Consider the following 72089-nt stretch of genomic DNA (forward strand, 5'->3'; position numbering starts at 1 on the left):
CAGTAGTGGGATTGCTGGGTCGTATGGTAGTTCTATTTTTAGTTTTTTAAGGAACCTCCATACTGTTCTCCATAGTGGCTGTATCAATTTACATTCCCACCAACAGTGTATTGAAAGAATGCTCAACATCATTAATCATTAGAGAAATGCAAATCAAAACTACAATGCGATATCATCTCACCTAGTCAGAATGGCCATCATCAAAAAATCTACAAACAATAAATGCTGGAGAGGGTGTGGAGAAAAGGGAACCCTCTTAGGTTATTTTTATAGTTGCTTCTGAGATGTGTCCTGTCAGCTATTCATTCATAAATTATCTATTCTTGTCATCTGCTTTTAAAACCTTCTCTACGTCCTTGGTGATTTAGCATCTTACTCTGATGTACATAGGTTTAGATTAATTTTTTATTTAGCCTGGTTAGTTATATTGAACTTACTGTAACAGGAGGTCACTCCTTTATCAATGCTGAAATCCCTACTCATTATCTTGGCTTGTATTGTTTCTCCACCATATTCTCTAATTCATATTCCTGGAACCTAGATTGGAGGTATGTTAGAATTTTTATTTTAGCTATCATATGTTTTACCTTTTATTCAAATGTCTGACTTCTTTTTTTTTTTTTTTTGACTTTTTGCATCTCTCTTTTCCATGTTGATTATCGTCTTCAGACCAGTTTCCAGTCTACAGATTCTCTCATGATTCTTTAATGTGCTGTTGAAAAAAAACTCCATTACAAAATTTAAAAAATTAAAAACTACATTTTTCTATTAAAAATTAGTTGTTATCCTTTTGAAAATCAATTTTATGATACTTGCTCTTTTGGGGAATATCATTTTTCATAGTTCAGACCAGTTATTCCTTATTATGTATCAGATAATTCTAATGTATGACATCCATTGTGATGTAACTATGATTTAGCTGTTTGTACTGACTTCCATTCAAGTAGCTTGTTTCCTTGTGTCTTAATTATCCTGATCGTAAGCTAATATTTCTTTGATCTTAATCTATGGAAATTCTGAAGGGCAGAATTGTGGATGCTTTTTTTCAGAGTGAAATTGCCTTTGGGGTTACAGGTGTTATTACAAACTTGGGTTGAGAGACCCGTGGGACCGCTTTTGGTTCTTCCAAGATTGATGCTTCATTATGGAATTGAAAACTAAGCTTTTCAAACCTGCCATGAGTTCATGAAGTAATCTCAGATCTTTGTGAGAATTGGGGCCTTTGCATTCAAAGTTTCTGTTTTAGGTATATTGTTGGGGGTGATAGAGGAGATTTTACTTAGTGTGAGACCAACAATGTACTGCAAAGTATGTTTTCTGCAGGATTTAGGTAATGACCCTTTAATGCATGTGTTCCCCAGGCCTGCTAGAATTGGAAATCTCTATACACTGTAAAAACCTATGTTTTCTCAAATATCAAAGACAAATAATAGTATCTCCTCTTTTACATAAGAAGAAATATTCTTATAGTACCTTACTAGCAATTGTGGTGTGTGAATTGTAAGGCCTCTTACCAACTCTGATGCAGTGGAGCAGTGTCAAGCCAAGGACGGACGGACGGCGATTTGCTCTTATTTTGAGTAGTTCCCTGTAATTCCGAGAAAGATAAATGAAGAGGGTCGCAACGATCAGAGCCTGACATGCAGGGCCTGAGCAGTAGAGATCAACTTCAGAGTTTGTTTTGCTTTAAGTTTTTCTTTCATCTTAAAAAATTGATTATTGACCGTGGTTTTTTGACCCAGTAGGCGGAGACTTGAAGAAAGTGGTTAGGGCTGCTGTGTCAGCTAAGATGAATTCCTGTTGTATCAGAGAATCTTTTTCTGAATCTATCTTACTTATTTTGGTTAGTTGATTTTTAACATGTATTTAACCAACCCCTTATAACAATTTCTCCATCAGTGCTTCTGCTGACATAAGTGTTGTTTTCTGGGACATCGTGTTTATTTTAGTTAAAAGCAATTAAAGTGTCCACTAATATCACATGTACTTTTACCCTATGTATTATCTAAATTAATTTTACCTCTGTTGCACATATAAGATCCCTTTGACCATTAGACTTGTAATACTAATCAAAGACATTAACTACAGAATTGTAGGGTGTATAAATTGATAAATCCTAAGTGCTAATTGGAGAATAGTCATCACATGGATGATCTATAAGCCTCTGATTCCTTTGAGACCTTTTTAAAATAGAATCTACAGAAGTGACTCACTTGATTGATCTTATAATGTCACCTCATATAATCTTTTTTTCATTTCTCTGATGGAACGGTTAATAAGCAGTGAAGAGGTGAAAAAGAATGTCTAGAGCAATTAGAGGCCTTATTTCTGGTTGATTGATATTTCACTTTATATCACTAGACAAGGACCCATTTTAGAATACTGTACTTCAAAATAAATGGTTGAAATAAAAAATGATCTTAGTCATTTTATCTAGATGAGTCAAAATAGCTGCTCTTCTAATTTTATTGATTAATTTGATTATTGAATTTACTACTTGCTTATTTTGCTAAAGAGGAAAACATATCATTATTTTAAATAGTAAATAGTAATAGCCCACTGTTTACTAAAATTGAAGTGAATTACTTGTGTTCAGAAAATTAAGCCCTACAAGTGGTTATTTTCTTTTCAGTGTCGATTGGTCAAGATGAATGCAATACCACCCAGAGGTACACGACTACTTATTTCCTTTTTTGCTGCAAGTAATTTTAAAGTTTGGGAAAACATTCAATCTGACTGAAGGAGTATTTGGAAGAGGCAGGTGTGGGATCAAACTCGAGCCGGCTCTTGAAAGATAACTCAATGGTTTCCCGTTTAAAAGAGTCAGTTTTGGATTAATTGAGGTTTTCAGGTAAGTGCTAATTTATTTAAAAGTTTCTACTTTTTGTCAAGGGTCTCTTCTTTCTTTCTTCCTCCCCGTGACGTTTTCTTCAGAAGCAAGCGGTCCTCATGGTGGGATTTTTTTGGGGTCTGGTCTCATCCGTGTGAGCCCTAAGCTGTTATCTGCATGGCTTATCTGATCTGCCTCTCAAGCATCCTTTGATGGTGTACAGTGACGTGTCTCTGGTTCAGAGTGTTGTGGATCTAATAACTGTGATTCTTGGCATTCTCTGGAGCGGTGGAACTCACCTGGACTTTGGCCTCCAGCATCTCTGCTGTGCCCCTGGCCTTTCCTTCCCACCTGTTGCTAGGCATTTCTGGGAAGCTGAGGGCATCTGGCCTGCTTTCTAGCTGCTGTACTGCAGGATGCAGAATTTGGTGGGAGCTCTTCTGGAGATCCACCAGTCCTGGCTACCCTGTCATAGGGGTGTGCCTGCCGTGTTGGATATGGTACCGTGTGAGATGTGTGGGGTCCTTGAGTATAACACCTTCCCACAGGCAATGACCGGGACGTTGGCACACCAGCCCTAGTTTTCTTAGGAGTCCTGCAAATTATCATGCATTTTTTTACTAGAGACTCCGTTGCCTCTCCCTTCCACAGGCTGGGCTGTGATACAAGGAGTGGCCGTCCTGAGTTCATTAGACGGGAACAAGGCAGTGACTCTATACACTTCCATCCTCACCTACCCCACCTCTGGCTTGCCGGGAGGGGTTTTCCTGGTATAAGGACTTTGTTACTGATGTTGTCACTCTGACACTTCCCCTCATTTTTGAGGTGGTAAACTGCACAGATTATGCTTAAAAAGAGAACAGGAAAAGTTCAGTGAGCCAGCAGTCAAAACAGAAAACTGACAGATCATGGATTATTTTTGAAATGTTATTTCCCTTTTTCTAGTTGTACTGTTGTGTCTATGGAGTCTACCTGTTCCTTTGTTTCATTTTGGCCCTAGAGAAACTCTTATGCCAGGTGAAGACAGCTTGACAAAGCAATTAAGATCTTGGACTCTGGAATCAGGTAGAATTGGATGTCAGCACCAACCCTATATGTTTTAGCTCTAGGAACTTGGAAAAAGCCGTTTGAATGATTTCAGACGGTTACTTCAATGAAAAAATTAATAACTGAATTAATTAATAATTCTGACCTCATAAAGTATATTATGAGATAAAATAAGGTAATGTAATGGCGCTAGTTTCGGCAGTCCCTGGTTTAGGGTAAATGCTGAGTAAATCATGGCAGGATGGCCGTCATTATTATCTGATGGTTAGGAATTGTGCTAGTAATAGTAGCAGAAGAAGAAGGAAAAAGAGGAGGAGGAGGGGGAAGGGAAGGAAAAAAGAACTAGAAGAGGCAAAGAGAAGAAGGACAAATAGAAAAAAATTTTTACGATGACAGAAAACGCATATTTCAACTGCTTCTATCAAATCAAATATTAATTTATAAGAGAAAGTTATAGAGATCTTTCTGTTTTACCTACAAAGTTTTGCTTATTCTAGATGTATGTATTTCATTCATTGGCCATTATTTTCTTTCATTTTTCACTTAATGTCTGATGGGTTTACTTCATAACTTTTTCAACATGAATAGATGAAAAAAATTGATCATAGTTTTGGATTTCATTTATTATTCTTTTAAAAGTCATCATCAAATTTACTTTCCTAAGTCTACAACCATATAATCTACTCAAAAAGATAATATTAACTTTTAATTTTCAGTATTTTCACATTATTTTTTTCTTGTCATAATAACTGAACCTCCAAAACGGATCAAAATAATACTACTAGGCTCTGTTGTCTGTTTCTCTCTTGAATCTTCAATCACTTTCTAGAAATTTCTTTCTACTTTTAATGAATACAAGAAAAAAAAGTCATCATCAAATCAACATATGTATATATCTTTTATCTATGGCTAATTAAAATCATCATCTTCAAAGAGGACCTGCTAGTCATATAATATCAGTGTCACGTTTTTGTGTCACTCAGCCATCAGTAAGTTTACATGCATTGGGGGTGAACAGAGTGTGTTAACCAAAACCATTGCAATAAAGTTTTAGTAATGATATAGAAAGAATTATCATGGGCCCTGTCTTGCCTAAAAACTTATATACTGTGTAGAGACTTGGGCTCTAAATAGTCATTATGCACATTTAACCTGATTATTATCCGTCTGAATCAGACCCCTGCTGATTTTGACCAAAAGTGGTTTTCATTTGACAGCTGTTCAATGTCCTTGTGAAATAATTTAGTTTGTTTAGTTCATTTTTGGGAAAAAAATTTCCCACATTGTAATGAAATGCTTATGCTAATTATCTCCCCCATCTGAAACTAAGGATTTATTAATGTGACAACTGAAGTGTAACAATTACAGACATATTTTATGTAAATCATTGCTGTGTGTCCATGCATTGGCAATAGTTTAATGGCTGAAGATTAGTATGAATAATCTGTTACTGCAAAATATGTAGAAGAGGTTAGTGTGTATTACTGTATCTTTTGCCCTCTAAAATGTAATTTATGTAGATGAGGCCAAGGTACTTGTATATAATATTTAGTCAAGTCTCTCTTCTCCTTCACTCTCATCTCCCTCTTGCTCTTTCTTTTTTCTTTTTGACCTAGGTATAGAATAAATATTTTTATTAAAATTTAGTCTAGATTTTCTGGTTGTTGCTGCTGGAGATTTCATCAGAGCTTCTATTGATTTCTGTGAATGTGGTCTTCATGGTTGGCAATATCCACAGTAATATTAGCACAAGACAGAGTTGAAGACTAAGCAGAGGGTAAGCTCTGTAACTGGCCTTTCATCTCCAACTCAGTCTCCACATTGCAGTCAGACTGATCTTACTAAAATACCAATATAGTTTTGTCACTCATCTGCTTAAAACTCTTTACAGGCTCCTATTGCCTTTAGAATAAAAGCCAAATCACTGATCTCATCTTAACAGTATTCTTTTCCTGTTCATCCCTCACTATTTCTTTAGCTTCTTGTTTTGCCAACTCTATCCCCACTTCCCATTTGTATTAGACTTTTCAGTTCCTCAGATTCATCAGCCCCTTCTCACCTTCAAGCCTTGGTGTGTGTTCTTCTCTTTGCTATGAACACTTTCTCTGTATTTGCAAGTGGCTCATTCTGACCCATCCATCAGGTTTCAGCTGAAACTGGATTAAGTTTCCCTGCTGTTTCTATTCACAGTATGTTTCATTAACTCCATCTTATTATGTATTTTTGTAATTACTTGGATTATTGTCTTCTCTGATAAATTTTAAGCTCCATGAGAGCTAAGGCCTTGTCTATCAATTTTACTGTTGTATTTACTTTTTAATTATTATGGTACTTAGAAGACATTAGGTGCTCAAAAGTTTGTTCTCAGTTGGTGAATTAACGGATGGATAGATGGATGGGTTTAGTAAGACTACTGGGTCCATATTTCACCATCAGCTGAATTTATTTGCAACTGAATGGACCTTACTAAGATTAGTAACTGTTTAGCATCCTGAATCTGTTTAATATTAATTCACTCTTTCATTCACATTATTCACTGAGCTCCAAATGTTGTGTAAGGTACTATAATAGGCAGAGCCCTTTAAGAAATTAATAAACGTAAAATCTCATGTACTTCACACTCTACTTAACAAACAATAGAATATTCAAGTGAAATTTTAAATTAGTTTAAAACATAATAACAAGTGTATGTTTGAGCTGGATGCTTTTTAATCATGTGGGTACAATGAGGTATTTTTCTCTGCCTTTTTTTTTCTACCTTTTCATCTTTTAACTGTCATAATTTTCTCTATAAATTTTCCCATGTGGTTTAGAGTCCAGGGAAATTCTGTCAAAAAAAAAAATAAAAAGAACAAATTCATTTCTGGTGCTTAGTGGCAAATTCTTGATGTAAGACTAGTAGCTGGTTCATGGGAAGGCATTAGGAGAAAATGTCAGTTGGCCGGTTCTCCTGGTGTCCCGTGAAAGCAGCTGTTGGGTGTTGCCCTTGTTAAATCATGGCTTGATTTCTCTCTTCCGAAAGACAGCTTGCAAACATTGAGCTGAATGTGAAAAACAAACTTTTCCTTTCAATTGCTTCCAATGTCTCTGTTTCCTTTGCCTCCTTTGGGAGATGCACATTAAACTCTTCAGGTTGCCTTATGGCTGGGACTTGCTGCATTGTTCTCTGCAATTTTAGCTTTATTTGGTCTGTATTTTAAACATTAACATCTGTGAACCATTTATTACTTTAAATTTATATTATTTTATATTTTAATAAGAAAAACAGAAAGCATTGTTGCAAAGAAACAGTTGCTTATGCAGCACTTGAACAAAAAAGAAAGGCTAAGGGTCCCTTTTCCATTGTTTACTCCTTGGGAATTTTCTTTGCCGCCTCAAGCAGATCATCCAAACAAGGGTCTCTTGGTTACCACATTAAAAGCAGAACAACCAAAAAGGAACAAGACAGTATCCACATATACTCCTCAGCAACCTCCAGTGATGCTTAGTGAGGAAATAGAGTAGATGTGTACAGCTTCCTGAACACATAATTTTAATCAAGTTAACTGTATATAATTCTGATTTTGTATTATAATTTGTGATATTTTCCATGAATCATTTCTGCTGGCCTTAGAAAATCATTAGTTAAAATAACTCTAGATATTGTTACCGATATATAAAGCTCATAGCACTAATTAACCTCTGCACTTAAGAAATTAGCATCAACAAATGAACTTATTTACAAAACAGAAATAGACTCACAGATATAGAAAACAAACTTACGGTTACTAAAGGGGGAAAGGAGGTAGGAGGGATAAATTAGGAGTTTGGTATTAACCAAAACACATTACTATATATAAAATAAACAACAAGGACCTACTATACGGCACAGGGAACTATATTCAGTATCTCTTCCTATAATGGAAGAGAATCTGAAAGAGAATATATATACATATATATGTGTAGCTGAATCGCTATGCTGTATACCCGAAACTAACACAACATTGTAAATCAGCTATACTTCAATTAAAAAATAAATAAATCAGCATCAAAGGTAGACAGATCAAGTGGATAGTTTATCTTCCAGGCAGAGTGTCAGAATGAGTACTAATCATGCAGCAGGCTGTGTTTAAGGGTTTAGGAGTTCTTTTTCCATTTCCCTTGTCATCACTGCATTATACTGAGCTATATAACATTCCTTTTTGGAAGGATCTATGTCCTTTACATTATTGAATTCTTGGTTTCTTTTAGGGAAAATGTCTGAAAGTAGGATATATCTCCTGAATTAATTCAGGGAAAGAATCTTGCAGAGAACAAATACAGCATGATCTGGGCACTTGACTTTTTCATTATCTACATAAATTTTGGGAGGAAGATTTAGGTAATTTTATGAATTTCAGGTCTCATTTCTCTCTTTCTCTCGCTCTCTCTCTCTCGCTCTCTCTCTCTCACACACACACACACACTCAGAGACACACATGCACACACTTACATTGTATGCTGGACTCTAATACTGGTTAAATGACAGATCTACACTGTGGACAGTCTATTTCTGGTTTGTTAATATTAGAACTTTGTGTTTAGGCAAAAGAGGAAAATAAGACATACCTATGATTATGCCACAAGTAATTCGAAACTAAACTGTGTTAATACCCATACACAGAGACAAGCTATTTTAAAATTGTTGAGTTGTATCAGGACAAGGTAGAACTATATCATTCTTCTTAAGGACTGGGTATACTGTAAAATATTTCACACATGTTTTGCTGACATTCTAAACTGTGGTGACATTTAGATGGAAAAAGATGCTATTGTGCTGAAAAAATATTTAGGCTTGGTATCATTGCTTGTCAAAAATTATCTCAAAATATCCCATGTGGAGCATTTAACTTCACAGAGAAATGCATCACTTGGATGAGTTTGTAAAAAGCACAACCTATGTTACTTACTTGATTTGACAGTATAATAATAAAGAGGTTTATTTCAACATTAAAGAAGGCTCATCATTTACAAAGACTTTCTGTGCTTATTTTGAAGTTGAGTTTAGATAAAAGTATCTGTCTTGGTTTCAGACATACTGAGTTGGAAGAAAGCCAGTTCACCCAAAACAAATTTGCTTAGTGCTGGTTAATTAATGACTAATTTGCCTAATTATTTGTTCACCCAAAAGATCTATTGGTCATATTTGTGCTTCAAATGGACAGTCTAGCCCATTTGTGTGCAGTTGTGAACACAGTTGTCTCTCAATGTCAACTTTTGATACTTTCACATACTTTAAGTCATTTTGTGTAAGTTTGTTTATGAGTTGGCCTCTAATTACAACATTAGATTTATTTTCCACCCTTTCAGACTCATACCTTTATATTATTTAAACACAGTATCATTTCAGAAAAAGAAAATATTTTTTCTTGTCTTTTATGCTTCCTCTGAAACTCAGAGTTTAGCTTATTAACTTCTTAGCATCTGTGACTCTTCTAGTTCTGGGTCCCAGCTAGTACAGAATCTGGGACAGAGTAGCAATGAATTCATAAACAGAGAAAAGTGAAATAATATATATTTGTTCTGTTAATAATAAATGAGTGATTGTTTCTTCTTTTTTTGCATATGCCCAATTTTTTAATAGCCTCAGTTTCTTAGTATAGTAGCTTGAAATTCAAAGAGAAGTGTCCTTAGGTTAATTATTTGGGGAAAAAAAATTGCCCAAAGGAAATTTTTATCTTCATATTATTTTATATGTTTGTATATCAAAATTTGAAATTTGAATTTCCTAAAGCAAACAATGTTAATTTCTACTTAGTTCATTGAAAATACTATATGATAGCTACTCAACTTATTTATTTTTGGTGGTCTCTATCCTGTATTTTTCTTTATGAAAAATTTTAGTATTACAGTTAAAATGAAGATGTCTCAAATACTATTTTTTTATTTGAAATATATTTGTTGTACAGTATTATGTTAGTTTCAGGTGTACTGCATAATGATTTGACATTTGCATACATTATGAAATGATCACCGTGATAAGTCTAGTAACCATCTGTCCCCATACAAAGTTGTTACAATATTACTGACCACACTCCTATGCTGTATATTACATCCCTGTGACCTATCTATTATATAACTGGAAGTTTGTACTTCTAAATCCCCTTAACCTATTTCACCCCACCCTCCCGCCGCTTCCCTCTCTTTCGGCAACCACCTATTTGTTCTCTGTATCTATGAATCTGTTTTCATCTTTTTGTTGTTGTTAATTTCTTTGCTTATTTTGTGTTTTAGGTTCCACATATAAGTGAGATCATGCGGTATTTGTCTTTCTCTGTCTGACTTACTTCACTTAGAATAATTTCCCCTACATACATTCATGTTGTCACAAATGGCATTATTTCAGTCTTTTTTATGGCTGAGTAATATTTCATTGTATACGCAAACCACATCTTCTTCATCCATGCACTTATTGATGGACACTTAGGTTGCTTTCATATCTTGCCTATTATACATAGTGCTGCTATGTACATTGGTTTGCATGTATCTTTTCAAATTAGTGTTTTTGATTTCTCTGGTTAAGTACCCAGAGGTGAAATGACTGAGTGGACCCTTCTGTTGTGATGGTGCAGACAACCGTTGGTGAGCTGGTAGGCAGGGCTGGACCCCGCTAGTGGGTGGGACCTAGTCCCAGGGCAGTTGGCTCTGCAGCCTGGGGGTCCTGGGCTGTTGCTGGCCCCCTGGCAGGGGGTCAAAGCCCCCAGCACTAACAGTCTAGAGGGAGGTCTTTAAGATGGTTCTTGCCAACAGCAGTGGCCTCATGGTAGAATGAGCTCCCAAAAATTGCTGTTGCCATTTTTTATGTTCCAAGAGGAGTGCCAGTTCCGGGAGACTCTTCAAGATCAGCAAGTGGTTCTCACCCAGGCTTGTTTCAAATCACTGCCTGTGGGCTGTGACTCGTACTGTGTGAGATTTTGTGTGTCCCGTTTAAGAGTGGAGTGTCTGTCTCTAATTCTCCCCTAAGCAAGCCCTGCTGGTCCTCAAATCCAGACATTCTGGGTGCTCATCTTCCTGACGCACGACCCCCGGGCTTGGGAGCCCACTGTGGGGCTAGAACCCCTTGGTCCTTGAGGAGAACCTCTGCAATTGTGATTATCTCCCCCTTTGTGGGTTGCCTACCCACAGGTGTGGACTTGACTATACCGCATCGCTGCCCCTACTGCCCATCTCATCCTGGTTCCTTCTTTATGCTTTAGTTGTGGAAAATATTTTCTCTAGTCTTCAGGTTGTTCTCATAGTTAGTTTCTCCATAATAGTTGTAATCCTGGTGTGCCCCTGGGAGGAGGTGAGCTCAGAGTCCTCCTGCTCTGCCACCTTGGCCCAAACTCTTGTCAAATACTTTTCAAAGCATGTTGAATATACTTTCTAAAACACTGTAACTTAGAGACAGAATAAATCATTAAATGTAAGGATAACTTTTGGAAGTGTTCATTCTTCAAGTAATGAAAATAAAATTAAAAATTTCATCAAGTAATCATGAGCTATAGACTATTAAGTCTAAATCACTTTGATTAGATAATGAGTTGAAAAGTTGAATTGGTTAGGCCTATCATTAATCATATTTCTATTTTTATTTTAATAATATAATTTTTTGTTAAAATGATATATATATATTTTATGAAGCATTTAATAGTTGAGTAAACTACAGAATAATGTAAAGTATTACCCCATATCCCATCCTCCAGAATGAATCAAAATCCACATTAGAGAAATATCTGTATGTAGAAAGAAATGCCTGGATAAAATTAGGATTTTACTATAGAGCTCTGTAAATCCTTTGAAAGTGCCAAGTTATCTTGATTTAAATTTTAAAAAGTATTTGAGGTAAGAATGAAGAAATTGTTGAACCTCAGTAAAGATGTCAAAGTATAACTTAAACTTTCATTTTAAGAAAAAGATGAGCAAACTAAACCTAAAGGAAGCAGAATGAAGGAATCATTGAAATAGGTGAAATAGAAAACTGAAATAGAAAAACAAAAATAATCAACGACACCAAAATTTGGTTCTTTGCAAAGATGATAAAATTGATGTCCCTCTTCCCACTTACTTCTTCATTAAGTTCACTCTAAACCTCCATGGTTTCTTCAAGTTATTGTTGACTATTTTGGTTGAAAACATATACAAGAAGAGAGGAGGAGGGGCGAGTTACTGCCTGGGCTTCTGCAGTTTGTCATAAGATTATAATTGATATTTATTATCTTCCTGCTCTGCGAAGCATTTCAGATTATCCTCGTCCTCCAGTAGTGCTCCTATTAGCCTAGGTGAATTGCCTGGGGAGGGGGGAAATGGAAAAACAGTCATTTATCCTAGTTATTGTATCTCATCCGGTCGCTGTTGTAATGCATTTCTCTTTATAGTTAAAACTGGGCATAGAAACACCACAGGGCACCCGGCCATATCCCTTGCATTTCAGGTGTGCTCTTCCCTGCGCACATCATGTAGCAGTGATCCTACATTCTCATGGGCATCAGCCCCAGACAGCACAGTGACTCCTTTCTTTGCTTTCTAGTCTGTAGAAACAAGGAGCCCAGATGACTAAGTGGTAGCCACAGCTTTATGTTAACAAAACTGGTACTCTGTTCGGGGTGGAAGTGTCCCCCATCTAGAAAACAGGACTTTGGGACCCAAACAATTTAAAGCTGTGGTATTGGAAAGCAGTAGGTGGGTGCCTGAATGGGATGGTAAGTAGGGCCACTCCTACTCCCGCCATGGTTCCTGGACCCATGGATTCTACTACATTATGGCCAGGACTTAAAGGGATATACCACATCCTGAGTGACAGCACCTGTTTAAGACGGTGCCTCCCCTGTGCCTTCAACAGGCTTGGCCAGTGCTCTGTCAGGCTTGAGGCTTTGGATGGTGTTGTGTATGGTACGACTAGTGTGTACCATGTCAGATGCCCATTAATCTGGATGACCTTTTGGGGCACAAGCATCTTGCCAGGGCATCCAGAATATCCGTCTTTATCTACTCATTAGGTCAAATTATCAAATTATCTCATCAATAACGTAGATCAATGTTGTATTCTCCAGAATGTCAAGAACATCAATTTGTATTCAGAATATATCGTGATGTCTTGACAAATTTGCCACCTAAATGCTCTGTGACCTTGAGAAAGTCTTTTAATCTTTCTGATTCTTAGTTTGGTTATCTATTAAATAGGAATATTAATACTTACTTTATTCAATTATTTGCTAAAATTACGTGACATAATCCTTCTTAAATGATGTTTGCATTTCCAGAACCAAAATAAAAGATCAATAGATATTTTCTCTTTCATTGTCTTTCTTCCCATCTATTCATCAAATGAGTAATGATAGTCAAGAAGGGAATTGCCTCCCTTGAAAGCCCTGGAGAATTATTGTGACATGTAAATTATATATAATGAGGAGTTATGACAAATCATTTCACTATCATTGGTTGCAATGCACAGCCCTTACGAGAGAGTCTAGTAAACACCCGATAAACACTTTTTCATTAACACATCGGTAAACTCTCTTGGGGTTCATGAGTGGGCGAACTCGAACTTCTCCTAAGGAAGAAACTATGTTTCATGCTTTCTCCTAATTTTCCCTGATATGCAGCTCCAGAGAGATGTTAGTGCATTAGGGAATAGTTGTAAAGTGACCAAAATGAGCAGGGGAGAATATTTGTGGATTAGCTGAATGCATCGCAGGTACTTTTTGGTTGCTGAGTCACTGTAATGAACAAAGGGTGATTAACGAGTACATCCTCATGACAACCGCGTGGTTTTGTTCTCTGCTTTGCTTTGTTCAACAGCTAGATCAGTAACTTGAGTGAAGCTGTAATAGACATCTTCATCAAATTGACCAAAGGCCCACAGCATGTGATGACACGATAAATACTCAAACTAGGTAGGTAGTGGGCCCTCAGAATTACTTAAAATGAATTGCTCAAGTTCTTTCCATCTCTCTAAGCTACATTATTCAGTTTAACTACCTATCATTCTCAATAGCTTCATCTTATTCTAGGGCCTTCTCCTCACAACTAACCATTTATAAGTACGCCTTGCTCTCTTTTGTTCTTTTCTAAGACTTTTTGTTTTTCTTCTCTTCTACCTGTACTCTCTCTTCTATAGGGATTTTGAGGAAGTTTGTTAAGGCCATATTTTTATTTTACCTCAATTCAGTGCTATGATCTGCTTATCTACTATTTTCAGCGACATGTTTAGGCAGTTGAAAGTTCTCAGATTAGTCGTTTTAATCCAATGAACCTTATTGAGAGTTGAGCAGTAATTAAATACATTTTGATATGAATTCATAGATAATTCACTCTCTGTATAAATTTCGTGTGAATTCCCCAAGGAAAGGGAAGGTGTATTTTATGTCTAGGTCAACATCGTCTAGAATAGTATTAATAATAACAACTAACACATTAAGCTCTTACTATCTATTAAGCACTAAACTCATTTATCCTCACAACTCTATAAAGTATGTGCTATTATTGTCCACATTGCACAAATTAGGAGGTTGAGTGAGCATTCAATAAATGTTTGTTTCAATCATTCTCTAATCTTATGCCACTAAGGAAGGTGGATCTATATGCATCAGTGCAATGAAAAATGTTTTTATGATTGAATTTGGAAGCAACTGGGAGTACTTTCTCACTAATCTATAACTGCTATCATGCAGCAGTATGTTTGTTATTATACTTGCTCTGCCAGATTCATCTTTAAAAAGAAAATACTCATTGGTTTGGATAATTGTTGGTCATCATTGTCTAATGGGACTTGGTGACGGCAGGTGAAATTATGATGTTATAATAGTGGCATCAAAAATAAGGAAAAGTAGATTTGATAGAAGGTAAAAAGGCATGATTTTCAGGAACATGTCTGTTTATGATGTAGAAAGATAACTAAATTTTGCTCCTTATAGAAGAGTCTTCCTTTTTAATAAAAGAGAAACATGGAGACTTCTATCGGTTTCCTAGAACTTTCTTTTTAGAAAGGTGTTGACTCAGACTCTCTGGGAATTTCCAGTTGGATGACCGATGTTTACAGAAACAGGTCTGTCTCTTGCGCAAAGTGCTGTGGGAATTACACATTCCACTGTGATCCATCTGGAAAGGGAATTGACAGCTTCCACAGAGGCTTAGCCAGATGTCTCAGACATTTAGCTGTTTATTTCAAACACCTGAATTTCTAAGGCATCCACCTGCACCCTCATCATTAACACAGGAGTTCATTCCTTCTTGATTATTAGTAAGTAGAGTTCATAGACCATCTAGAAAAAGCCAAAGTACGTACATTTACCTGAGTACCTAAGCAAAACAAATGCATCTAAACATTTTTTTTAAAGTATGTGTGATTTTGCTACGTCTTTGATCTTCTGTATTCATACTACTCCAATCTGAGAGTAGTTTTTCATGATAAATATGAAGGTTAATAGACTGATGGTGTATTGTTCAAATACTTTTATTATTGGGAATTCAAAAATTACACTTCTAAATTGTGAATGGAATACTTGTATTTTATATGTTCAGTATTTACAATGTATTGGGTGGGCCAAAAGGTTTCTTTGTTTTTTTCTGTAAGATGGCTCTAGTAGCACTTCGTTGTCTTGTTTATTTATTTATTATTTATTTATTTATTTATACAGCAGATTCTTATTAGTTATCTATTTTATACATATTAGTGTATATATGTCAATCCCAATCTCCCAATTCATCCCACCACCACCACCCTCCCCCTGCTTTCCCCCCTTGGTGTCCATACGTTTGTTCTCTACATCTGTGTCTCAACTTCTGCCCTGCAAACCAGCTCATCTGTACCATTTTTCTAGGTTCCACATACATGCGTTAATATATGATATTTGTTTTTCTCTTTCTGACTTACTTCACTCTGTATGACAGTCTCTAGATCCATCCATGTCTCAACAAATGACCCTTTGTTGAGGGTCATTCCTTTTTATGGCTGAGTAATATTCCATTGTATTTATGTACCACATTTTCTTTATCCATGCGTCTGTCGATGGGCATTTAGGTTGCTTCCATGACCCGGCTATTGTAAATAGTGCTGCTATGAACATTGGGGTGCATGTGTCTTTTTGAATTATGGTTTTCTCTGGGTATGTACCCAGTAGTGGGATTGCTGGGTCAAATGGTAATTCTATTTTTAGTTTTTTAAGGAACCTCCATACTGTACTCCATAGTGGCTATATCAATTTACATTCCCACCAACAGTGCAAGAGGGTTCCCTTTTCTCCACACCCTCTCTAGCATTTGTTGTTTGTAGATTTTCTTATGATGTCCATTCTAACCAGTGTGAGGTGATACCTCATTGTAGTTTTGATTTGCATTTCTCTAATAATTAGTGATGTTGAGCAGCTTTTCATGTGCCTCTTTGCCATCTGTATGTCTTCTTTGGAGAAATGTCTATTTAGGTCTTCTGCCCATTTTTTGATTGGGTTGTTTGTTTTTTTAATATTGAGCTGCATAAGCTGTTTATATATTTTGGAGATTAATCCTTTGTCCGTTGATTCGTTGGCAAACATTTTCTCCTATTCTGAGGGTTGTCTTTTCATGTTGCACTTAGTTGTCTTTAACTTCATTCGAAACAATTTTGTTTGTATGTGACAGCTGTCATATCAGCGTGCATTTAAAAAAAGACATCAAAATTGGTGAATTTTTGTGTAGCCATTTTAATATTGAAGATGGAAGAAAAAAGCAACAGTTTCGGCATATTATGCTTTATTATTTCAAGAAAGGTAATAATGCAACTGAAACGCACCAAAAGATTTGTGCAGTGCTTGGAGAAGGTGCTGTGATGGATCGAACGTGTCAAAAGTGGTTTGCGAAGTTTCGTGCTGGAGATTCCTCGCTGGACGATGCTCCATGGTTGGGTAAACCAGTTGAAGCTGATAGTGATCAAATCAAAACAGTAATTGGGAACAATCAACGTTATACCATGCAGGAGATCGCCGACATACTCAAAATATCCACATCAAGTGCTGAAAATCATTTGCACCAGCTTGGTTATGTGAATCATTTTGATGTTTGGGTTCCACATAAGTTAAGGGAAAAAAAGCCTTCTTGACCGTATTTCTGCATGCAGTTCTCTACTGAAATGTAATGAAAACGTTCTGTTTTTAAACAAATTGTGATGGGTGATGAAAAGTGGATACTGTACAATAATGTGGAACGGAAGAGATCGTGGGGCAAGCGAAATCAACCACCACCAACCACACCAAAGGCCGGTCTTCATCCAAAGAAGGTGATGTTGTGTATATGGTGGGATTGGAAGGGAGTCCTCTATTATGAGCTCCTTCTAGAAAACCAAATGATTAATTCCAACAAGTACTGCTCCCAATTAGACCAACTGAAAGCAGCACTCGATGAAAAGCATCCAGAATTAGTCAACAGAAAATGCATAATCTTCCATCAGGATACCACAAAACTGCATGTTTCTTTGATGACCAGGCAAAAACTGTTGCAGCTTGGCTGGGAAGTTCTGATTCATCCGCTGTATTTACCAGACATTGCACCTTCGGGGTTCCATTGATTTAGGTCTTTACAAAATTCTCTAATGGAAAAAATTTCAATTCCCTGAAAGACTATAAAAGACACCTGGAACAGTTCTTTGCTCAATAAGATAAAAAGTTTTGGGAAGATGGAATTATGCAGTTGCCTGAAAAATGGCAGAAGGTAGTGGAACAAAAGGGTGAATACGTTGTTCAATAAAGTTCTTGGTGAAAATGAGAAATGTGTCTTTTACTTTTACTTAGAAAACCAAAGGCACTTTTTGGCCCACACAATAATGGTCAGGTAAAATTAATCAGGGTGTTTTGCTCTTTTTTGCTATTCTTTTTTTTTTTTTTTTTTTTTGCTCTTCTAATTAAATTGAAGTATAGCTGATTTACAATGTTCTGTTAGTTTCAGGTGTACAGCAAAGTGATTAAGTTATACACGTATGTATATCCTTTTTTCAGATTCTTTTACATTATAGGTTATTACAAGATTTTGAATATAGTTTCCTGTTCTATATAGTTGGTCCTTGTTGGTTATCTATTTTATATATAATAATTTGTATCTGCTAATCCCAAACTCCTAATTTATCACTCCCTCTCCCCCCTCCCCTTTGGTAATCGTAAGTTTGTTTTCCATATCTGTAAGTCTGTTTCTGTTTTGTAATTAAGTTCCTTTGTATCAATTTTTTAGATTTCACATATAACTGAAATCATATGATATTTGTCTTTCTCTGTCTGACTTACTTCACTTAGTAGGATAATCTCTAGGTCCTTCTATGTTGTTGGCTCTTTTCTTGAAGTTAACATATTTTTAAATTTTAAAATAATTCTTAATAATTTATTTTACTGCTGCCAAGGTTCTACTGCATCTCCTCCTTCAGATATACCCTTTTAGAAAACATTCATGAGAAAACTGTAAACTTGATGTCGCGTTATCCCTGGTCACTCCATTGTGAATCTGCCACGGACAAGAATGTTGGCCTAAATACTCATCATAGTTGGAAATCAGCACTGAGGCCAAACTGCTCTCCAGTCAACAAACTGCATGCAAATCTCACCAATCCTTCCGACAATGTCTCTTTCCTTTTCTGGTCCAGTGCCCCTCCTAGAGCATGTGCAGTGTTCACTTGCTGTTGTCTCCTCAGGTTCCTTCACTCTGCAGCTTTTCACTTCTTCCACATCCCTCCTATTTGTACGGTTTCAAAAGCTTTGGCCCTCAACTTGTGTCCACCCAGTGTTTCCTTATGACCAGACTCCTGTCCTGCATCCTCTTTACGTCAGTGTCTGCTGAACATCCCCACCACCGCGAGTCATCACTGTTTCCCATTATGACTGACCCAGCACCGTGTGAGGAGGTATTCAGCGACTGTGCTCCGACCCCCATCCAGCTGGAGCATTCATTGATGACTCCTACCTGAATCAACCACCATGCTGATGTCTGCCGTTGAGGATTTTCTAAGTCTGTCATTCCTTCTAAATGTATTAGTTGGTACTTTTCTTCAAGGAAGAGCTTTCCTTTATTTGCCACTTATACTCGTTCATCTATTTATTTATTTTCATATGGACTCATGAATTTCTATTTCATGTAATGTATTTCTTGATGCTTAAAGTGTCCAAATTTTGTCATTAAGAGCCACTTCTAGCTGGTTTCTGTATCTTTTTGACACATCCTCATGACTTTTTGAGCATCCTTTGCTTTGGGAACAAGAAGATGTTCCAGATTCAACTTGACCTTTTCTTGCCACAGGTCTGGAATCACCCATTGATGCTGAGATTATGTTGACAGGGAGATCTGGTTCATTGTGGCGTGTGTGTATGTTATAATATCTATTACTATTACATATGTATAGATATAATATCTATTACTATAATTACCTGTGTGTATTTATGTGCTCCTGTGTTTGTCTCTGTAATACGTGTGTATTTATATATGTATCAGTATTTCCGTGTTTATCCCTTCTCCACAGTGAGAAACCTGTCACCTCAACGTTTACTTGTTTACACAATCAGTTTGTTCAATATAACCAACATCTCAACCATGCCAGAATGACAGATCTCCACCAACTCTAGCTGCATCGCAGCTATCCCTCAGGCTGGCTTCCTGTGAAGCACTGGCTTCACAGCCTCCTCTGCACCCCTTAACCCTGCCAAATTTCCAAATTTCATTGGTCACCAGATAGGATGCTGATATCTCTGTACCAGAAAAGGAAAGGCCAAGCATATTTTTAAAACACAGAGAAGCAGAAAAGATCACATAAGTGGTGGGATGTACTCATATTCTGTATGTATTTTTAAGAGAGTCGACAGAATTTGCAGATAAATTAAATGCATGTTGAAAGAGAATAGTCAAGGATGACTCAGAGTTGTTGGCCGAAGTGGATGATTAAATTGCCATTGATTGATACAAGGAATAATGTAGGAGACAAATATTGGTGTAGATTGGAAATCTAAAACTCTTCTCTGGACATACTGAGATTAGGATGTCTATTAAGTATTCAAATGAAATAACAAAGCAGGCAGCTGGGTTAGTGAACCTGGACTTTATGTAGGAGGCCAGGGAAAAAGAGGTCAATTGAGATGCAACAGAATACTGATGATATTTAACACCATGGACTAGACAGTTTCTCCAAGGGAATAATTGAATGAACACATAGAAAAAGAGTAAGCACTGCCAGATACTACTGAGAGGTGAAGTGAGGACTGAGAATTACATTTTGGATAAGACCTGTAATCTGCTTTTGTTGTGGTTGGGATGAGAGCTTGGTTAACTGGTAACAAGAGAAAAGAACGTGGGGAATTTAAGACAGAAAGCATAAACAAGTCTTACGAGATATTTTACTGGAATGAAGAGCAGAGAAGGAGTGTAAGCTGAAATAATATGATTATCCTTTTTTTAAGAATGAATGCTACCATAGCATATTTGTATACTGTTGAGACAATATATCCATCAAAGGAAAATTGATGAAACTGGAGAAAGATAATGTGGAATTAAGTTCTTTTCTAAGAAGGAGAGAATGACACATGGAGTTTATATTGGAACATAGGAAGTGCATCTATTATAAAAAGGTACATGTATTTAAATGTGGGTAAGTTGTTAGATTTAGAAATACAATGATGAAATCTGCTTGTTATTTTTCAGTTTTCTAAGAGGCAAAGATCAGCTGAGAGTGAGGAAGGAGAAATGTGTTGAATATTAATAGGGAGATGAGAAATTTTAAATAACTCTCTGAGAGTGGGTGAGTGAATGACCTATAAAAAATAACCGTATTTTAGAATAGAACTAAGGACACATTTGAAGTTGTAGTGATGAATTTGAAGTTTGAAAAGCATTATGTATTTGTTCAGGTTCAGAAGCGGAGAAGGCAGGAAGTTGAACAAACTAGGGTTGGAGTTTTAGGCACATAAATTCTCTAGAAAGAAATGTGTGGGAACTGAGAATATGTTCAAGGCTATGATTTTAATTATAAATGATGAGCCAGGTAAAAAGGGATATTAATTATGGTATATGTTATGCCACAACAGCTGGAAGATTCAGTAAGTTCGAGTGCCCAATTGGGGTGAAAATTGTGGGAATGTGAATTCTAGAAAATTGTACTAAAAAGACAAGTAGGACATGGTGAGAGTAATTATTTGAAATTTAGATTTTTTTAAAAAAATTTTATTAGAGTATATTTGATTTACACTGTTGTGTTAGTTTCAGTGATTCAGTTGTACATATAAACATATTCATTCTTTTTCAGATTCTTTTCCCATATAAGTTATTACAGAATATTGAGCAGAGCTCCCTGTGCTATACAGTAGGTCCTTGTTGGTTATCTGTTTTATAGATAGTAGTTAGTGTGTGTTTGTTCATCCCAAGCTCCTAATTTATCCCTCCCCACCACGTTTCCCCTTTGGTAACCATAACTTTGTTTTCGAAATCTGTGAGTCTGTTTCTATTTTGTAAATAAGTTCATTTATATCATTTTTAAAAAAAATTAGATTCCACATATGAGTGATATCATATGATATTTGTCTTTCTCTGTCTGACTTACTTCACTCAGTATGATCATCTCTAGGACCATCCATGTTGCTGCAAATGGCATTACTTTCTTCTTTTTTATGGCTGAGTAATATCCCATACCACCCTGAATGTGCCTGATGTCGTCTGAAATTTAGATTTTTGACATGGTGCAGATATTGGTGGTATCCACATGGTCATGCCTGCAGGGTGTGATGGAGGAGGCATGGAGAGCAAGCTCATTGGACAGGAGAAAGCCAAGTCAGAGATGCTAAACTATATCAGGTTCTGAGATGGGCAAGAACAATGACTTGGATCCAGCCGACATTGATTTGTATTCATTTAAATATGGATGCTACAAACAATCAATGCAAGGGATGTACGAAAGTGAGCGAGTAAATACAGTTCTCTGACGACTCCCTAATTCCTCAAAGTGGTGACTTGAAATGTAGTAGACATGCTGCCTGATGATGCCAAGGATATAAACAGAAGGAGGACCAGTCTTGTCAACACTCAAGAGCATTTCTCCACCAAAGAAAGAGATCCCTTTACATACTCTAGGTACACATATACACATTTTATGATTTTTTTGGTAGTTATCCTATTTATAGCACAAGTGCACATGCCTAATGTAGAGGGTCTATGTGGATACTGAAATCACCAGGGATTTTTATAATTAGTAATCGTGGAGCAGGAGATGGATTTAGAAGCTAACGTAAAAAGAGTAAGGATGCACGTAGATGACCACGATAAGAAGCTGTGCCCATAGTAATATTTGATTGCCTGTGTTTTTGAGGTGACATTGGTGTCAGGGAGGATCTGGAGGAAAGCTGCCCATACCCCACCCGAGTAGGAGAAAGGCAAAAGGCAGGCTTAACTGGACAGTTCTGCAGGAAGACAATGCCTTCAAGGATAAAAGGACCCATTCAGCTCTACCTGGGAGAAGAGTTTTAGAGAAGTGATCATTTTTCTGATGAAAGACAGTTAATTCCCATGAAGGAATTTGGGATGATTGAGGAAGGACAGGAGATTGGATCAAATTAGTGGATTTACAGAGATTTATCAGGATAAAGGTAAAGTTGTTGAAAAATAAGCTTTAGGGTGACCTGGGTAACTAAATCTGTAAATTATGATAAGATTAGACCTGATGGTCTCTTCGATGGAGGTGGAAAACAGATCTAATTATACTCTTTTACCTAAGAAGAGTCTTGTAGGCAGTGGTTCTGGTGAGATGATGAACACTGGGTGGGACAGGGGTCTCCTTGTAAATGAGGAGGGGTTTAGGGGCTTTCTTTTCATTCTGGCCAAAGGCAGTGCTGGGGCTGGAGGAAGGCTTGTCTTGTCAGGAGTCCTTTTTTGGGATGATGACTGTACTTCATTTAATTCTTAGAGTATCTTCAGACTTTATTTTTCTATATTTTATCATCCTCGGTAGCTGGATGTTAAAAGCTATTCTGATCTTCAATTAGAAGGAACACGGGCTATGGGTGGTCTCAGAAATTCTCTTCCAAGTGGCTCCAGGAAGACTTTTCTAGGTTTTAAGGTTTGGTTGATATTTCTAACCCAGGGAGATTGCCTTGTAACATAGAAGAGAGAACACTAATTCAAAAAGAGACCCAGTAGGAACCATAAAGGCCCAGAGTTGCCAAAGCAATCCTGAAGAAAAAGAACAAAGCAGGAGGCATAACTCTCCCAGACTTCAGACAATACCACAAAGCTATAGTAATCAAAACAGCATGGCATTGGCACAAAACAGACGTATGGATCAATGGAACAGAATAGAGAGCCCAGAAACAAACCTACACACCTATGGTCAATATTCTTCAACAAAGGAGGCAAGAATATACAATGGAGAAAAGACAGTCTCTTCAGCAAGTGGTGCTGGGAAAGCTGGACAATCGCATGTAAATCAGTGAAGTTAGAACACTCCCTCACACCATAAACAAAAATAAACTCAAAATGGCTTAAAGATTTAAACATAAATAGACCCATAACCATAACATATTAAGAAACTGGAAGAGGAAGGAAAAACTTTGTTTTAAATTATCTATATCCACTTTCCCAGATTCACTACAAAATGCAAAACTTTATTTAGCTTTTATAAACTGGGACATCAAGGAATTTTATTCTACATATTAAGTGATACTTTGCAAAGTAACAAAGCAACTCTGGACTGTAACAGATAGTATTTGGCAAAGAAAAATATACCAGAATCATTTAATTTCTTTTGTTGTCAAAGCCATGTTAATGATGAAATATTTGAGTGTTTATTTCATGTATAATTTTCTGTTTGGGGAATGCATCTTTCCATCTTTACTGATGAATAATACACCTTAAAATATATACAAATGCATTAAACCCTGACAATGAAAGTATACACCCCATTAGTTACATAGTTGTATTAGTCTTACACAAGCTGCATTTATAATCCAAGAGCATTGCAATTTGCTCTGAGGAGTGGGGAGTAAGTCAGTTGGAAATTATCATGTCCTTATAAAAATGAACATGACACAGAACCACATATTTTATCTTGTTACATAAATGCACTTCAGGGCCAGTCTTCTGGTCTCCTTGGCCATATCTTTGTTCCCACGTGTTTTCTGATTTTCAGAACTCGCTTTTGAAATTTACCATGTTTATTATTTTCTGCCAACTGTTCTAACCTTTTAAAATTCTGTTTCATTCTGTCTTTCTTTAAAAATCTATATAACAGCAGGGAAGGCATGTAGCAGGAGTAGTAGTTGCAAAACTGGCTGGGAAAGTCCTTCCTTCAATCCTATCAGTTTAAAAAGAAAAATTGATCAGGCCTATTTCTTGGCTACTATTTACAAGGGCTACTTTGGTGTATGCATTTTGAGGCCGAATGGAGAGTTTGTATTTCTCACAATATTAATTCCTCTTTTTTGAACATTAGCAAGGAACAAGGTTGGGCGCTACAAATACATAATTCTGACACTGTATTTATAACATAGTGTGTGTGGTAGGGGGTGTGGATAGGATGAAATGGTTATCAAATAAGTATTCAACAAGGCAGACAAAGGTACATGCCGCAGAGGGGGAACAGAATTTCATTGGGTTTATCTCATAAATTTTAAAGATTATAACATGTTTTCCATGTTGGTTTTATCCTCATTTTACTGTAAATCAATCTAGTAGTTTTTCTGAACTCTTTTCTTATGAAGAGTGGCATTCTGTTAGTTGTTAAAAAAATATTCTGCCAAATTAGGGGAAGGAGAATTTCAGTTAAATGTGTTAAGGAAATGATAGCTTAAGTGAAGCTAAATAGGCTGCTTTTAGCTAAGTGACAGAATTGACTTTCCCTCAATCAGTCCTATTTCTAGGAATTATCCCAAACAACGTACTGGTAAAGAGGGTTAAACAACTATGGCATGACAACACGCCTCACGTGAAACTTGGTCCAATAAGGTGCAACTTGGGTGAAGAGGTGTATGGTTCTAGGTACATGGGAAATTTCTGATTCATTAGAAGCCGAATTTAAAGTATGAGTTGAAGATTTCCCTTGAGGTGCTGAGACAAATTTGCTTCTATTGTATTATAAATAAGTGTCTACAACATTAAACCTTTAGTTACTTCTTCAGACAAAGTTCTGTATATTAAAAAAAATAGCTATTGGAAAGCGTTTTCACAATATTGAGGATGTCCCTTTGGGAGACATTTGCAGGTAAAATATATATTAAAGATAAACAGAAGGTAGACACTGTTCTTTCTCTTAGCTAGTGTAGGAGGTAATACAGACAGCATATTACATAATGTAATATGTAAGGAAAATGCTGCTGCTTTTTTTCATGTACGCATTTAAGAAATGGAGCAGGGCGCTTCCATCTTTAGACTAAGAGGTAGAAAGCAAGAAAGAGCTTTGTTCCCATTCTAACAAATAGAAAAGTCTGCACAATATACAAAATCATGATTTTTTTAAATTTGTCAAGTGTTCAAAGTATTTTTTAAATTTTTTAATTGAAGTGTAATTGATTTACAATATTGTGTGTTTCAGATGAAACACAGTGATTCAGTTATATAGTTATATATATAGCTATAAATATATATGTGTATATATATATATTATTTTTCAGATTCTTTTCTCTTATAGGTTATTACATAATATTGAGTATAGTCCCCTGTGCTGTACAGTAGGTCCTTGCTGATTATCTATTTTATACATAGTAGTATATGTATGTTAATCCCAAACTCCTAATTTATCCCTTCCCTCAACCCCCTTTCCCCTTTGGTAACCATAAGTTTGTTTTCTGTGTCTGTGAGTCTCTTTCTGTTTTGGAAATAAATTCATTTGTGTCTTTTTCTAAGATTCCATATATAAGCAATATCATATGATATTTGTCTTTCTCTGTCTGACTTCACTTAGTGTGATAATCTCTAGGTCCATTCATGTGGCTGCAAATGACATTATTTCATTCTTTTTTATGGCTGAGTAGCATTCCATTGTATACATGTACCACATCTTCTTTATCCATTCATCTGCCAATGGATGGGCATTTAGGTTGTTTCCATGTCTTGACTATTGTAAATAGTGCTGCTATGAATATTGGGTGCATGTATCTTTTCGAATTATGGTTTTCTTTGGATACATGCCGAGGAGTGGGATTGCTGGATCATATGGTAACTCTATTTTTAGTTTTTTAAGGAACCTCCATACTGTTCTCCATAGTGGCTGCACCAATTTACATTCCCACCAACAGTGTAGGAGGGTTCCTTTTTCTCTACACCCTCTCCAGCATTTATTATTTGTAGACTTTTTGATGATGGCCATTCTGACTGGTGTGAGGTGATAACCTCGCTGTGGGTTTGATTTACATTTCTCTAATAATTAGTGATGTTGAGCATCTTTTCATGTGTCTTTTGGCCATCTTTATGTCTTCTTTGGATAAATGTCTATTTTAGTATTTTGCCCATTTTTTGATTGGGTGTTTGTTTTTTTTGATATTGAGCTGTATGAGCTGTTTGTAGGTTTTGGAAATTAATCCCTTTTCGGTCACATCATTTGCAAATATTTTCTCCCATTCTGTACGTTGTCTTTCATTTCGTTTATGGTTCCATTTGCTGGCATAAAAACAGAAATATAGATCAATGGAACAGGATAGAAAGCCCAGAAAGAAACCACTCACCTATAGTAAATTAATCTAGACAAAGGAGGCAAGAATATACATTGGAGAACAGACAGTCTCTTCAGTAAGTGGTGCTGGGAAAACTGGACAGCTACATGTAAAAGAATGAAATTAGAACATTCTCTAACACCATACACAAAGACAAACTCAAAATGGATTAAAGACCTAAATGTAAGACTGGTGAGATATTTTTAGAAATTAAGGAGAAATGAAGACTATTTTTTAAACAAATAGAAAATGAGAAATTTCATTACCAGCAGAATAGCTGTATGGTGAAATTTCAAGCAAATTTTTCAGATAGAAATAATATGTTATAAGATAAAAACTCAATCAATGCTAAGATATGAAAATCACTGTTCATATTTAAAATGTAAATATAAGTTATTTTGACATTTTGATTTTCTCTAATAAAATACTGAGTACAGATAAAAAATAGTAGCAAACTGCGGTGGCCTTAAATAATATAAAAGTAAAAATGTATTTAAATAGCAACTCAAAACATAGAAAAAAGGAATGAGGAGCATTTGATTGTAAAATTCTTATACCACATGTGAAGGCAGACCATTATTAAGTAATGGGTTAAAGATGTATTTTATTAACTCTACACAATCATTAAAAGTAGTTGAAAAAACAGTAAACGTAAGTAGTGAATCATGGAAATTTATTAAAATTTACTGGAATCCTAAAAAATATTAAATTATTTCATATGCAGGAAGAAAATGCGGTAGAGGAACAATGGAGCATATTCTAAAAAAACTAGCAAAATGGCAAATTTTGTTTAAACAAATTAATAAATGGATATAAATAGTCTAAATATTTACATTTAGATAATCAAATTTGATGAAAAAGTAAGACTCAACCATATATCATCTATAAGAAACCCAATTTAAATACAAAGACATATGCAGGTTAAAAGTAAAAACTGGGAAATGATATACCATGCCAACATGAATTAAAAGAAACTAGACTAATCACATAAGTAAACGAAAAATAGACATCTAAGCAAGTAATATTAACGCAGACAAAGAGGGCCATTATGTAATGATAAAAGGACTAAGTCACTGAGAAGAAATCACAATCTTAAGTGTGTTTGTACCTAACAACAGAGTTTCAAATAACATGAATTTTAAAGATGATAAAATATAGAGAAGTAGATCAGTCTGCAATTATCTCTCATAATTGATTGAAAAACATAAGTAGATAGAAAATCAGTAAGACTATAGAGCACAGGATCAGTACTGTCAATGAACTAAACCTAAAGGATATTTCTAGAACCCTTGAGCCAATAACAGCAGAATACACATTCTTGCCACAGGCACGTAGAACATTTTCAAAGATAGATGGAGTTCTGGGACATAAAACAATCCATTAGAAATTGACAGGAACAGAAATAATACAATGTCTGTTTTCTGATAATGAAAGAATTATACTAGAAATCAATAACAGAAGTTATACAAATGACCCCTAAACATTTAGAAATTAACACACTTCTAAAAGCCATATGGCACTGTAGGCAAATTATAAAGAAAATTAGAAAATATTTTGAATTGAATTAAAATAAAATGCTATGAATCAAACTTTGTGGGAAGCAAATAGTGTAGTGTTTAGTAGGAAACATAATGTTAAATATTTAGATTATAAAAGAAGAAATTTCTGAAGTCAATTATCTAAATGTCACAGTAAGTAAATAGAAGGAAAAAAAGGTAAGCAGAAAGAATAAGATTATACAGATAAGATTAAAAAAGAATCAGTCAAATTCCAAAGAGAAGAACAATCAAAGAAAACATTTCTGATTCTTTGAAAAGATTAATTGGACAGACTAGGAAAACATTGTTAAAAGACAAATAATCAATATCAGGATTGAAAGATGAGAACACAACCAATCCTAAAAATATTAAAAGAATAACTTTATGAATTATTGTGAAGAGCTTTATGCCCATACATTTGACAACTTAGATCAAATGGACAAATTCCCTAAAGGGCACGACCTAACAAAGCTCACTCAAGAATAGTTAGATATCTGCAATAGTTCTGTATCAATTAAAGAAACTGCATTTTCTCCTTTGGTTACTTTTTTCTCCAGCTCACTTTCTCTTCCTTGAACGTGGTAAGCACACTCCCAACTGTGCCCTTTGCTTCTTTGCTTGAAATACTTTTTTTCCAAATATCTGCTTTGTTAATTTCTTCACCTCCTCCAAGTCTTTGCTCAGAATTATTTTCTTGGCTCAAAAAAGCCTATTTAATATTGTATCCTTCTCTATCTGTGTCCTAGAACTCCCAGCTCCTTTTATTCTTCTCTGCTTTTTTTTTTTCATAGAACTTATCATTTTCTAACATACTACAAAAATATGCATTGAGTGTATTCATTCCTTATCATCTCCCTCCCTCTGGTGAAAAGTGGGACGCTGGAGGGTGGATGTCAGTGTGCTTTTTGTTGATAGATCCTGAGCACCTCCAGCAGTGCCTGGCCCCAGAGCCTAAATATCTGTCGAATGTATGGATGGATTTCACTTTATACATTCCACTGTGGTAGCTGTAATTTTATAGTAAACTTATTGAGTTCTTTTGTGTTTCCTGCTACACTGGGGTTCTGTTGAGAAGAAGATGTCTTGCTCACAGACACCTGTGGATTCGCGGTGCCTGGTACTGGTAGAAATTCAATGATATTTTTGGAGCAAATGAGTGACTGAGTGACACTGATGCTCTGATCTCCCTAATGCCTATCAGCACAACCTACATCCTGTTTTAAGTGAAACCTAAATTATCGTTGTTAGAATTTGTAAAATGACTTAGAAGTCAAAACAGATTATTTCAACCAGTCAGCCTTTGTCTGCCTGCCTTTGTTCCCCTGTAAAAACACCTGTAATGAATTAGTATGAGTTTACTCTGCAGAAATTACTTCCATTGATCCCAATGCTTCATGACATTTCACTGTTATACAGATTTTGTCAGTTTGTCAAGCATATAAAATATAGCTTAGGGACATCCCTGGCAGTCCAGTGGTTAAGACGTCGCCTTCCAATGCAGGGGGTGCGGGTTCGATCCCTGGTCGGGGACCTAAGATCCCACATGCCTCGTGGCCAAAAAACCGAAACATAAAATAGAAGCACTATTGTAACAAATCCAATAAAGACTTTAAAAATGGTCCACATCAAAAAAAAATCTTTAAAATATAGCTCAGATACATATGAAGAAAATGTGCTTTAGAATAATACTATACCTATACGATTTAATGAATTTGATTGGTGTCTGGAAATTATAGTTTTCAGTTCTCCATGTCTAATTTTTAAATATACATGGGCTGCTTGAACACTTACTCTTTCAAAGAAAATCAGTTAGGCTCTTTGCATAGTCCTTTCTGCAGTTGGTTTTTCACCAAACAACTAAAGGATTTCAAGGTGCCCTTGCTGGGACATGGAAAGGAATGACCTCTCTGCATGTTTTCAGGGTAAAATAGTCACACGTTGCGTAGATCTAAGCCTGGAGGCACCTATGTGGTGTTCTGATATCAGTTAATATTTTATTATACCTTCTTTCTAAAAGGTAAATCATGGAAACTAGGCAGTTTATTTTATTTGCATATTTTGCTTCTGTTTTTCTAAAATTTTTCGAAAGTTTGATTTCAACACAGTCATAGTACAGCATATCACCAATATTTAATTTTATCTTGAAATTTAAGACAATAAGCCAAGATTATGATAAAAATGTTATTCTATGACTAATATAATTCATGCAGTTGTGGAAATACCTGCTTGTTCTGCAAAAGTTCTAATACTCATTTATGCAATGATGCTATTACATTCAAGTCAGTGTTATCACTTAGAGTCGTGAGACTAAGACCAAAATATTTAAAATTATAAACTACTTTAGATCATACATAGAGTTCATCATGTTTGATGACACATGAGCTTGGTCTTGTGCAAAGCACATTAAAGAAAAATTAACAGATCAGTGGCACTACAACTGAAGTTTTTATTTTTTGCCAATTCTTATTACTTTGATTATAATAGTATAAAATAATTGTTTTATGGGACTCAGAAAATAAATAAATATACAGATATCATATTTTTGGCTACAATAAATTGTTGCTTAAATTTATTTAGTATTTTAAGGTTTCGTAATCCTCATTCCTTCCATCGCAGTTGTGGGAAATGGATTTTACTAAAACCTGTGAGCCTGTAAAATATAGCTGTTCTTTTTTCTACTCTACTTTTTGGTTATCTTTAAATCTACTTCAAGTCATCTAAATGATGAGTTGTGAGAGTGAAATCTGAATTTATGGTGCAGTGTTATTTTTAAATTGAAAGAAACAAATTTTCCATTATCATTTTATAAATGACCTGATAACTAAGTGATATGTTAGCCAACAGACTAAAAGAATACAATTGAAATTGGCTGTATTTCTTGCAATTATTTCAAATTTTCCAAAAATAAAATAGTACAAACAGAACACTCTATTTTTAACACACACACACAAATGTTGTGTTCCGTGTATGAAATCTAGATAAATTTGTGTAAAGCTCATGATCCATTGTATTGTGAAAAACTAAGATAATATCCAGCTATAGCAACCATTTCTGATCAGTTGCGTATTTGAAAGGAAAGCATTCATAAATGGAAAACAAATGGAGACTTCACTTGACATCTGGGTTGGTTATTTTTCTGAACATTTTGTATTATGCCTCCCTCTTTTAAATTTTAAGCTTTTTGAAGGCAGGAACTGTGATTTGTTCTCAATATTATGTTCAGTGCCTTTTACTGTTTTCAGCCAATGGTGGATACTTAAATGTTTAAAACCAGCTGAAGACCAGTAGGTGAAAAAGATAAATGGGGGCAATTTCTAGAAATTAGAACTACCGAGAGATGGTATGCACTGCTTAATAAATAATACCTCCTTGGTTGTATTTCTAAGAAAATCCTGTATAAATTCATGTTAGGAACATTACAGAGGAAAATACTGAATCAATAGAGCTTGATTCGTATGGTTCCCAACACAAATTGTGTAAGAAATGTGTAAGATTTATGTAAGAAAATGTGTAAGGTATAGAAACATTTTTTCTACCCTGGATAAAAGAGAAGTGTCAGCAGGTGAAGTATGATCAGCCTTAATAAAAGGAGAGAGACATTTGAGCAAAAAAATATTAAACACCAGAATTAAGAGGGAAAGATTATAAAGCATGATTGATACCTGGGGTGGAAAGTCTTTTGGGAAAACCTCTGCTAGAGGACCCCAATCATCCAACAGCTCCCAAACTCTGACTGTAACAAAGAGATCATCTTTTGAATGTGAGACAATAATACATAATGGAGCCTCTATTTTTAAAATCGTCGACCTGTTTTATCAATTTACCCTTCCTGAAAAAAATTAGCTTTGGCAAAAGGGTGAGGGTCCCCAGCTAAAGATTCATGGAAAATGTCCTAATTGATGATTTTTTTATTCCTCAATATTGGCCTCTGGTCTCAAAATCACCAAAGATAATAAACTGTGGGAACTTATTTTAAGAAGTATTTTTAGTAGAGGGGTTTTGGTCTTGGAGGTGAAACAGAAATATCCCTTCTCTGAGTTCCTTCTGTTTCCTTAGGATTATTCTGCACCGTCCATCCTGCCGTTTCACTTTCCCTGTCTTCATCTCTCAGGACTTCATTATGTGGGCTGCGTTAATGACCCTTTCCCCAGCCGCGCCCTCTGAGGCCACCGGAGGCATTTCTCGGTACAGCCCTTTAGATGTTGTCTTTTCGAAATCGCCAAGGTCACACCTTTGACACCATCATTTCATTGCTCTGTTCTTTCTGACGGCGTTACCAGCATTTTCCCTTTTATCGCGTTCGACCTCTTTCTCTCCAGCTCCTAACCCTGTGCTTTTTCTTCTGTTTCCCATCCTTGACTTCTTCCGCTTCTTGGCGTTTTAGAATGAGCACTTGCCTTTCCCAACAACGGGCGGTGTTGACACAGGAGGCAAATGTGGAGTTTCTTTTCATCACATAGAAATGCATTCTTCTGTCTGATTTCTGGCTTTCCCTAATCCATTTAGTATAAAATTGTAGAGATAATATGGCACTAGATTTTCTCTAGATACCCACAAAGGTAAAGAAATGCATTTGCTATTATTCAATACTTCTTAGAAAAATTATATTTTTCTAGTCTAATTTAGGGATTTGGAAGTAAAACATTCTTAGTTAACAAATATTAATATATCTACTTTTATTACACATGCCCACACATATATACATATACATATACATGTATATACATGTATGTATATATGTGAATGTCAATGTATATGAACACATAGACATATAGAAGGCTTGGTAGTTAATTATATAACATATGCTTTTAAGAAATATTTTATAAAGGACACTCAATTAGCGAGATGGTTGTGTGGCATTCTAATCAATCATCCTAAAGCAGAATTACAAAAAGATTTATGAATTCCCCACTATTTAAGATATAGAAATGTGTACATTAATGATAATATAATTTGCCAACTTCTATAAATTAAAATGTGACAAAAAATGAGTTAAAATTCAGGGGACAGCACTGATCTTCACTTCTGTTACTTAACAAATTTCATTTAAAATTATGATACTTTATGGAAATAAAATATAATTTGAGACTTTCACAACTTATGCAAAATGTCCACTAATGTTATTCAGTGTAATCTCAAGCTAATTAAAGGCAGTGGGTAACATTGTTTATATTTATAATTTAATATATCTTACTAAAATTCACATACATTAAAATGACAACATTCACAATCTTGAAAAGAAAATACAAGTGTGAGTATTAATTTAGGTGAACTCTTTTTAGATTACAAATAGACAAACATAAACCTAGGTACTATACATCTAAACAGTCTGCCTCATGCTTGAATTTCAGTATATAAAAAGCAATAACTTGTATCTTGTATAATTTAAATAATAGTGTATTTATAAATGCTTTATGTCCGAATACTGCTTGTATGGTCTTTCATCTATTAAAACTATGAAACTGTATGGTTGTTGCTGTGTATGAAAATTGAGTAATAGTAAAAGCAAATTATTAATAAATTGGATTCTAAAATGCACACAGTTGAGATTAGAACATTGTGTGTGTTGTATGTATACCCGGTGCCTATAATGGAGAGAACTGCTACTCTAAGTACAAGTGTTCTTCAGTATAAATAGAAAATCTGTATCTGAATTTTAACTATTTTATTGATTTTTATTGATTTTGAAAACTGGAAAATTTAAAGGCAAGAATAGTATGTCAGATCTTGTATTATGGACTAAGGTATGTTTTTAAATGATGTTCCATACACTACCTTAAAGATGGATCCTGTGCAGGTAATTTAACTTCACAGCCAAGGAAAGAAAGGACCCATAACTCTGTGTCATGAACCCTGTATCCCTCATGACAACCCGATACTGTCAATCTGAGGCTGAGTGACTATCAGGCAGTGTCAGTGCAACTCCATCTTTCATTTCTAAAGCCATCCTTCTGTTAATTCGAGCTGCATCACAGATTACAACAGAAACTGAAGCCTTCATAAGTAATCCCTCTTTAGATAGGAGTATGTGAACTGTCCTTCTGGGAATATTTAACATCAAAATCCAATATACTCTTTCTCCCCTGTGGTTTGATTATGACCACATCTATAGTACTCAGTGTACTGACCACTGACTTTCAAACCTGCTTTGTTGCAGCTCTTTCCAAAAAAAAAAAAAAAAAAAAAAAGCCAAGGGGAAAAAAAAGCAATAAATTTAAAGTTTCTTCTAGTAGTGAAATTCAGTTCAAGATCCAAGGTTTTATTTCAAAAAGGGCGAGGCAGCCCTTTTTGAAATCTTTTCTCATTTCTATAGGGTGAGGCAGCCAAGTGACGAGATAAACATTAACTGACATTCTGAAATTAAATATATATTCATATCCCTGCCAAAACACTTGCAAAATTAGAAAAAGAAAGAAAGACTATATTTTGAGAAATTGTTAATTGCCACAATGAGATACATAAAACAAAGTGATCATACCTTCAGGTCATTTGGGGGCATTTGCTTATAGAACACTGTGTCCCTGGCACCATCCCAGATCTAATGGGACTGACTTTAAAATCTCAGACACCAAGGTTGTTCATGATTGAGCCTAGGAAAAAAAAAGGAAGTATCCTGTTACCTGTGGAAGCAGGTACTTTTTTCATAGGCAGGGGGAATACATGTGCCAGGAGCATTCCACAATGAAAACTAATTACATATTTCTAAGATCCTGTATATCATGAAGACTTCAAGAATGATAGACTCGAGCTTTACATGCTATTTATTTAAATATATAACGGAAAGCTTGAAAATTCAAAGAAAAAAAGATTTTTTTCCCCCATTTTTGACAAAGGCAAAAATGTCATCTCACAAGTACAGACTTATCCCTTTGTGGCATTAAGATTGGAAAGTCTTGATAAGATTTTTGGTAAGACTTCTAGCTCTGTCACTTATATGTGTGTGACATTGGAAAATTACCAAACTTGCTTAGGCTTCAATTTTTTAAATTAATTTTTATTGGAGTATAGTTGATTTACAATGTCAGTTTCTGCTGTACAGCAAAGTGAGTCAGTTATACATATACATCTATCCACTCTTTTTTAGATTCTTTTCCCATTTAGGTCACCAGAGAGTATTGAGTAGAGTTCCCTGTGCTATATAGTAGGTTCTTATTAGTTATCTATTTTATATACAGCAGTGTGTATATGTCAATCCCAATCTCCCAATTTATCCCCCCCCCTTGGTAACCATAAGTTTATTTTCTACATCTGTGACTCTATTTCTGTTTTGAAAATAAGTTCATTTGTATCATTTTTTTTAGATCCCACATATAAGCGATATCATATGATGTTTGTCTTTCTCTGTCTTACTTCACTCAGTATGACAATCTCTGGGTCCATCCATGTTGCTGCAAATGGCATTATTTCATTCTTTTTTATGGCTGAGTAGTATTCCATTGTATGTATGTACCACATCTTCTTTATCCATTCATCTGTCAATGGACATTTAGGTTGTGTCCATGTCTTGGCTATTGTAAACAGTGCTGCAGTGAACATCGCGGTGCATGTATCTTTTCGAATCATGGTTTTCTCCAGATATACTGGGATTCGTTTTTTTAAAATGTGTAGTGGATTATATAGCCTGTATGTTTTCCTTCCTCAGTAAGAGTGTACCAAACTCTCTCCAAAGAGAAGTCTCACAATTTAGATTGAATTATGGCAGACATAGTTTTTCTTCCTCCACATGCCTTCAAACAATTCTAGCTTTCTTTTTTTCCTCTGCTATAAAGTTGAGAAAGCAAGTATACACTTTCCAGACTCCCTTACATTTACATGTAAATATGTGTATAAATCTTCACCTCCATCCATATTTATATCTATATCTATATATCTATCCACTTACCTACTTGTCTAGCTACTTAACGACTATGAGTTTACACAAATGCCTCCAGTTCCAATCAAACTTGAGAGTTCATTCTAGCCTTCCCCCTTCTGTGGCCATGGGAAACTTCCATTTCATTACCCTCACTATATGTACTTAAACGCTCGCACCTCCTTATGTAACCAAACTCCTAACCACCCAAGCTGCCTGCTAAGTCCCAGCAGCCTCCTCAGCTCCATACCCACTGGCTCCAAATACCTTCTGCCTCCTCACCCCAAACTCCTCTTCAGCCTTGATCCCATCAGACCTGCCAGCCTCCTAAGCCTCAACTTCCCTCTCAGTCTGTTCACTTGAGCCCCGCAGGACCCATCCACCTCCTGTGCCCTGACCACCCACTCTGGTCCAGCCCAGGCTTCCTCCCCATGCTGACTACATCCTCCATCCTAGTCCCACAAGCCTGACCAGAGTCAGATGGAGAAAAGGATGGAGTCTTCAAGGGGTCACATTGCCCCTTAGCTAAAACAATATATAATCATTAGTCGCATTTGAAGCTAAGTGTGGTCATGTAAATGAGTATTGCTTAATATAATGGAAATATTGTTTGGAGTTTCCAGAAATTCTACCTATAATGTGAGCATAAATACTTTCTTCAGGGTATCTTCCAACTGCCCTTTTAGATCCATTTCCACCTTTCTCCAGCCTGTTCTGTGAGCCAGAAATTTGATTTGTACAGGCTACCTCAGTGGGCTGGCTTTCATTCTTCCTCTTAGTTTCCATTTGACAATAAGAAGCCCTGATGGAGAAGGAGGAGCGTGTCATTCCCTTTCTTTTCCCCAGTTCCTTTCTGTGCAGCTGCCTGTGGTCCACTGTGTCTCCTGACTGCGTGCACCTCCATCCATCCTAGCTATCCATCTCCCAACTTTCTCCAAGCATCTCTCTCCTGCATTTCAAGAGCTGTTCATCCCCTTCATGCTTTCAGATGTAAGGACAGGAAGAACTCTGCTTTACAAGTCCTGGGAGGTGAAACTTTAGTTTGTGTTTTATCTAAACCCTTCCCACACATTTGCTAAGTTCCTTTAATAGATCCACCTGTGATTATCCTAATGTGAGAGTATCACTGTTCCTGCTGGGACTCTTATTGATACTTTAATTGGTGTCAATGTGCCCACCCAAAACAAACCATCAAAATAGGGTTACCCAGTTGGGTTGTTCATGTATTAGAGAAGCACAAGGGTAGCCTGTTTGCTGAGGGGACATGGCTAATCCATAAACGCAGGCGGCATCAAGTTTTCTGAAGTTATTACAGGTCTTAGCATAGGGTGTACTGCTCTGGAACAGTTGCCATGGCAGCAACAGTGGTGATAAACATTATGTAATCACTTTGCTTCTTACTGTAGCCCTAGAGACAATTATTAGGGAAAAAGAAGAATTAATATCTATAAATACACAATTAAGAGTAAATGTTAACACAGAGGACCAATGACAACTTTGTAAACAGAGGTCGTTTGGGGCTGGAGACCAAGCCTAGGGCATGATGATTAACTGGCAAAATCCCATGAAAGCCACTTATGGTAAGGGTGCCACTTATGCTACGGTAAGTGTATTGGCAGGAAAGGAATGAGATTCAGAGATACGGGGTCGGGGCATTTGAGCAGATAGAAATGTGTAGAATTGGATCCTCCAGATTTCCCTCAAATTCTTTCACTGGCAGAGACAGCCCTGTCACTCTCTCTCTAGTCTGAATCACCCATCATCTGCACAAAAGCCTTTCAGTCATGACACTTGGGGCACCTGCTTCATAAGCTGGTACCATTTCTCCTCAGGTCCCATCCCCAACATGTACCATTTTCTTTTTTCAGGCCCCTAATGAAATGTAGATGCTAAAAGAGTCTAGACAGAGTTGTGCAAGGTCTTCTTTAAAGAGAGATACCCTCTATACTCAAGGAGTTTTAAGATAATATCAATATCATTATATACTGGGGAGTACATTTACATGTGCAATCTAAGGCTTGAGCCAGATGAATTTATTGGCAAGTGGGCATCCACTCAGAATTAAGGATTTACCATGTGGTGCTCGATCTTTCGGGGGTGGCATTATGATCTAGTAGTGTGGCTAATTAAACTCTTGACTCAATGCGTATAATCAACATGGTTAAATTGAAAGACTTTCCTGTTTTTTGCTTTTTTTTTTTTTTTGAAGGATAAAATAAAGAGAATCAGGGAGATAGAAATACTGGAATGGGCCTATTCGCTGAAACTTGCTCACCCATCCACTAACTACACTTAGAAGATTTGGTGGATACTCTATTAGATTTTTTAAATGCAACGGTAAGAGACGGTCTTTGAAGAGATTTCTGATAGTTATCCTCTGTGGGCTTAAGAGGATTGAAAGAGATTCTGTAATACAATTGGGTTTTCTGACTTCAGTCAGAATAAAGGATATCAGAATGATAGGAAGGGCCAGTGGAAAGACCTGGAACAGCTCTGACCTCAGCAAGACCTGGTTTCTGGAGGAATTGGAGAAAACAGTGTCACGTAAAAAGTGTGAAAGGTGAATGGATGTTGATTCCTTTTACATCCCATTTAGTGGGTCTGTTTGTCAAGGGCCAAAGATAAATGAGTCTTGGATAGTGACCATAATTTTGTGAACTCTGAATTATTAGGTTTTGCAACTGTAGCAGTATTTCTAGAACAGTTAAGATTAGTAAAGAACTGCCAGTCTCCCTAGTATTTATCCCCACTTACAAGAAACAACCAGAAGAAGCCAAATATGCAAACATGCCTCCCAAACCAATCACATGCTACAATGCCCCTTTTAAATGAGTCCATTTCCATCTTCACCTCCAGCAACCTCCACTCAAAGCTCATCTGATGACTCCCTTTTGCTCACTATAAGGCTTTCTGACTCTTCTGCCTGCCTTTGAGTCCATTATGGTGGCTGACCCTTGCTGTGGCAAACTCTCAACTGGCTTAATTTGCTCTCATTCAGAAGGTCTTTGTCCGCATGTTTCCCAGAGGCTCCAAGACAAGGTTTTCCCTTCTCTTTGCTGCTGACTTCATCCTTCAACCCGGTGTGGGACCCATGGAGGCCCCTTGTGCCTGGACTCATGGCTTGATGAGTCCATCCCAAAGTGGCAAATCAGCAGCAAGTCCAACTCTGCTCTTTGCATGCAGCTTCTCAGTTATTTATTCTCAGTTTTATTTCTGGATTTTGGTTTTTGGTTTTTGTTGGGCACCCTTGTAGGAATCAGGCCATTTCTCTTCATCCCCTTTGGTTCTCTTGTTTGCTTCCATTTTGCATTTGCTGGGCAAACATGTTGTTTGTTGTAAGGGGAAGCGTGCAGCCTGGTAGATGCTACACTTTCTACACTAGTTAACTCCTCCCAATTTTGCTCAACTTCTTCCTCAGAGTAAACATGCAACACAGGTGGTAAGTATTCCAATAATGCACAGTTTCAGTATCTCCCAGCCCTTAAATACAAACTTTGGACCCTTCACTAAACATGTCCCTTCCTATTCTCTAATACCACCTTAGTAAATTTAATAGGGTATGGTGGGCAGACTAATGCCCCCCAAGGATGTCCATGTCCTAATAAAAGGGTAATTAAGGTTGCACAGAGAATTAAGGCTGCTTACCAGCTGACCTTAAAATACGGAGGTTAGCCTGCATTAGCCAGGTGGACCCAATTTATTTACAAGCATCCTTAAAAGTAAGAGAGGGAGTCAGAAGAGATTCAAAGCGAGACACAACTAAGGATGAGCAAAGAGATGCAGTGTTGCTTAATTTGAAGATGGCGGAAGGGGACCAGTTGCCAAGGAATGTGGGCAGCCTCTACAAGCTGGAAAAGGTAAGGAAACATTCTCCATTGGAGCCCGCAGAACAGAATGCCACCCTGCTGATTTCTAGCCTTGATTTTTTAGCTTGGTGAGACCACTGTCAGACTTCTAACCTATAAAACTGTAAGAAGTTTGAGTCGTTTTATGCTACTAAGTTTGTTACAGAAGAAATAGCAAACTAATACATAGGGACTCACTTGACGAATGAAAATTGTAAAATTAAGTACGCACCAGATGGACTGTTTTTTTGAGGTTCCAGAGGACTTCTCCCTTCATAATCAAGTTTTGTTTGCCATATATATATATGGTTTCCTTCTTCATTATATTTGATAAGTACCCTACATAAAGATTGGCCCTATATCGGACATTCTATAGTTAAAAGTTTTACTAATGTAGAAAAAAAATGTTGGAACAAAACCTATTAAGGTTAAGATAGAGCCTACCAAATCTTTATCCAGACATTCTCAATATCTCTTGAAGCCAGAAGAAAAACTTCAAACATATCGTTGAAGGTCTTAGAGCCAAAGATATGTCATACCCTCCACTAACCCTCATAACGCTTTCAGCCCCTTAGTATTAAAAAAAATTGACTCAACGGCTATCAAAAAATTGTTATCTCTTTAATTCTCAGTAGTATCTATCAATATCAGTATTTTTCAGAAAGGGCTATTTTACTAAGACAACAAAGATAAGCTTTGCAGCTAAGTCAAGGATGAAGCTATCATAGGCAATGTTTTTGATAATGGTTCTTACAAAGTAGAGTTACCTGAGGTTAAATCATCACAGCTGTTAGAACTTAATGCTTTTACTAGAGCTTGTCAACTAGTCACCAGAAAAGTATATACAAAGAGCAGGTATGCTTTTGGAGGATTGTTTGACCTTGGGATGCTTTGATAACAAAGGGGGCTTCTCATCTCTGCTGGAATCCCTATCAAAAATGTGCAACAAGTTAAGGAACTTTTAGATACACTTCTAATTCCTAGAGGGGTAGATATTGTAAAGGTTGAGTCTCGTGCAGAAAGAGATAACTATAGAAGCTCAGGAAATGCTTGAGTAGATAATTATGCCAAATTTCAACCTTAAACAAGGCTATGATCCAACCTAAAATCCCAAAGGATAAATCTACAAAGAGATTTGAAAAGGACATTAAAATATCTCAATATTTAGCTCCTGATTCAGGAAAAGGAAGAATGGAAAAAATCTGGCTGTCATCTTCACTCAGATAATCTCTAATATCACCAAGTCAGATGCTTGGTGTTTATCCCTCCCAAATTCATAGATTGAAGTGCTTATCAACCCACCACCCCCTAACTTATATTCTTATTTAGAAATAGAACTTTATTTAGAGATAGGGTCTTGACAGAGGTAATCAAGTTAAAATGATGTCATTGGCCCTAATTCAGTATGACTGTCGTCCTTCTAAGAAGAGGAAATTTGGACACATACACACAAAACTATTTGAAGAGACAAAGGTAGAAGATGTCTACCATCTACAGCCAAGGAGAGAGGCCTGGAACAGTTCTTCCCTCACAGCCTCAGAAGGAATTAACCCTGCCAAAAACTTGATCTCAGATTTCCACTCTGCAGAACTGTCAGATAATCATTTTCTGTTGTTTAAGGCACTCAGATTGTGGAACTATGTTACGGCAGCCCTAACAAGCTAATGCAGTGACACCACAGGATTTCAAATGGATATTAGCTAAATTTCTCCATGAAACTGCCTATTTTGGTACAAATTGGTTGCTATCTTAATTTGACTTTGGTGGGGGAACTTTAAAAAGACAATGAGGTTATTTTGGGGTATGTGTCACCTGTCGAAAAGATAATTCTTGAAAAACTGTAAAACTGAGACATTGTCAGAAACCAAAGCCTCAAGGATACTGTGGACACCTTCAGATAGAGACTGTCTGCCTTCCATCCTTTGAAGGGTTTGTATGCTTCTATTTATTGCATGTCAGTTTTCAGATGGATTAAAGAATTTCCTTTTATAAAACCTACGGCCCTGAGTGACATCAGTAGCACGACAGAGTGAGGTGCTTTCTTTGCCTCTTCCCTTCGATGTACAACCAGTCAAACAACCACAAGGCAACAAAGGTACCTCTGCCAGCACACTGGGACTCTGGAGAGTCCCACACACCTGTGTGTCTAAGGAGGGTGGGCTGGACCCCATCGGGGAGATGGGGCCAGGGGCACAGTGGAGGCAGTGCCTGTGAGCCCCAGCCCCAGAGAGCCTGGGGACAGCCGGGGAGGTGACACTCTTGACCCTGGCCCCCTGATCACGGCAGCACCTGAAGCCCCGGGCATCGGGCAATGGAAACACTGGGGCCTGCGACCCTGTCCCTTCAGCATGGCGGTGCCTATGGCTCCGGCCCCCTGTCCCCCACCTGCAGCAACGGAGCCCACAGACTTTACAGCACTGGACATAGCAGAGGCGCCCAAGCAAACCCGGCTTCCTTCTCCCTTCCCCTCCTTCCCCTGTGTTTTGGAGCCTGGGACGCAGAGGATGCCAGACTTTGCAGAAGAGCCCACCATCCTGGAGCTGCGGGAGGCAGTGCCAATGACCCTGGCGACAGCAAGGCACCAGTGACCCCAAAGGCAAAGAAGCCATAGCAGGGGTGCAGGGTGACGCTTCGGACCGAGGCAGTGGAGGGTGGGAAGTGCCAGCGCTCCAGGAAAATCAGACGCAGGTCAGGCAAGAGAAACCAAAAGCTTGTGCTCTAGCGCCACCCACTGGAAAACAAAAGAAAGGCCTCTAATTTCTAACTTCTTCAATGAAAATCGAGCAGAAAGGTCTTAGCTATTTCAAATGCACCTGCGGACAAGCAATTGCCCGGGCACCATGAACAGATGAAGAACCACGCTAACACTAAACCAGAAAATGATAATGACAACTCTCCAGAAACCAAACTTAAAGTCACAGAATATTGCGATCTGAGAGAGAATTCCGAAAAGCTGTCATGAAGAAACTCAATGATCTACAAGAAAACTCACAAGGGTAGTTCATTGAGCTCAGGAATAAAATGAATGAACAGAGAAATACTTTACCAGAAAGTATTTGGTAAAGGATTACTTTACCAAAGAGATTGAAACTCTAAAAAAGAATCAAGAAGTTGCAGAGCTGAAGAATTCAACAAATGAGACGAAGAATGCATTAGAAAGCCTTGGAAATAGAGCAGACCATATGGAAGAGAGAATTAGTGAGCTTAACGATAGAAATCTAGAAATGATACAAGTATAAGAAGAAAGAGAAATAAGATAATTTTCAAAACGAGGAAATTCTATGAGAGCTATCTGACTCTTTCAGCTAAAGAACAGCAGCATTACAGTAACGGGTATCCCAGAGGAGAAGAAACAGGGAAGGGAGCAGAGAGTTTATTAAAGAAATAACAACTGAGAACTTCCCAAACTTGGGAAGGAACCAGATAGACGGGTCCGTGAAGCTAAGAGACCAACTAATTACCTCAACGCAAAAAGACCTTTGCCAAGACACATTATGTTATAGCTGTCAAAAGTTAATAACAAAGAATTTTAAAAACAGGGGAAAACGGATGGTAACCTACAAAGGAACCCCCATTAGACCATCTGCAGATTTCTCAGCAGAAAATCTACGGGCCAGGAGGGAGTGGAATGACACCCCTCCAAATCCTGAAAGACAAAAACTGTCAGCCAAGAACACTGTATCTAACAAAGTTATTATTCAGATATGAAGGAGAAATACTTTCCTAGACAACAACAACAAAAAGCTGAAGGAGTTCATCGACACTAGACCTACCTTACAGGAGATGTTGGAAAGAGCTATTCAACCAGAAACAAAAAGCCAAAAGTAAGTAAACTTTGCATAAGGTGATAAAGAGTTGCAATTTTCTTTTTATCCGAATAGATTTTAAATACTATTATAGCATGACTAAGAGGGAAAAAGCTGAAAAAATAACTATAGCTACTTCAATTTGGTTAAAAAAAAAAACAACTTGCAACATAAAAAGGGATAATCTGAGACAACAAAACACAATAGAGGAAGGGGAAAAGGCTGGAACCCATAAAGGTCAATGAAGAGAAGGTAGTATTGGCAGAAAAAGGACTATTTTATCTATGAGACGGTCTATGTAAACCTCATGGTAACCACACAACATAAATCTAAAGCAGTGATACAAAACATTAAAAAAAAGAGGAAACAGAAAAGCATAGTAACCACCAAACCAAAATGGCAGACAGAAACACAAGGAAAAAGAAATAATGGAGATATTGAGCAATCAGAAAACAAAAGGTAAAATAGCAGTACTAAGTCCTCATCTGTAAATAACGATCCTAAGTGTAAATGGATTGAATTCACCAATCAAAAAACATGCAGCTTCTATGTACAGACAAGTCTCAGAATACTGTTCCTTAAGTGCTAAGGTGTTGGTCTAAGGCAAACAGGACCAGATCCTGGTCACAAAGAAAATAGTGTCAGGTAGAGGTACATGGTGATCCAGAAGAAATTGTTAATGGAAATTTTCATGACACCAGGTCAGAAGCAATGCCTTACATTACCTGGGTTACATATTTGAATTTCTGTTACTCTTTTCCAAGTAGTAAGTATTGGCCCATTACCTCATGAAAGGTGTTGATTTCAAAATTAGAATTAATTTTGATTAATAATAAAATATAATATTTTCATTAATAGAATACAATTAATATATTATGCTGATAAAATATATCTGTTCTTTTTCTGAGAGAGAGGGACACTACAAAGTCATAGATTGATTTGTTTAAGGTTATTTGTCCATGTAAGTCATTTCCAAATGGAAATTTCTTTAGCTATAATTACATGGGGGTCTGAAAACGAATGGCACAATCCAGCAGTTGGTAAGATTGAGGGCAGTGACTGTTTGGGATAATCTAAGAATGGCATTGGAATAATTATATTCTGACCTAAGAATGGTAATAAGAAAGGATAAAACTGAGTCCAGTTCATGAGTCTCTTGCGATATTTTGCCATGTCTGTGTGCAGCAAGGCAGAGTTTAGTATTAGAGGTAACATCCTTATTTGTAGACTTTAGTTATTAATTCATAAGGGCATAACTGATTTTTCCCCAAGTGAGCAGGCCATGCAGCCATGAGGGCTTTAGGTAGTATGGACATTTTAACAATGTTAACTCTTCCAATTCATGAACATGAATTATCTTTCCATTTATTATGTTTTCTTCAGTTTTTTTCAACAGTGACATAGTTTTAAGTGTACAAGTGTTTCACCTCCTTGGTTAAATTTATTCCTAGGTATTTTATTCTGGGTTTTTGTTTTTGTTTTGCGATTGTAAATGGGATTGTTTTCTTAATTTCTTTTTTTGCTAGCTTATTGTTAATGTATAGAAATGCAACAGATTTTTGTGTGTTGATTTTGTATCCTGCAACTTTACTGTATTCATTTATTATTTTAATAGTTTTTTTTAAATTTTTGGTGGGGTCTTTAGGGTTTTCTATATTTAATCATATCATCTGTAAATAGTGACAGTATTACTTCTTCTTTTCTAATTTGGATGCCTTTTAAGTCTTTTTCTTACCTAAATGCTCTGGCTAAAACTTGCAACATTACATTGAATAAGAGTGCAAAGAGTGGGCATCTTTGTCTTGTTCCTAATCTTAGAGAGAGAGCTTTCAGTAGGCCAAAATATCTAACACATGGCTTGCTTGCTTCCTTCCTTCCTTCCTTACTCGCTTTATTGCTTTCTTTTGTTGAAATATAGTTGATTTACAGTGTTGTGTTAGTTTCAGGTGTACAGCAAAGGGGTTCAGTTATACATCTATATATTTATCTATTCTTTTTCAGATTCTTTTCCATTATAGGTTATTACAAGATACAGAATATAGTTCCCTCTGCTATACAGTAGGACCTTGTTGTTTATTTTATATATAGTAGTTTGTATCTGTTTAACATGGGGCTTTCTTAATCTTCACTTAAAAACAAAGAAATAAACAGAACAACCAAAAAAAAAAAAAACCCAAAATATAAACAGAAATTCTTGAACAATACACAGAAAGTAGGCACAGAAGAGAAAATTGAGCTAAAACTTGCCACTTGCCTACAATCCCAGTTAAGTTTAGATGGATCATGGAAAATCCAGGTTTACATAACACATGTAATTATTTTAAGGGCTTGTTAATGTACTAAAGAATTTTAAGGGAGGTTGGATGCTGTGCATAGGACATTGTGGATGTAGATACATTAAGAAAATTATGCATAGTAATTTTAGAGTTCCTATAATAAACACCACCTCTTTTCCACAAATTTCAGTGATGTTTGCACATTCAAAAATCATTTGTAAGCAGACACGATGATGAAAAATTACTGAATGGGAATGACTTGAACTTTAGTTACTCTAGAAAAAAATACCTCATTGATCAGGAAGGTGTGATGATCCATACACTGAAATAAATTGCTTGCAGGTAGGACCTCAGAGCCAAAAATAACCGCATTAATGTGATCTCCTCCAAATTGTCCAAATCTTGGGGAGTGTGTTGGAATTTCCACAGATAGTAAAATAAGGATGTGATACATCTTTTATGAACTGGTCAGGGGTGGGTGGACTAGGAAACACAGCCAGTACATGGGTTGCATTTCCCTCTTTCTCTTATCAACCACTAATACCTCAGACCAAGTTACCTTTCTTTCTTAACTAGACCACCACATTAGCTTCATAAATATTCCCATGTACTTCTCTCTTCCTCTAATCCAGAGTTTGGCAAACTACAGCCTGAAATCCCACCCACCTATTATTACAAATAAAATTTAACTGGACTATGGCCACATGCATTTATTTACAGATTCGCTATGATAGCTTTCCTACTTCAAAAGCAGAGCTAGGTAGTTATGAGAGAGACCATGTGGCCCAGAGAAGTCCTAACAAATATATTATCTTGCCCTTTGCAAAAAGTGTTTGCAAACCCTTGCTCTAATCGATTAGCATTTCTGTAGTAGAGGTGATGTATTAAAATGTAAATTTGATACGCTACTTACTGGATCATGCTTGTTAAAGGCTTTCCATCACTCTTTGGAGAAACAATAAAATGTTCAGTGTGGTCTCCAGGCTCTCTGGGCCTCTTCAGGACCCTGCTGCCCAATTCAGTTCACACACGGATTGTTCTCAGAAGGGCCTTCTGTGAGGTCCTCACGTGTGCACGCTTATTACTGTTCATCAGTTTTCTTCCTGTCTTCAGTTGGTTGGTTCTCTTTCATCCTCAGAATTCAGCTATAATTTCTTTCCTTTGAAAAAACCTTCCCCTGATTCACCAGATGTGGGTTGGTCTCTTGGTATATATTAAGTAGAACCGTATACTTCTCCAACATGGCATGTATTATGATCATAAATGTTGTGATGTGTAGCATGTATCCCCTCCACAAGAAATGAAAATTCTTTAGAGGAGAAATCAGAACAGAGACTTTTGTTTGCTCAGTTCTTAGAATGGTGCCTTGTAAGTAGCCAGGTCTGAATACATGGTGTTGAGCACATGATTGATTTTTGTATCTCTCACCACTTCGGGAACCACTACTGAGTGCAGTTCTTTGGATATAATATGTGCTCAGGAGATGTTAACTGAATGAAAGAAAAAGCTTTTTTTAAAAAAATTTAATTTTATTTATTTTTTTATACAGCAGGTTCTTATTAGTTATCCATTTTATACATATTAGTGTATACATGTCAATCCCAATCTCCCAATTCATCCCACCACCACCCCCCCGCTTTCCCTACTTGGTGCCCATACGCTTGTTCTCTCATCTGTGTCTCTATTTCTGCCCTGCAGACCGGTTCATCTGTACCATTTTTCTAGGTTCCCCACATATGCATTAGTATACGATATTTGTATTTCTCTTTCTGACTTCACTCTGAAAAAGCTTTTTATAATGAACTTTTCTGAACTGTACAAACAGAAGAGTCTGCAAACAAGAAGTGTGTAGCTTGATGAATTATTACAAAGTGATCACAGTGGTGTAACTACAGCCCAGATCAGAAAGTGAAATTGTACCAGCACTCCAGATGCCTCCTTAATTTCCCTCCCAATCGATAACACCTCCCCGAAAGAACCACTATCATAACCTGTATTAACATAGGTCCATTTTGCTTGGTTTTTTAAATTTTTAATTTTTTATACAAGTTTTAAAGGTTACACTCCATTTACAGTTATTACAAAATGTTGGCTATAGTCCCTGTGTTGTGCAATACATCCTTGTAGCCTGTTTTACACCCAATAGTTTATACCTCCCACTCTCCCACCCCTATATGGCCCCTTCCCGCCCCAGTAACATTTTGCTTGTTTTTAAACTTTACATAAATGGAAGCTTGCAAAATGCATTCTCTTGTATCTGGCATCTTTTACTTAATATTATGCTTGTGAGATTTCTCCATGTTATAGCTAACATAGTAGTTCATTCATTTTAGTTGCAATAAATTATTCAGGTGTGGGATATAACAACGTCTACATATTCCTTCAACTGTTGATGAAAGCTTGTACAGTCCCAGTTTATCACCCACCAAAACTGCTTCTAGGAACATTCTTAAATATAAATTCTGAAGCATGTGTATGTGAGTTTAGGTGAATATATTTCTGGGATTGTTACAGGATACACACATACTTGAAATTTAGCAGACATGTCAGTTTTTGAAACAGATAATACTAATTTTCATTCTCACAGCATTAGATGAGAGTTCCAGCTTTTCCACATTTTTGGCAGCACTTGTCATTTTCACTATTTACAATTTTTAGCTATCCACTTGGGTTGCAGTAGAATGGTATTGTAAATTTGGTCTGTATTTCCTGATTATTAATGAGATTCAACACATATCCATGATTAATTGCAAGCAAGAAAAACTTATTTGGATGTGCAAAAAATATGTATATACACCAATTCTGTGTAGTCCAACCAGTTAGGCTTGTAGAATAACCCTATGAGCTAAGACTTTGCCACTTTTCCAGAATTAAGAATTTAGAATCTTTTACGTTCTGTGCAAAAGCATCCTTTCTTTCATAAGGATCCAATTTTTTTATCCTCAGATGATTTGTTTTGAAGGATATCTGACAAAATTTCAAACTACTTTCTCCACAGTTATTTTCACTATCACTTTATATTTGTGGTCCTCTACAAATGAGAGTGATTATTGGTATTTTAAGACTGTTTCTGATTTAGTGTCAATGACAATCAGGCATTCTCTTCATGAAGTAGGAGGTAAAGAATGACAGTTAAATAGAAAAATGGCAGTTGTTGAAAAATACACAGTTATTTTGAGATAAAAAAACAGTTTTGAATTTGGAAATACAGTACTAACCATTTACTGAAACTTGTTTCAGGTATACATATGTGCTTAAATGAAAGACCAAGTAATAATCCTTTGAGGAATGTGTACACTATTTTGAAATAAAATCTGGAGACATAATAACTGTCAACTTTTTCTTGCTCATCTGCCCTGAAAGAACTCATGTAGATTTACCCTTTGCAAGCAATATAAACCTTATTGACTACTTTCCCTGCTGAAATGGCCTTTCACAGTCTTAGAAATATGTCCGTATTACTCATATTATTGAGCTTTATCCTATCATCCATAAAACAGAAGGTAAAGGTGGTCTTTTATCTACTTTACCTTTAAAGAAATTTTTTCTTGAATTTCATTGACCTTTTGGAGGTTTATTGTCTCCTCATTACATTTCTGAGAATTTTCAGAGCCTCTAGGGAAATTTTAGTTATGTATGCTGAGTGTTTTGTGACATGTTATAAAATGTACCTAAAAGGAATGATATTTTTTTTCAGTATGAGGGAGATTAGATAGATAGATAGATAAAATATGTCTAAATATATCTAATATCTATATCTATGTTAGACTTTAAAATAAGTCTGAACAGGAATAAAGATGCAGACATAGAGAATGGATTTGAGGACACGGGGAGGGGGAAGGGTAAGCTGGGACGAAGTGAGAGAGTGGCATGGACAAATATACACTACCAAATGTAAAATAGATAGCTAGTGGGAAGCAGCCGCATAGCACAGGGAGATCAGCTCGGTGCTTTGTGACCACCTAGAGGGGTGGGATAGGGAGGGTGGGAGGGAGACGCAAGAGGGAGGAGATATGGGGATATATGTATATGTATAGCCGATTCACTTTGTTATAAAGCAGAAACTAACACACCATCGTAAAGCAATTATACTCCAATAAAGATGTTTAAAAAAAAAATAGAGTGGATATATGTATATGTATAACTCATTCACTTTGCTGTACAGCAGAAAGTAATGCAAGATTGTAACTCAACTATACTCCAAAAAAAATTAATTTAAAAAATAAATAAGTCTGAAAATTCATCCCTGAATTCTCATCAATCAATATGGGTTATTAGCAGGCACTCAAAAAAAAAATGTGATATTTAAATGAATAAAAGAGTGGAAAAAATGAACAAATAACCCTGTGATTTAATCACCAAAAACCCACAGAGAAGCCAGCTGTCCTTATTGTTCCTTGATCACTATCAGGAAGATGACCAGTGCCGAAACAGTACAGGTCCTTAATTTATTCTTTATTCGTTCAGTAGTTTTCCGCTTATATTAATTATAGGAGCACAATGGTGGGACTTTTTGTAGCTGCCTCACTTGCTCTCAGCCTTCCTCTCAAATTAGCCATAATTGCAGTGAACGCTTCTAGTCAGGCTTTCTGTGCCACATCCCAGCCTACACGGCACGTGTTTCTGCTTTCTGTTTCAGGGCCTTCTCTAAACTACTGGAGCCACTCAGTTCTCATACAAGTGAGGTGCTAACAGCCCCTTGGCAAGCCATCCACTCAGGAGACAAGAGTGGATGGACATGCACCCCCATCTTCCGTGCATCAGATGGACAAATCTTGGGCACCTGTTCTGCGCCTTAAAATGCTCCAGTGTAGCTGAGTCCTTTTTGCCCATTGCAGCAACTCAATAATTATCCCTTTTAGTGACTTTTCCTTTTTCACTCGCTCATCTCTTATTTCTTGGAAATCTCAGCTGCATCCAAATCCATGTCTTTAGCTCTGCTTCTTTGAGGATACAGTTTAAAATATTTGGGACTGGAAGTGGCCCTAGAGAGCAGAGCCTCAAGATGGTATGGAAATGGATCACTTACACACACCAAGGTGGCAACAACCCCACTGTTAGTCGTCAGTGTAGTACTGGTAACCCTCAGGATGCTGCAGCATCACACAAATTAAAATAAACATCTGAAGTGGTTTGCGATAAAATACAGGTTAAAATAAAAGCTTTGGCTTTTTCAGTAGTTCTAGAAATTGACGTATTTTTATAATTGAAATGGTAAAGACAGCTGGCTTTGTTAAATGCCTTGGAAGCCTTAAAGCAAGGAAATGACAGACTCAGGTCATCCAACTCTTAAATCGGAACGTGCTGTAAAAGTCACAAAGCCTCCACAGTAGCATTTAAAGAAATCACCGTCTTCTATATCTGGAGGGCAGACTTTGCAGAAACTCAGGCCCAGAATTTCATTGTAAGTGAGGTTAAGCCAGCAAAGGAAATTGAATGTACAGTCTTCTATACTAAATTCGGGGCCTTAAAGAGAAGACTGGTTGGCTGAGGGATAGGATGAGAATATTTGGGTGGGTGTGCCTGATAACCTTGAACACGCAGATCTTCTTGAGTGCTTTGGGCCAAAAGGCCCTTTACTAGAGGACGGTGGTTCCTCTCGACTGTTAACTCCCCAAATCTCTCCTTTTCTTTTTGTGCCAAGCCAATAAAAGAATAGGCTTAGACCGCCTCCCCCCACAAAGGAAATTTAGTCCCTGACTCAAGGAAATAGTTTGGCCAGTGAAATAAAATTACTGACGGGCCAGGATAATGAATACCAGCAGGAAAAGGCAAACGCAGGTGAGTCTTCCTTGACGGTGATGGACAGAGTGTGGAGTATAACATAAGGATGGTTTGTTACCATGGGAACAGGTTATCATCACTTAGGATTTAATATCCTGTTAAGTTACACCTACAGTCTGTCCTATTGTACTACTGTGATTACTGCTTAAAACTGGGAGTCGGTAATCCCTGTGTAAATGAAGTGGGAATGCTAGAACTTACTTGGCAGGGTATTGAAGAAGAAATCAGGAGGGTGGTTTGAATGTTAGAAATGCTGTTCTATAGAGAGACCAGAAAATCCATCCTCTGATGTATTCTCTTGAGGATACACTCATCTCATTAATGTAGAGGTCAGCAAACTATGGCCCTGTACCAAACCTGGAAGGTGGCCTCTTTTTGTATGTCTGTGAGCTAAGAATATTTTTATACTTCTAAAAGGTCATAAAAAATAAGCAGAGAAAAAATATTTGACTGTATATGACCTGCAAACCCTAAAATATTTACTATGTATCTCTTTGCATAAAGTTTGCTGACCCGTGCATAAAGACACTAAAGAATGTATTGCATTCTTGATTAAATTCAGTCATCGTTCTTCTCTGTTGGCTGGAGATTATATTAGTTTTTGGCTACAGCCAAAAACTGGGCTCCCTGGTATCAACTGGACAGATCGGTTTCCAAAACAGCAGAGGCAATGTGGGAGCACTTAACTGTCAAAAACAAGATGGATGTCACTGATAAAACGTCCAGCAAGAGTGGCAACCAGGGTAGGGTGCTTTGACCCAGAGGGATCTGTCAAGATGGTGGTATTACCAGGAGTGACATAGACCTCAGAATAGGGTCTTGACTGACTTGTGTAACCAAAATACATCGATGGCATGTAAACAAGAAGCTGATATCAGCACTAGAAAGGAAAATGGCAATTTTTCACTTAGTTTCTAGAATGGAATCAATCCTCCAACTGAGAGCACATAGGTGGGAAGGGAAAGTAGTTCTTTTGAGGAAGTCCCCTGCAATTCTACCACAAGCAGGCACAATAAACATTCCTCCCAAATCTCAAATCTCCCCAGAGTGAGCTCTACTTAGTTACCTAAGCACCTACTTCCTGGACAAGGAAAACACTCAGACCTTTTCAGACGTCTTGAATTTGGAACCTGAGCCGACACTAACACTGGAAGCTCTGCCATGGCTTCGTGGGCTTATAGTTGGAGCGGGGTATTCGTGATGTGAATACCATTCTACCCCACATCTACCTTACAGTGGGTCCAGTGGACCTTCAGACCCCAAATTGTGGTTATTTCTCTTGTCCCCAAGTTCAGTCAGAGTGCATAAAAATGTACAATCCAATGACAGACTAACCAGGAAGTTTGTTTAAAAGTGACCTGATCCATGAGCATAGGATGTCTTTCCATTTATTTGTCTTCTAAAATTTATTTAAACACAATTTTATAATTTTTAGTCTACAAGTCTTGCATTTCTTTGGTTAAATTTATACCTAAATATTTTATTTTTTAATGCTATTGCATATGGAATTGTTTTCTTAATTTTATTTCCAGAACGTTCATTGCCAGTGTATAGAAGTACAATTGATATTTGTATATAGAGCTTGCATGCTACTGCTTACTTAACTTGTTTATTACTTCTAGAAACCTCATTTTTTGGTAGATTCCTGAGGATTTCCTATATACAGGATACTGTCATATATAGGTAGAGAGAGCTTTACTTTTTCTTTACCAGTCTGGATAACATCTATTTCTTTTGCTTGCCTAATTTTCCTAGTAGAACCTCCAGTACAATGTTAAATAGAAGTAGCAAGAGTGAACGTCTTCTTACTATTCCTGATCTTAGGAGCTAAACACTCAGTTTTTCACCATTTAGTATGATATACATTGTGTTTTTTCATAGATGTACTTTTTCATGTTGAGAAAATTCCTTTCTATTCCTAGTATTTGGGTAATTTTTAATCAATAAAGTGTTTGTATTCTGTCCAGTATTTTTCTGCATCTTTTGAGGTGATCTTATGTTTTTCTCCATTCTATTAATATTAATTCTATCAACTGATTTTTCAGTTGTAAAACCAATCTTGCATTCCTGGGATATATGCCAGTCGACAGTAGTATGTATTTTCCTTTATGTTGTTGGATTTTATTTGCTAGTATTTCACTGAGGAATTTTGAATCTATACTCATAAGGTATATTGGTCTGTAGTTTTCTTCTGTTATGATATCTTTATCTGGTTTTGGTATTGGGGTGATACTAGCCTCATAGAATGTGTTAGAAAGTGTTTTCTCCCCTTTTTTGTGGAAAAGACTGTGTAAAATCAGTGTTAATTCTTGTTCAAATGTTTGATAGAATCCTCCAGTATAAAAAATCATCTGGGACTGGAGATGCTTTTTTCAGGAGCTGTTTAATCATTAATTTAGTTGATGGTTATAGTCTAATAAATGTTCATGTTGTCTGTTGGATCTTGGTTGAATTTTAGTAGTTTGTGTAATCAAGGAACTGTTCCATTTCTTCTAATTTTTAAAACTTAAGACTGTCAAGTTGTTCACAGTACTTCCATTATTACCCTTTTAATGGCCAGCTACCTATAGTGGTAGGCCCTGTTTCATTCCGATACTGATGATTTCTGTATTTTCCTTTAAAATTTGTTGTCAGTCTTGCTGAAGATTTATCAGTTTTTATTGATTTTTTTCAAAGAAACAACTTGTTGATTCACTGATTTTTCTCTATTTCATTGATTTCTTTGCATATCTTTATTATTCTCTTCTTCTTGCTTTGGGTTCATTTTTATCTATTTTTCTAGCTTCTCAAGATAGGGACTTTGATTATTGATTTCAGATCTTTTGCCTTTTAAAAAAATATTTATTTATTTATTATTATTTTTTTGGCTGTGTTGGGTCTTCGTTTCTGTGCGAGGGCTTTCTCTAGTTGCGGCGAGCGGGGGCCACTCTTTATCGCGGTGCGCGGGCCTCTCACTGTCGCGGCCTCTCTTGTTGCGGAGCACAAGCTCCAGACGCGCAGGCTCAGTAGTTGTGGCTCACGGGCCTAGTTGCTCCGCAGCATGTGGGATCTTCCTGGACCAGGGCTCGAACCCGTGTCCCCTGCATTGGCAGGCAGTTTCTCAACCACTGCGCCACCAGGGAAGCCCAGATCTTTTGCCTTTTTGAATGTAAGTTTTTAGTTTAACAAATCCACCCTCATCACTGCTTAAGCTGCATTCCACATATTCTGATATGTTGTATTTTTACTTTCATTCCATTTTATGTCTTTCCATTTCCTTTCAAACTTCCATTTTTTACCGTTAAATTATGGAAAATGTGTTGTTTAATTGCCAATGTTTAGAGATGTACCTGTTCGTTCTGTTATAGATTTTTAGTTTGATTTCATTATAGTCAGAGAAGGTACTATGTGATTTAAATTATTCTAAATTCGTTGAGGTTTCTTTTATAATACAAGATATTTTCTCTCTTGGTGAATGTTCCAAGTGCACTTAAAAATAATGTGTATCTGCCTTTGTTCAGTGAAGTACATATGTCAGATGGTCTTGTTTGCTGGTGCTATTCATACCTTCCATATTTTCATGGATTTTCTGTGTAATATTCTAAAAGTTGCTGATGAGAGGGTACTGAAGCCTTCAGTGAGAGTTGCAGATTTGTCTGTTTCTCCTTTCAGCTGTATCTGTTTTGATTCAGGTATTTTTAGGCTCTGTTGTTTGGCATATATACATTTAGGATCATATATGTTCCTCATGGATTAAAGTCTACTTTAACTGATACAAATATAGTGACTCCTGCTTTTTAAAAAGTTGAGATATACTTGAAATATATCATTATATTAGTTTCAGGTATACATCAAAATGATTTGATATTTGTATATATTACAAAATGATCATTACATTAAATCTAGTTAATATATATCATTACACATATTTATACCTTTTTTCTTGTGATGAGAACTTCTAACATCTGCTCTCTTAGAAACTTTCAAATGTACAATACAGTATTGTTAACATTAGTCACCATATTGTGTATTACATCCCAGGGCTTACATTATAACTGGAAGTAGGTGCCTTTTGACCACCTTCACCTATTTTGCCCATCCCCGCCCCCCGCCTTTGGCAACCACCAATCTGTTCTCTGTATTTATGAGTTGGGTTTTTTGTTTTATTTTGTTTTTTAGATTCCGTGTATAAATGAAATCATACAATATTTGTCTTTCTCTGTCTGACTTATTTCATTTAGCATAGTGCCCTCAAGGTCTGTCCACTGTGGCAGATGGCAAGATTTTCTTCTTTTTGATGCCTGAATTAGATAGATAGATAGATAGACAGACAGATAGATAGATAGATAGATAGATAGATAGACAAACAGATAGATACAGATAGACAGACAGATCGATAGATAGATACAGATAGATAGATAGATACAGATAGATATAGACAGATAGATATAGACAGATAGAGATAGAGATAGATAGATATAGAGAAAGACAGAGATAGATATAGATAGATAGGTAGGTAGAGATAGATAGATGGATAGACATAGACAGATAGATATAGAGGTAGAGATACAGATAGTTAAGGAAAATATGATATTATATATGTAAATCACATTTTCTTTATCAGTTTATCCATTGATGGGCACTGAGATTACTTACATATCTTGGCTACTGTAAATAATGCTTCAGTGGACACAGAGGTACATATATCTTTTCAGATTAGTATTTATGTTTCCTTTGGATAAATACCCAGAAATGGAATTGCTGGGTCATATGGTAGTTCTTATTTTTAATTTTTTGAGGAATGTCCATACTGTTTTCCATAGTGACTGCACCAATTTACATTTCTACAGCAGTGCAAAAGGCTTCACTTTTCTCCATGTCCTTGCCAACATTTATTTGTTGTCTTTTTCATAACAGCCATTCTAACGGGTGTGAGGTGATATCTCATTGTGGTTTTGATTTGCATTTCCCTGATGATTAATGATGTTGAGCACCTTTTCATGTGCCTATTTACCATTTTTGCATCTTCCTTTTTTTTAAAGATTTATTATTTATTTATTTATTTAATTTATTTTTGGCTGCATCAGGTCTTAGTTGTGGCACACAGGATCTTCACTGAGGCATGCAGGATCTTTCCTCACGGTGTGCAGGCTCTTCGTTGTGGTGCACGGGTTTTTCTCTAGTTGTGGCATGTGGGTTTTCTCTTCTCTCCTTGTGGCGCGTGGGCTTCAGGGCGCGTGGGCTCTGTACTTTGCAGCACACAGACTCTAGTTGAGGCGCGCAAGCTCAATAGCTGTGGTACGTGGGCTTAGTTGCCCCAGGGCATGTGGGATCTTAGTTCCCTGACTATGCCCCTGCATTGTAAGGTGGATTCTTTACCACTGGGCCACCAGGGAAGTCCCATCTTTGTGTCTTCTTTGGAAAAGGGTTTATTCAGATCCTCTGCCCATTTTTCAATCAGATTGATTTTTTGCTATTAAGTTGTATGAGTTCTTTATATATTTTGGATATTAACACCTTATCAGTTACATGATTTAAAAATAGTTTCTCCCGTTCTGTATGTTGCATTTTCATTTTGTAGATGGTTTCCTTTGCTGTGAAGAAACTTTCTAGTTTGATGTAGTCCCACTTGTTTATCTTTTGTTGCCTTTGCTTTTGGTGTCAAATCCAAAAAATCATTGCCAAGACTGATGTTAGGAAATTTACTACCTGTGTTTTCTTCTATGAGTTTTATGATTTCAGGTCTTATATTCAAGACTTTAATCCAATTTGAGTTAATGTTTGTGTATGGTATAAGACAGTAATGCTGTTTCATTCTTTTGCATGTGGCTGTCCAGTTTTTCCAACACCATTTATTGAAGAGACTGTCCTTTCTCTATTGTATAACCTTGGCTTCTTTGTCATAAATTAATTGACCATGTTTGCTTGGATTTATTTCTGGGCTCTATATTCTATTCCATTGATCTATGTGTCTGTTTTATGCCAGTACTGTTTTGCTTACTATAGCTTTGTAATGTAGTTTGAAATTGGGGAGCCTGATGCCTCCAGCTTTGTTCTCTGTTCTCAAGATTGCTTTGGCTATTCAAGGTCTTTTGTGGTTCCATACAATTTTAGGATCATTGTTCTATTTCTGTGAAAAAATGCCTTTGGGATTTTTATAGGGATTGCATTGAACCTGTAGATTGCTTTCGTTTGTATGGACATTTTAACAGTATTAATTCTTACAATCCATGAGCAGAGAATATCTTTCCATTGATGTGTTTTATCTTTAACTTCTTTCATCAGTGTCTCATAGTTTTCAGTGTACAGGTATTTCTCTCACCTCCTTAGTTAAGTGCATCTTTTTGATGCACTTGTAAATAGGATTGCTTTCTTAACTTCTCTTTCTGACAGTTTGTTATTAGTGTGTAGATTTTTGTATATTGCTTTTTGTATCCTGCAACTTTACTGAATTCGTTTATTAGTTCTAACAGTTATAACAGTTTTTCAGTAAGTTTTTAGGGTATTTTCTGTATTCAGTCATGTTATCTGCAAATAGTGACAGTTTAATTCTCCCTTACTGATTCTGATGCCTTTCATTTCTTTTTACTTGCCTAATTGCTATAGCTAGGACTTCAAGTACTATGTTGAATAAAATTGGCAAGAGTGGGCATCCTGTCTTGTTCCTGATCTTAGAGGAAAAGATTTTAGTTTTTCTTCATTGAGTATGATGACAGCTGTGGGATTGTCACATATGACCTTTATTATGTTGAGATATGTTCCCTCTCTACCCATTTTGTTGAGAGTTTTTTCATAAGTGAATGTTGAATTTTGTGAGACACTTTTTCTGCATCTACTGAGATGATCATATGATTTTTATCCTCATTTTATTAATGTGGTGTATCACATTGTTTGGTTTGCAGATGGTGAACCAATTATGCGTTCCTGAAATAAATCCCACTTTATCATGGTGTATGATCCTTTTAATGTATTATTGAATTCAGTTTACTAATATTTTGTTAAGGATTTTTGCATCCATGCTCAGCAACAAGGATTTTTGCATCCATGCTCAAGGATATCAGCCTGTAATTTTCTTATCTTCTGCTGGCCGTGACTGGTTTTGCTATCAAGGTAATGCTGGCCTCGTATAAAATGAGTTTGAAAGTGTTCCTTTTTCTTCAATTTTTTGGAAGAGTTTGAGAAGGATTGGTATTAATTCTTCTTTAAATGTTTGGCAGAATTCATCAGTGAAGCCATCTGGTCCTGAACTTTTGCTTCTTGGGAAGTTTTGATTACTGATTTAATCTTGATAGTAATCAGTCTAAACTCTGTTTAGAGTTTCTATTTTTTCATGATTCAGTCTTCGTAGGTTGCATGTTTCCAGAAATTCACCCATTTATTTTAGGTTGTCTAACTGTCATCTTGTCTTTATTGTTAGGAGACTCTGGATCCTATTTACATCTTCTGTCTTAGCAGGCAGTCATCCTTTGTATGTTTAGCATGCAGACCTCCATCTACTTTTGTGGGCTGTGATTCAAATGCCAATTTAACTTCCAGAGCCCTTGCAGTACCATTTTGGTCTGCTTGGTTTATCTGGTACAGCTGAGGCTCCCACTATTCCTTGCTTTTGCTGCCTGAGGAGAGTAGAGGAGTATCTGCAGCCAGGTTGGCCAGTGCCTTTAGATGCAGAAAGGGAGTCTAAGGCTCTGCCAGAACATAGGCACTGACTGTGGTGGGGACCCCCCGACCGCAGTATGTGGGTGACGGTGCACTCCTTGGTTGAGGAATTCTTCTCTGGTTGATTCCCCTCAGCTTTGCCCTCTGGCTACCAGTGCTCCTGGTTAGGGGAGTCTTGGACCCAGGGGGACAAAGAAGCTTCCTAGGTCATGTGCTCGTTGTGCTAGCCTTCCTTTTGCCAGTGCCCTTCAGCCACCCAGTGCCTCTGTTTTGGGGAGGGGAGTCTCAGGTCTAGCAGGGAAGGAAAGCACTTCACCTGTCCACTTATTGTCAGTGAGGCTCCATAGCGATCCCCCTGGCAGGTGCTGCTGGGCTTGCCTGGTGATGTCAGCAGTCATCCTATTCAACCAGGGAGAAGGAGTATAACCGGCTACCACTAAATGCTGAGCCTGAATCACCTTCTTACCAAGGGCGAGGGAGTCAGACACCCCGCTACTATGTAGTTCCTCCAGTACTGGGATCTTTAACAGTTTACCTTCCTCTCTCCACCTTTCCAGTCTCTCTTTTGTTTTCTTTTGCATTGCTTTCTCTTGCATTGGTTCTGGGGTTTGTAGTTGTACTTAGCAAGGAAGAGCAGGGAAAAATGAGGCTATAAGTCATCTTGTCCAGACCAAACATCCTCTCTTACAGTTTTAAACCTTGTAAAAAATATGAAAGTTAAATTATTAGAGTTGATATATTTTAAAACTTTAAGAGAAAAATTGGAGGAGTTGTTAAAATGTAATGAACCAGTTATTGAAATTTACACTGACATTCAGCTGGTAATATAATTTTTTCTTTAATACAGCGACAGTGTCTTCATTCTATTTTTATATCTAAACTTCCAGATCTGGCAAAAAAAGAACCAATCTAAAACATTTCATCATACTACTGATACAAACAAAGATGCTTGGATAATTCATGGTACCTCATACTTTTTTGTTTGATTAACAAATTTATGTAAGACAATAATGACATTGGCCATGGTTTAGGAAAGCCTTTTCTAAGAGTTTCTTCCTTAGGTAATATTTAATGTAGAGGTCTCTGAAAAGTCTTACTTTACTTGATGGAGTGTAAATATGGGAATGAACAACTTTGTTCAGACACCCAGAAATTGAAAGAATATAGGGAAGACAGAGACTACGTTGAGTTGCAGATTATTAGAATGCTATTTACCTAATGCACTTCCAATCATCAATGGAATAATGTGAAATTTCTTTCATTAAATTAAAATTAGAAAAAATAAATATATATATACTCAAAATTTCTGTCTACACTAAAGAATTATTCATAGTCCCTGGTCAATTTAGCACCGACTTGTCTGGTTTAAAGAACACTCATCCTAAGATAGATGATAAATGTTTCTTCCAAACACAGCACTATACACACACACACACACACACACACACACACACATTATATAATCAAATGTATAAAAGGTAACTCAAAATATAGTTTACTCGCAAAAGGAAACTATAAAATATCTTAAGATTAAAGTAAATGATGGAGGAACCCAAGAACACATGCAGAACAGAGAAGGTGGTTTGCAGATGTAAGCCCTGTCTCCTTTAGTTAGCATCCATGTCCTGTTTAAGGATATCCTGTTTAAAACCCCTAACTGAGCAGTTCACACAAATATCTCTAAAATCAAAATCCTTTTAATAAATGAGCAAAATGCATTGTAGAGGAAGTTGTTGGGTATGTTTAAATTGAGTTTAGGTATTCTTTTTAATAGATCTTTATTGGACTATAATTGCTTCACAATACTGTGTTAGTTTCTGTTGCACAGCAAAGTGAATCAGCCATATGCATACACATGTCCCCGTATCCCCTCCCTCTTGAGCCTCCCTCCCATCCTCCCTATCCCACCTCTCTAGGTCATCGCAAAGCACCAAGCTGACCTCCCTGTGCTATGCTGCTGCTTCCCACTAGCTAACTATTTTACATTCGGTAGTGTATATATGTCGATGCTACTCTCACTTTGCCCCAGCTTCGCCCTCCCCCCCATGTCCTCAAGTCCATTCTCTATGTCTACGTCTTTATTCCTGCCCTGCCACTAGGTTCATCAGTAGCTTTTTTTTTTTTTTTTAGATTCCATATATATGCGTTAGCATACGGTATTTGTTTTTCTCTTTCTGACTTACTTCACTCTGTATGACAGACTCTAGGTCCATCCACCTCACAACAAATAACTCAATTTCCTTTCTTTTTATGGCTGAGTAATATTCTATTGTATATATGTGCCACATCTTAACAGATGGAGAAATAGACCATGTTCTTGGATTGGAAGAATCAATATTGTGAAAATGACTATACTACCCAAAGCAATCTACAGATTCAATGCAATCCCTATCAAACTACCAATGCCATTCTTCACAGAATTAGAACAAAAAATTTTACAATTCATATGGAAACACAAAAGACCCCGAATAACCAAAGCAATCATGAGAAAGTAAAACGGAGTTGGAGGAATCAGGCTCCCTGACTTCAAACTATACCACAAAGCTACAGTAATCAAGACAGTATGGTACTGGCACAAAAACAGAAATATAGATCAATGGAACAGGATAGAAAGCCCAGAGATAAACCCACGCACCTATGGGCACGTAATTTATGACAAAGGAGGCAAGAACATACAATGGAGAAAAGACAGCCTCTTCAATAAGTGGTGCTGGGAAAACTAGACAGCTACATGTAAAAGAGTGAAATTAGAACACTCCCTAGATATTATATTTTGTTGGTTTGCTCTGTCTCGAATAAGGGGAAATTGTTTTACTCCTTAATACTTGCAACAATTTACATCATAGGTGTTTTGACTTAAGTCACATGACTTGTTAGGAGATAATTAATTCTGCTTTCCATCTAAACTATGATTTATTCACCTAAAGAATATATACTATTTGGGTGTAGGAGGGCAGAATTTTAATAAATTCCAGACTACAAATCTTAGTGCTGGGTTCAAAAGAGAGTTTGTTCTGTGGTTACATGATATATTTTCATGGATTGATTTATAAAATGTGTTCTGTATTTTATACTGCCTTTTACAAAATGATTCTGGAACTTCATTGTGTACATTAGTTTTTAGCACACCATTCCCTACCGCTCACTCAACATTGATTGTTGAGCTTTATTGAGCAATACTTTACTTATAGCAGATTTCATCTAAGTACCCAACTCAGTGATTTTAGTACATTGATTGAGTTGTGCGATCATCACTGCCATTCAGTTTAAGAATATTTTTATCCCCCTAACAGCTCCCTTGTGCAAATTTGCAGTCAAATCCCTGCTCCTACCCCTGGCCAAGGTAATTGTTGATCTGATTTTTGGCTCAATAGACGTGTCTTTTCTGGTCATTTCATATCAGTGCAATCCTGTAACCTGCCTGGATTCTTTCACTTAGTGTAATGCTGTTGAGGTTCATCCACATCATGGCATGTATTAGTATTTTGTTCTTTCTGTCGTTGAATAGTATTCCATTGTAGGGAGAACACATTTATCAGTTCACAAACTGATGGGTGTTTGGATTGTTTCTGGGTTTTGGTTACTCTAAATAATGTTACTGAGAACACTTGCTTACATGTCTTTATGTAGACATGTCTTTATTTCATGTGGCAGATATCCTGAAATGGAGTTACTGGTTTGTATGGTAGTTTATTCTTAAGAAACTGCCAAATTGATTTACAAAGTTAGTCATTTCACATTATCATCAGGAATATATGAGGGTTGCTGTTTCTCTGTATCCTTACCAATACTTGGTATTGAATATCTTCTTATCATGATAGTAATGAAATATTATTGTACTTATTATAGTGGATGTGGGGTACATCTCATTGTTTTAATTTGCATTTCCCTAAAGACTAAAGATGCTGAGCATCTTTTCATGTATGTTAGCCTTTCATACACTGGTGAAATGTCTATTCAAATCTTTTGCCTGTTTTATAAATGACAAAATTCAAATTTAGTTTTACTATTATTGGCATGTAAGAGTTTTTAATGTTATTATTGATTTGTTATTGACATTTTATTATTGACTTGCTAGAGTTCTTTATGTATTCTGGAATAAGATTTTTGCATTAAAATTTTAAAGAGAATTTTATTTCTGTGAAAGCAATTAATTTTCATCAAAATTAAATGGATGAAATTTCCTATTCTTGTTATTGTTCAGTGCTAAACTTTGAAGATTAGGTAACAAAACAAATTGTGAAAGTAAGTATTATTTATATACCTTCAGGATTGGCCAGTAACAACCTAGTATGTCTTTTTAAGAATTATAACTAGTATTGCAAATATAATTTGATTCAATTATCATTTTTTTCTGTTTTTGCTGAAAATACTAATTCAACTATGAATTCCAAAGACATTTTAAAGGTTGATCTATGGCTCTGGAGTGCTCAAAATTCTTCTTTAATTTTCCTAATTTCGTAGTTCAGTCTCAGTATACTCTTTATGGGAACACCAAATTTCATCCTACTTAGGTTTTAAGTTGAACACAATCATGCTTACAGTCAGCTTCTCTAGAATAGTGGCAGAAGATGATAACTTTTAGACGGAACTCAAGCCTGAATTATTCATTCCCAGTACTTTAATAGAAACTCATATAAGCAAGTCTCAATTTTCCTTCTAAAATAGTGCTCCTTCCTTTCTTCCTTCAGCACATGATTCTTACTACCTCATTTACTTCCAGAAGATTCTGAATTTCTCAGTTAATACTAATTATAACCTTAAATTTAGGATACAAAAAGTACCTATATGAAGTTGGGTAAAAGTCACTGCATATGAAAATAACTCATATTGCCTCTCTCCATATAAGGAATGAGGCTCTGTCTGTTTTGTAGAGTAGCTTCCTCTCCTTTTACAGGCGGGCATTCAGCTCTTCCTAAACACCAACTGCTCAGGGCTCAGATAGGACAATGTCTCACCTCCAATTCCCCCTCTCACATTATCAGGGAATATTTTCTAAAAGTAGAGCCTCTCCTGCATTGTTAATTTCTCTAGCTCTCACATTAGTTTTATTATACAATAATATTCTGATGTTTATCCTCCTCAAAACCATTTTTTTCCCCAATATTAACCCCTTATCAGGGTTAATACCTGGTTTGCAAATATTTTCTCCCATTTGGTAGGTTGGTTTGTTTCATTTTGTTGATGGTTTCCTTTGCTACGCAGAAGATTTTTAGTTTGGTGTAATCCCATTTGTTTGTTTTTTAATTTTGTTGCTTGTGCTTTAAGTGTCATATTCAAAAAATCACTTCCAAGACACATGTTAAGGAACTTTTCCCTAGGTTTTATTCTAGGAGTTTTATGATTTCAGGTCTTACATTTAAAAAGTCTTTAATCCATTTTAAGTTAATTTTTGTGACTGGTGTAAGATTCTTATCTAGTTTCATTCATTTGCATGAGAATATCCAATTTGCCTCACCATCTATTGAAGAGACTATCTTTTCTCCATTGAGCATTCTTGGCTCCCTTGTCAAATATTAGCTGGCTGTATATGCATGGATTTATTTCTGGGCTCTTGATTCTGTTCCATTGGTCTATGTGTCTTTTTTATGCCAGTACCATACTGTTTTGATTACTATAGCTTCATAATATATCTTTAAATTAGGAAGTGGGATGCTTCCAGCTTTGCTCTTGTTTGTTGGGATTGCTTTGGCTAATTGGGGTCTTTTTGGTTTCATAAGAAGTTTAGGATTTTTTTTTCTATTTCTGTAAAGAATGCCATTGGAATTTTGATAGGAATTGCATTGCACTTATAGATAGCTTTGAGTAGTGTGGCTATTTTAACAATATTAATTCCTACAATCTATAAACATGAGATATCTTTTATCAGTGTCTTACAGTTTTCAGTGGACATATTTTTCACCTCCTTGGTTAAATTTATTCCTAATTATTTCCTAATTATTTTATTGTTTTTGATGCTATTATAAATGGGGTCTTTTTTCAGATACTTCAGAGAATTCATTGTTAGTGTATACAATACTGCTGACATTTGTATGTTGATTTTTGTATCCTGCAACCTTACTGGATTTGTTGATTTGATATAATACCTTTTGGTAGAATCTCTAGGATTTTCTGCATAGAGAATCATGTCATTGCAAACAGAGACAATTTTACTTCTTCCTTCTAATTCTGATGACTTTTACTTATTCGTCTTGCCTGATTGCTCAGACTATGACTTGCTGTAGTGGAAGCACCTGACAGTTGGCTTTTTTTTAATTATTATAATGCAAATACCTGACATTAAGCCTTTGACTGTGGCATCCACTCAAGGGCAGCTATCCGGAAGAAACATATTGCCAGCCACATGACTTAATAAAGAGCTAGGCCACCCCACTCTGAAGTTTCTTTTCTTTTACAGATCTCTTGTGGACTTAGATAACTGACTGTCTGGCCATTTGTTTTTCCCTTCCTGTGCTTTAATTTCCACTCTTCTGTTTCAAGTTCACCAATAACGAGTGAACCTGTGAAACCCTAGCCCCCACGACTACACACACACACCAATAAAAGCAGAACTCTGGGTCTATACTCTGTACTCTCTCTGTCTATCTGTGACCTGGCTCTGTGGCCCCAGGTGTGCCACGTACCCTTCAGGAGTCATAAGTAATAAACCTTGTCTAATGTTAAAGTTCCCTGATGCTTGTTGCTGAGGTGCACCTTGTAATCATAAGAACAAAGGCAGGTCCAGACACAACATTGGCTCTGAAAGGGGACCTGTATGTGGATCCATACTGTAGGCCTGGATGAGTGACCCCTGGCATTTCTAGCCAATAGCATTACTATTGATAGGCTGAGACCAGCACAAAACACAGTTCTATTCTATGAATATGAGTGGTGAGAGCGGGCATCCTCATCTTGTTCCTGATCTTAGAGGAGAATCTTTCAACCTTTCATTATTGAGTATAATGTTAGCTGTGGGCTTGTCTTATATGGCCTTTATGTTGATGTACTGTCCTTCTATACCTAATTTGTTGAGAGCTATTATCATAAATGGATATTTAATTTTGTTAAATACTTTTTCTGCATCTATTGAGATAACATGAATTGTATTATTATTCTATTAATGTGATTTATCATATTTATTATTTTACATATGTTGAAACATCCTTATATCCCAGGGATAAAATCCTACTTAATCATGGTGTATGGGTCTTTTAATGTGCTGCTGAATTTGGTCTGCTAGTATTTAAGAATTTTTTCATCCATATTTATCAAGGATATTGGCTTGTAGTTTTCTTTTCTTGTAGTGTCCTTATCTGGCTTTGGTATTAGGGCAATGATGGCCTTATAAAATGAGTTTAGGAGTGTTTACCCTGCTTCATTGTTTTAAAAAGAGTTTGATAAGGATTGGTATTAATTCTGTAAATGTTTGGTAGAATTCACCAGTGAAGCCATCTCGTCCTGGGATTTTCTGTGTTGGGAGGTTTTTGATTACTGATTCAATCTCCTTACTAACAATTGTTCAGATTTTCTATTTCTTCATGATTCCATCTTCATAGGTTGTATGTTTCTAGAAATTTATCCATTTATTCTAGGTTGTCCAGTTTGTTGGCATATAGTTTTTCATAGTAGTCTCTTATGATCATAGTAGTCTCCTATGGTATCAATCGCAGTGTCTCCTCTTTCATTTAAAATTTTATTGATTTGTGTCCTTTTTTTTTTTGGTTAGGCTATCTAAATGTTTGTCAATTTTGTTTATCTTTTAAAGACCAACTTTTAGTTTTGTAACACTTTCTATCGGTTTTCTGTTCTCTATTCCATTTATTTCTACTTTAATCTTTATTATTTCCTTCCTTATGCTGACTTTGGTCTATCATGTTACTCAAATCTGTTGTTTTCTTATTGAAACTCTGGATGATCTCTCCATGTTGAGAGTTCAGTATTAAAGTCCCTAAGTATAATGGTATTTCTGTTTATATTTCCGTTTAGTTCTATTTGTATTTGCTTTATATATTTAGGTGCTCCAATGTTGGGTGCATAAATACTTAACATTATTATATCTTCTTGATAGATTGACCCCTTTGTTATTATATAATGAGCTTCTTTGTCTCTTTTGACCATTTTTAGTTGAAAGTCTATCTTGCCTAAGAATGACTGCCCCTGCTTTCTTTTGGTTGCCATTTGCTTCACATACATTTTCCCCTCCCTTCACTCATCTATGTGTGTTCTTAAAGCTAGTGTGAGTCTCTTGTAGGCAGCATATCTTTGGATTTTGCTTTTATATCCATGCAGCCGTTATGTCTTTTCATTGGATAATTTAATCCATTAACATTAGAGTAACTGCTGATAGAAAAGAACTTACTATTGCTGTAGTTTATTGTTTTTGACTGTTTTATGGTTCCCTGATTTCTTGCTTTTTTATCTTACTGTCTTCTTTTGGGATTTGAGGACTTTTTGTAGTGGTATGGTTTGATCCTTTATCAATCTTTTGTGTAACTACTACAGGTTTTTCCTTTGTGGTTACCATGAGGCTTACATGAAATACCTTATATTTATAATAATCTATTTTAACCTGACAACTGCTTAACTTTGATAGCATTCAAACTTTACACTTTTACTTCCTCTACTCATATTTTAAGTTTTTCATGTTACAATTTACATATTTTTATATTATGTATCCAATAACAAATTATTTCAGTTGTGGTTATTTTATAAAATGTTTGCTTTTTAACTTTGAAACTAGAGTTGTGAGTCACACACCACCATTACAGTATTAGAGAATCTGATTTTGACTATGTATTTACCCTTATGATTGAGTTTTACACCGACATTCATATGTTTTTATGAGGTCTATTCATATCATTTTATTTCTGCTTGAAAAACTCCTTTTAGCATTTTTTGTAAGACAGGTCTAGTGGTGAAAAACTACCTCAGCTTTTGTTTGTTTGGGAAAGTCTTTATCTCTCCTTTATTTCTGAAGAACAGCTCTCCAGGTATAGAATTCTTGGTTGATAACTTTGTTCTTTCAATAGTTTGAATATATCATCCCATTCTTTATTGGCCTGAAAACTTTCTGTTGAAAAATCTGCCTATAGTCTTATGAGGGTTCCTTTATGTATGACATGTCACTTGTCCCTTGTTACTTTCAAAATTCTCACTTTGTCTTTTTGACAATTTAATTATAATACATCTTGGTCTAGTCTTTTCTGGGTTCAGTCTATTTGGAGTTCTTTGGGCCTTATGAATCTGGATGCCCATTTTTCTCTCCAGATTTAGAAAGTTTTCTACCATTATTGTTTTACATATACTAAAATCTACTGTCCCATAAGTTTCATAGGCTTTTTTTTCCCTCTCTAACTCTGATTGGATAATTTCAAATGACCTATCTTCTAGTTCATTTATTCTTTCTTTTGTTTGGTTGAGCCTGCTATTGAACTCTCTACTGGATTATTCTGTACAGTCATTGTATTCTTCAGGTATAAGATTTGTTTTTGTTTTGATGGCTTCTGTTTCTTTGTTGAACTTCTTGTTTTGTCCATGCATTGTTTTCTTTCATTTAGTTGTCTGTGTGCCCCTCTAGCTCATTAAACTTCTTTAAAAACATTATTCTGAGTTCTTTGTCAGACAGTTCATCAATCATTCTTTCTTTAGGGTCAGTTATTGGTGCTTCTTTAGTCTCTTTTGGTGGTATCGTGTTAACCTGATTTTTTTGTGATCCTTGATCCCTTACATTGGTTTCTATGCATTTGAGTAAGCAGTCTCCTCTTCCAGACGTTACAGGTTTGCTTTGGCAGAGAGAGTACTTTACCAGTCAGCTCAGCTTGTGGTTCTAGATGGGTCAGCTGATAGGATCCTTGGGCAGGTTGGGGTTTGTTATGGCACTGCTCAACCTCTGAGATTGGAGTGGCGGGCGGGGTGTTGCCACTGACTGAGAAGTGTTGGACAGGACTGCTGGCTTGGTTTCCTGCCCAAGTGCAGATGTAGGATGTGGTCTGCAATTGCCCAGACTTTCTGGTAAGTCTTCCTAAATAGTCAAGACTGGTACTGTACTTAACAGCAGGTGGGGCTATGAATTAGCTTCACTGCCTGGGTGGGGTGGCAGAGTAGGTCCCAAGGCCAGCATTGCTCATTGTTTGGGGATCTGAATCTGGCAGACCTGCATGCTGAGCTCTCTAGTCAGAAGGGGCGACCAGCTTTACTCTGCAGACGGCTAGAGCCTCTGGCTGGTTCTTGGCTCACATGCCACTGTAAGCGAGGCTGTAGGATAGGCTATGCAGCTTCCTGGGTGCTCTGAGTAGGTTTCCTATTTAGGCAGGGCTACAAATTAGCTTCCTTGCCTGGGCAGGGCTGCAGAACAAGCTCCAAGACTGGCAAGCCTTGTTATTTAGTAATGTTGAATCAGGCAGAATTGTACACCAAGCTCTCTGGACAGACAGAGCCACTGGCTTGGCACTGCAGATGGGCAGGGCCACGGGTTGGGCAATCAGCTCAAGTGCTGGTGAGCTATATAGCTTCCTAGGTGTTCTGGCCAGGTTTCTTGGTCAGGTGGGGTGGGGGTGGCACTCTGCATGGGCAGGGCTATGAATTAACTTCCCTGCCCAGGCAAGACAGCAGAACAGGCCCCAAGGCTATAAACGTTCATTGTTTGGTGCCTTAAATCAGGCAGAACTGAGAACCAAGTTACCTGGCAAGACAGGCCACCATGCTGGCTCTTCCGCCAGGCAAAGCCACTGGCCAGGCTCTCAGCTTGAGGGCTGCTGGTCTATGCAGGTTGTCAGGTGCTCTGGCCAGGCTTCCTGGAATGGGGTGGCCAGGAGGATACACTCAGCAGTAGGCTGGGCTATGAATTAGTTTCCCTGCTGGGCAAGGTGGCAGCACAGCCTCCGAGGCCAGAAGACTTACCATTTGAAGTCCAAAATGAGGCAGAACTATACACAAAGCTCCCTGGTCAGCCAGAGCCAACATTTTGGCTCTGCAGATGGGCACATTCACTGGCTGAGATTTCCACTTGGGTGCCACTGTGAGTAGGAACTCAGTCTGCCAAGATCCAAACTCTGGTTGCTGTAATCCCCTCCCCACATCTCTGTCACAGTCTGGTCTCCAGTAGTCAAGCCCTACAGATTTTCCCCCACCATCCCCGTAAGTTGAGACCAGACGGGCCTCCTGGGAAGTGACCCACAACACACAATGCTGGGGGGCTGAATGTCCACCTTGGGCTTTCTTTTTTAATTTAATTCTTAATTGAAGTAACATTGATTTATAACATGTTTCATGTGTACAGCATTATATTTCTACTTCTGTATACCCTACAATGTCCTCACCACCAAAAATGTATTTTCCATCCATCACCATACAGTTTACTTATTTTGCCGTCTTCCCTGCCCCTTCCCCTCTGGTAACCACTACTCTGTTCTCTGTATCTATGTGTTTTGGTTTGGTTTGGTTTGGTTTGTTCATTTATTTTGTTTTTGTTTGTTTATTAGTTTTTTATATTCCACATAGGAGTGAAGTCATGTGGTATTTGTCTTTCTCCATCTGACTTATTTCATTTTGCATAATACCCTCAAGGTCCATCCATGTTGTCACAAACGGCAAGATTTCATCATTTCTTCTGGCTGAGTAGTAGTCCATTGTACATATATATCACGTCTCTTTTATCCATTCATCTATCGATGTGCCTTAGGTTGATTCCTTACCTTGGCACTTGTAAATAATTCCATGATGAACATGGGTTAACATCCAAAATATATAAAGAACTCATATGACTCAACAACAAAAACAAACAACCTGATTAAAAACGGGTGGAGAATCTGAACAGACATTTTCCCAAAGACATACAGAAGGCCAACAGGTACATGAAAAGATGCTCAACATCACTAATCATCAGGGAATTGCAAATCAAAACCACAATGAGATAACACCCCACACCTGTCAGAATGGCTATTATCAAAAAGGCAACTAATAACAAGTGTTGGAGAGGATGTGGGCTTTATTTTTCCCACTGGGGAAACTGTAGACCCAGGGGTTCTTTTCTGGTATAGACTGTGCTAGTCTGAGGGAGGAGCAGTGCAGTCAGAATGTAGCCATTTCTCTCAGCCTTAATAAGATTCTTAAGGTCTCTGTGGTCCAGGGAAATTCTTCAGCCCCACCTCTGAGTTCTAGGGTTTCACAGTGGCGTCTCGTCTATGAATGGTTGCTAGCCAGCTTTCTTGTGAGTGAGATTGAAGTCAGGAGCATCCTATGTCACCATCTTGTTGATGTTACTCCAGACTTAGATTTTCTGTTGCGGTTTGACGTGAGCCTTCTGCACACCTCTGTTATTGTTAATTATCAATATTATGTTGCAAGTCAGTCAGCACTAGCTTACTATTTATCTTCATCTTAGAACTATACCCTCTTTGCCATCTTCAGAGATCTCTCAAGTTCAAGGCAGCATGATTTGTTCTCCAGACTTGCTGACCCTGAATTTTAAGCTTTGTCTCCTGGCCTATACAATTGCCAGTTACAAATATCTCAAGTAAATCTAGAGAGCCCCATTCCTTGGAGTATCTATAATCACCACTCTCAGCCTTTTTCAGGACAATCATCACTGATTTCCCAGAGATATTCTGGTACCCTCACCAGTGAAGGGAATGTCCTCTGTGCCCTCCATGAGAGACAGGTTGGTCTCAATAGCAAACCCCTTGCTGTTCACTTACATAATTTGTTTTTGAAAGTTTTAAGTAGTCTCTGACATTACATTTTAATCCTTCAACACTGGCCTTTAAACTTTGGTGTATTCCTGACAAATCCTAGTGATATATCATCTGACTCTCCTCTCTTTATTAATAGGCTTAGTTAGTTATCTTTCTAATTCCATGTGGAACAAT

Source organism: Eubalaena glacialis, chromosome 9 (genome assembly GCF_028564815.1).
Source record: "Eubalaena glacialis isolate mEubGla1 chromosome 9, mEubGla1.1.hap2.+ XY, whole genome shotgun sequence".
Taxonomy (NCBI): Eukaryota; Metazoa; Chordata; class Mammalia; order Artiodactyla; family Balaenidae; genus Eubalaena; species Eubalaena glacialis.